The following is a 72089-nucleotide window of genomic DNA, read 5'->3' as shown; positions in this document are numbered from 1 at the left end:
GTGACATTAAAAAAGGCATTATCCTAGGAGACTTCAACACTCCGCTGGAGGACAAGGAGAAGATGGGAGGATTGCCCCCGGATTGGGAAAGCAAGCAAGATCTTTCCAATTTCATCAATGACCTAGCCCTAATGGATTTGGAGCTCTCGGGGGGTACCTTTACCTGGTCTAACAAGAGAGCTGGTCAGGACTGCATTCAGGTCAGATTGGACAAAGCTTTAATCTCCCCGGATTGGTTGCACTCTTTTAGCTGTAGATTATCTCTGCTTCCTAGAGTTGGTTCAGACCACTCTCCCATTTCTCTTTCGATGTCCTTTCTTGAGCCTAGGAGAAACTGCCCTTTTAGGTTCAAGAAAATGTGGACCACTCACCCAGACCTTTTGGATAATGTCAAAAGATGGTGGGGGATTGGTGTTGATGGCTTAGCCATGTTCAGAGTCACCAAAAAGCTCAAAAATGTGAAGAGGATAGTAAAAATTTGGAACAAGTCTAATTTTGGCCATATATTCCATGACAAGGAGGAGTTGTCAGACAATCTATCTGTCATCCAAGATAGTATTTAGAAGGAAGGATATAATGAGAGTAACAGGGAGGCTGAGTTGTTGATCCTGTCTGATCTTCATAACATCATCAATAGGGAGGAAAAGTTTTGGAGGCAAAAATCTTGTATCTCTTGGCTTAAGGATGGAGACCGGAACACGAAGTTCTTTCATCTCTCCACCCTAAAACATAGGGCTAACAACAGGATCTCTGGAATCAGGAAGGGGCAGGTGGTGTTGTCTGAAGATCCTGTTATCTCGGCTGAAGCGATCTCCTTCTTCTCTTCTCTTCTCTCCAAGGACCCCCTGCTTTCCAAGGTGGATCAAGAGGATATCATCTCTTGTATTCCTCAGATTATTCAATCCCACCATAATAAGCTTCTCTATGCTATTCCTAATGCGTTGGAAGTTAAAGAGGCCCTTTTCTCCCTACCTGGTGATAAATCACCTGGTTCGGATGGATTTCCCACCTTTTTCTTCCAAATGTACTGGCTGGTGGTCATGGGGGATGTGGTAAAGGCAGTTCAGGAGTTCTTCGAAGCTAGAAGTATTCTTAAGGAGATTAATTCTACCTTCTTGGTTCTCATCCCTAAATCCCCATGGGCTGACTCTTTTGACTAGTTCAGGCCCATCAGTTTGTGCAACTCTTTCTACAAGATTATCTCTAAAGTTCTCACTTCCAGAATGCTTAAAATCCTGCATCTGATCATTTCGCAGCAACAATCAAGCTTTGTTCCTAGGAGACAAATCTTGGACTTGGTGTTGATGGTTCATGAGGTTATTCGTTCTTTAGAAGCTTCCAAGCAGGAAGGTATGTTGCTCAAATTGGATCTTTCAAAAGCCTATGATCGAGTGGACTAGTCCTTTCTTGGAAAGGTCCTTCAGGCCTTTGGTTTTGACAATAAAGTGTGTAAACTCATTTCTCAATTGGTGTTTACCACCTCTCTTGCTATTCTGATTAATGGAGCTCCCTCTGAGTTCTTTAAACCTTCTAGAGGTCTCAGGCAAGGAGGCCCCCTATCACCTATCCTCTTCATTATTTTAGCTGACTGCATTGGGAGGCTTATTGAATGTAAAAAGTCTAATGGAAGTCTTATAGGGATTAAGCCTTCTTTAAGAAATGACCCCTTCACTCACCAGCAATTTGTGGACCACATTATTATGGGGGGGGAAGCTTCTGTGAAAGAAGCTAAGACTTTGAAAGAGGTTCTTGATACTTACTCCAGAGGGACTGGTCAGCTGATTAACTGGAACAAAAGCTCAACCTTCTTTGCTAACACCCTTGAAGTAAGACAAAGGAAAATTGCCAGAATCCTTAGTTGTGGGGTGGGCTCTCTCCCTTCATCCTATCTAGGACTCCCCTTGGGCTCTTCTCCCCCTGACTCTTTCTGGAATGGTATTCTGGACAGATTCAACAAGAAGATGGTTGGATGGAAAGGTGCCTCTCTCAGCCAGGCTGGGAAATGTCTACTGGTCAAATCCACTCTTCAGAACCTTCCCATTTATGTTCTGAGCCTTTTTGGAATTCCTGTGAAATTTGCAAGGAAAATGGAGAAAATCCAATGAGACTTTCTATGGACCAGACTGGAAGGAAAGAAAAGGTACCCTCTTGTTGCCTGGGAGAAGGTTTGCCTCCCCAAGAGGTATGGAGGTCTGGGCATCAGAAAGCTTACCCATCTCAATAAGGCACTTCTTGCAAAACAAATCTGGTGTATCTTCAATAACACTGGTGAATGGAGAGACATTTTGGAAAATAAATACCTCAGAAGACCCTCTCTTCATTTTACTTTATTCAATGATGACATCCCTAAAGGGTCGACTATTTGGAATGGTATCCTGAAGGCCAGGGACCTGGCTAAGGCTCGGGTCTCTTGGAAAGTAGGCAATGGGGAGGATATTCAGTTTTGGTTTGATAGGTGGTTATGTCAAGGCCCACTTTATAGCAACCCATTTTTTGAGAGATGGGTGCAAGAATGCACGAAGCTATATGGGTTTAAAGTAAGTAATTATAGGGTTGGTCAAGAATGGAGAGACCTTTCCCTCATTTCTGGGGACTTGAAACCAATAATGACTATGCTTAATGCTTTGATCCCTAGTAATAATAAGGATGAGATGGTCTGGAGGGATAATCCCAATGGAAGTTATTCTGTTGCTTCTGGCTATAATTCTCTCTGGGGTTAAACGAGAAACCCCCTTGGGTGGATGCCTGGCTCTTGGGCCTCACTCCTGAGATCAACATATTTAATTGGCTAGCCCTTCAGAACAAAATTCTAATGCAAGATAACCTCATGAAGAGAGGCCATGTTATGCCCAGCAGATGCTTGCTCTGTAAAAACCAATTTGAGTCGGGAAATCATATCTTCATTCAATGTGACTTTGCTAGGGAGGTGTGGAATTCTCTTAATCAGGATATGAAGATTCTTTGGTGCTGGCCGAATAACCTCATTGACTTTTTAGTCATTGGAAAGCCTCTATAAAATTGCAGGCCAGCAGGATAATTATGCTTGGTTTTTGCCTCACTTCTGCTAGAGTATCTGGAAGGAAAGGAACAATAGAATTTTCAGGGACAGAGAGGAGTTGGCTATAATTTTGGGAAGGAAGATTTTGAAAAACATAAAAGAAAACATTCAAGTGATGAAGGAAGGGGAAGTTGATATAGGGGACAGGAAGACGATCAAAGAAAAAGACAGGATGCCAGATGGATTCTACCCCCGGAAGGATGGTCAAAAGCCAACTTCAATGGTGCTTCTAAGGCCAACCCTGGCCCCTCTAGAAGTGGTGGAATTATAAGAAACAATTTTGGGGAGGGGATTGTGGCCTTTTCTCTCTCGCTTGGAACCTAGACCAACCATTTGGTTGAAGCCAGAGCCGCGTGCAGTGTGGTTAAGCTGGCTTTTGAAGTTGGAGTTTCCAAACTTTGGCTTGAAGGGGACTCCAAAAACATAATTAACAATATTAATGGTATCTCCCCTCCCTCGTGGTCGATTGCAAATATAATTGATGAGACATGTGCCACTCTCACAAAATTTGAGAAGGTCCACGTCACTCATACGTTTAGAGAGGCAAACCCAGTTGCTGATTGGTTCGCTAACAAAGGGGTGGGAGTAGACAAAGAGATGATCTAGCATTCCAGAAAAGATATTCTGATGGAGGCTAAGTCACTAATCGAGCTAGAGAAAATCCACGGAAGTATGGGTCAATCTAACTATAATCATGTTTAATAAAGAAAGAATGGATGTTGGTACGAGCAATAATATGTTTCTTGGTTTTCATATTCTCAAGGGATTTTCTCCATCTTTTCGAAACATTTGGAGGATCGTTATCATTTTCACTCGCTATTGTATCAAAGAGGTGAACGATCACAAGCCCAATAATAGAAACAGAGCCAAAATCTTGGCTAGAAAAAATTTGCAGAGATTGGGGCTCATGAGAATTGTTGAAGAAAAAATGGACGTCATGACTGGAGAACGAAGTAGAAAGGAGCCGGCGGGTGAAGTGGAGAAGTTGAAGAATATGGGCAAAGTCTGGAAAAAACTGGAAAAGGGTAGAGTTATGAATTTTTTTGAGAAACTCCATGGTTTTGACCCTGAGGTCACCAACAGCATGGTGAACTCTCAGAACAACGACAAGGTCAAGGTGAACGGGGTTTCCTTCTAAATCACAAAGGAGGTGGTTGCGGAGGTCACTGGTATCCCTATGGAGGGTTTCAAATTCTACAGGGACAAGAAACTTTCGTGCAATGCAGTTAAGGAGTTCGTGAAAAATTTTGCAGAGATGAACAAGCTGGAAAAGAAAGAGTTTTTCTATGTGACGGAGACTATAAAGAAGTTATGGAGGTATGTTTTATATGCCCTCATTGATTATGTTACCTTGGACCCTAGGTTTGATCAGGTCAAAACTCACCATTTTGTGATTTTAAATCATTTCTGCCATAAGAAAAGAATTTCCATACCCTTTTACCTTCTCACTTCTATGAACAAGGAAATCTCTAGTTTCAAGAAGAAAGCCACTGTTAACCCTGCTTTACATGAGGGATTATTGCTCCTCATCCATGAGCATTTCAAAGCTCATTCTATATGCAAGAACCCTCATCATGTTGAGGATGTTGAAGAAGGCAGCTCCAGCTTTTCTTCTAACTTTGATGACATTGAGAGCATTAGCTCGGAGGAGGAGAATGTTTCCTCAGGAAAGAAGAAAAAAGGTCAAGCCAGGAAACTGTCCACTGCTACAACTCCCAGTAGGAAAAGCCCTAGGGATCACGACCAAGCTCATGCAAAAGAGGGTTATGCTGAGGAGGAGGAGGAAATGGATACGGAAGATTCTGACAAAGTGTCAGAGGAGGAGGTGGAAGAGGAGAAACCTGGGAAAAAATGGAAGAGGGAGGTTGTGAGAGTTGAGGAGACTAGAAATCATAGGACAGATGCTATTCCTCTTCCCCTCTCCCCTGTCCAATCCCAGCCTCCTTCAGAGGAAAAAGCAAATGTCATCACTAGCGAGAACGAGGAGGAAGTGCAGGTCAAAAATAGGGCAAAGGCCTGGAAAAATTTCAATGCGAGGACTGCTACTATGGGGATTTTTAGGGAAGCTATGAACCCTCAGATCTTGGTGGACAACCTGGAGCAGCCTAGGCTCAATGAGCTCATAGACCTAGCTATCCTGGCCATCTCAGACAACGCAAGGGAGACTGGAATGAACCTTCTGAATAATGCCCGCAGTAGTATGATTGACAACTTCAGATCAATCAAATGGCTCTTCCATGAGCTGGAGGAAGTTAGAGAAAGGGTATCCCAGATGGAAAGTATTAAGAATAAGATAGGTAATGACAGTCAGGAGGATCAGGAAAATAGAGAAAGCTTAAAAGAAAGGAGAATAAGAAATCTTGAAAACTATAACCACAACCTGGCAAGTTAGATGATTTCTCTCCTGAGTTTGATGAATGACAACATCCAATCCCTTGCTAGTAAACTTAAGGACAGGGGCTTGCTGGAGGAGGAGGGAGGACAGAACATAGATAAGGCCAGGTTGGATGATGACAAGGCCACAATTAGTACTCTCACCAGTATGGATCAGGGCATTGAGAAGGTCCAAGATCAAATGGAAAAGGAGCAGCAAAAGATAATCGAGGCAGCTCAGACTATGTAGGAAATGGAGAAGATAACTGAAGACTAGTTTTTTTGTCTTTTGTCTTTTTGTCTTCCTGGCTTTTGGCTTTTCGATAGGCTTTCTGTAGTCTGTTTTAGTTAGTTTTTTTTTTGGCCTTTCTATGGGCCTTTGTTTTGGGCTGGGCCTTTGGGTCTTTTTTCAGCTGTTGGACCTCTATTTTGGTTGGGCTTCTTTGGCTTATTTTCAGCCTTGTTTATGTAAAACTTATGGGTTTCAGGATCCCTTAAAACTTGTTTTTCTTATCAAAAACACTATCTCTCTATCATTATGAAATATTACATTATAAGGTGTTAATGTTATAATTTTGTCGGATAAATTATATTATATATATGAGATATATAATATATGACAAATATTATATATGCAATAATTAACTTATATTAAGAGTGATATTGATATATATATATATATATATATATATATATATATATATATATATATATATAACTATTATAATATGTTGAGGGTATATTACTTGTGTTATAACTATATCTAATGTAGTTTAATATGTTAAAGAGACATGCCTCTTTATTTCACATATATATTCATTCATATAGTAACTTGAAAAACACATAAAATTCCACAAGTGCTATTACAAGTTACAAATCCTATTTCACTAGCATGGTATCAAAGCAAAGCCTAGGAAGAATATCTCAATAAAGATGTTGAAGATCAAGCAAAATATCCAAACTATAATTCTAATACAATTCAAATTGGTGTCTATATGCAATGGATAGATCAATGTCAAGTCCATCTGCTATTTGATCTTTGGCTCTATCCCTGACTTGGTCTTAAATTTTCCATTGAGGAACCTAAAGCAAATCAAAGCACTGTCAATAAACCTTGAATGCCTAAATATATTGAGCGATCCAAGTTATTCGTGCTTTTGAGATTTGAATGACCTGCTTCTCTCAAAGAATTGGAAAGAGATCTATGGGGAGATGTTGGAAACAAAAGGTTTGCAGCGCATGGAGAAATTGAGCAATGTGAAACTCGAAGAAAACATAGGATAAATTGCATTCAAACAATAAAGACATGGCCAAATCAAAGAAAAAAATGTACACATGGGGTCCTTGATACGTCCTTTTTATTCTCACCAAATGTCTTTGTCATGAACTTCTTACCACTAGCGCCTCTGCTTTATCTAAACTAATGATATTGAAACAAGTTATGTGTTTTCTTCACACATGAGGATTCAATAAGAGTTGCATAAAAGAGGAGGTTATTCTCCAGTATCATCGATATGGGTTAGAAAGGGTAGATGGATCATAATAGGCATCTTCACACGACATTGCAAAAGGATCACTGCAAGTTTTGAAATGAGCCTCAATACAGATGAAAAGCATGACATGTACTCGATTGCAAGATATTGGGAGAGTGGAGTTTGGGACCAGACCTGTGAAGTTTTAGATATTCCCAAATTCAAAATATACAATAAGACAAGACATAGGGTTAAAGACCAGTACACTTAAATGCATGGCAAGTACTAGAAGGTGGAAATTGCGGGATAGTCGATAAGGAGATATCAAATCAATGCATCGATAATTGCATTTGGTGGTGCCGCTTGATTCAAAAGAAACAACAATTGTGAAGATCCCACCCAATTGGGAACAACAACCATGGCAATGAAAATTGTTCGTAGTGTGAACTTCAACATTTAATCTTTGATTGAGTTGTTTGGTAATGAATGGACTTGGCTTAGCTAAGAGATTAATCATTTAATCTTTGATTGAGTTGTTTGGTAATGAATGGACTTCACTTAGCTGAGAGATTAATCTTTGATTCATATGGAGAGAGATGAAGTGCAAGGGATATACAAGCCACATATTATTGTTGGCATGCTACGAAATAATATTCACAATTAATTTTACAATTGCCCTACAAGATTTTGCGTAGAAGAAGTATATGGTAAAGGATATAAAATATAAAATTCTCCAATTGAGGATAGAAACAAAAAAGCATTGAATGTGAAGGGTGGCAAGGTAAACTAATCAACATTAGTAAAATGCACGACATAAATATATATATGTTAATGATTTTAATAAGTAGGAGTTGATGTATTTGGTTGGACGACATTGATGTCTAGATGGTGTGCATATTGATAATGATTTTCTTTCTCAAAAATGGAGAAAGAAATGATAGTAAACAAGCATTATTTGATACATGGTCATGGGACACATTGCAAAAGCCATACCAATGTGACTTGAGTTACAAGGAGATAGGTTGCGTGTCCATATATATGCAACATTGTTGGCGTACTTATATGTTCAATAATATAAGAGTGGGAATCCAACATTGTAAAGGGGAATGATTACCATTGGTCTATTAATAATAACCAATGTTCTATTCCCATTTTAACAGTCCTTATATGGGAGCCAAAAAGACGTACTCAAATTGTTTAATTCTTACATGGAATCATTTCCTGATTTGATGCATATGGACCTTCATTGGAGAAACTTATATTTGCAAATAAGTATTTATTATCCTCGGGTATTGCATGTATCTACTAATTGTAGTCTCTCTCTTGTTTTGTATTTCTATAATTACTATAAAGAGCTATTTGCCTTGATTTTTTCTTTTGTCTCTAAGGATTTTCTTGTAGGAAAATAAAATTGGTACATTCGGCATGCTACCAAATATTGTGTAGACTCAATCTTATGATAGTAGCTTCAAAGAAGCTATGATTTAGGATTCACGAATCATTTGATGATTAGGTTGGATAATGTGAGTTTCTTAAAGAAAATATCCTTGATGGTTGAAATTATGAGAGGGAGTATGATAGTTCATTAGAGGAAACCTTAGAGAAAGAGAGGGAGCAAAAAATAAAAAATGCTTCAATCAAACTTTTGATGATATTGGTTCAGAAGGAGTAGACTTTGTTGATGGATTCAACACTAGTCAGAAACTATAATAGCTAAAGGACTATGATTCATGGGATAAAGTCTCATGTATATAGGCTAGAAGGTTTTATGCTATCAGGATACCCATTGAACTAGGGAAGCATGACATGACTTAGAAGAATGATAATAGATTCAAAGGAAGTCCGACACTTCATCAGAGAGAACCTTATGCTAAGAGGTTAGAAAATTTGATATCAAACTAAAAGGGAGAAACCTTATTCTCTGATATGTTTTATGGTAAATGTTGTGACAACACCACATGACAGTATTCATGGAGACTTCATGTGAACTTTTGATGTCATACATGTATGAGCATGTCCCCTATGTAAATCATGAAGAAGTGACAACTTCTAAATGATTATCACATGTATTAGGAGAAGTTGTTGTAAAGTGATGTCCTTACAATAACTTGTAGCATGATTCATTTTTGTGAAATTGTTTCATGTAAAGGCTTTATCCTATAAATCAACAACTAGGTGGTTGATATCATTAATTTGATTATCTACAAGTTGCTTCTATAGATATATTTTTGGTACTTGGTGTATATCTTGCCTTGATATTCTAATAGGCCATTACCACATTGAGTACTTGGTGGATATCATTTAGTTGATGTTCTGATAGGCCGTTACTCAGAGTATTTGGTGAATATCATTTGATTGATATTTTGATAGGACAATGCTCATGTTACCAAATATGATATCAAATAGTAATTGGTGAATATCACATGTTGATATTCTGATAAGCCAATACTTACATGATATCATATTCTAGAAATCTTCTGATCAAAGATTTCCTATATGTGTTATTTTTGAAATATTACCTATGGTGTAATATCTATGTGTTTTATCCTTCTTCATTAAGAGGGAGTGTTAATGTTATAATTCTATTGGATAAATTATATTATATATATGAGATATATAATACATGACAAATATTATAAATGGAATAATTAACTTATATTAAGAGTGATATATATATATATATATAACAATTATAATATATTGAGGGTATATTACTTGTGTTATAACTATATCTAATGTAATTTAATATTTTAAAGAGACATGTCTCTTCAAGAGACATGCCTCTTTATTTCACATATATATATTCATTCATATAGTAAGTTGAAAAACACATAAAATTCCACAAGTGCTATTACAAGTTACAAATCTTATTTCACTAACATAAGACATATGTCTCTAAAATCACTAATGTCAAGAAATCAGGATGTTTTCCTAAGCATGTCTACATAGGTTTAAAATCAGTCATTAGGTAAACCCATTATATCTATTAGTCAATATATTATATCTTTATCTTAATCATCATTCATTGTAGCTTATCCACCCAATTCTACTTGTACGACAACCAACTTATTATATTTACTTCATGCCAAGTTCTATTGAGTAGGCCTTTATCTAAATTGATAACAATTTCTATCTATAATTAGTATTAGTACTCATAAGGGTGGGTGCTAATATATCTTTTCACAATAGCCACCTAACACAACTACCCTAATAGATCATAACATACTATGAACCTATCGGCATAGTTTCTAAGTTATAACATCTCGAGTCTTTATTCCATAGGGTCTTAGCTTACCAACCTGATAAAATTTTGAATACGATACTTATGACAATAATGACTACAATGTATATCAATAAAATAAGATCTTGGGTCCAATATTAATAAGAAGGATGTCAATCGTGACATACCTAAATCTCATAACTACTTATCATCATCCCATCATAAGGTGTATGGTAATAGTCTATAATTCACATACCATACATGAGGGACAAGGTCATGGCATCTCACCTCCTTACACTTCCTAGCTCTGACCATATTTGTGTTATTTAAGGTTTATAATATAGTACTGGGGAAGGGCCTTACAATTAGTGGGATTAAAAAGGGGAATGATACTATAGGGGAAGATAATGAGATAATGGAGGAAGCTATTAGGTACTTCTCTTCCATCCTATCAAAAGATTTAAACTTGGATGAAGAGGACCAAAATGAAATTCTCAACACCATTCCTAGTGTGATTAATGTTGCTCAAAATGTGGCCTTAATGTTCATCCCAAATGTGGAAGAAATCAAGAAAGTTGTTCTCTCTCTGCCTACTAAGAAAGCCCCAGGCCCTCATGGCTTCCCTACTTTTTTCTTCCAAATGTACTGGTATGTTATTAAAGATGAGCTTGTCAAAGCGGTCCGAGAATTTTTTGGAGCTAGGAACCTACTTAAAGAAATCAATTCCAACTTTTTGGTTTTGATTCCTAAAGTTATAGGTGCATATTCTTTTGATAATTTCAAACCTATTAGTCTATGCAACTCTTTTTACAAGATTTTTGTGAAAGTTTTAACTAACATAATTATCAAATTACTACTAGAGATTATTGCACCTCATCAATCAGGATTTGTCCCTAGCAAACAAATCCTGGATTCCATCATTGTTGTTCATGAAGTGATCCACTCCTTAGAGGAAGGTAAAAAGGAGGGTTTTCTACTCAAACTTGGTCTTTCAAAGGCCTATGACAAGGTAGATTGGGGGTTCTTGGATAAAATCCTAGAAGCTTTTGGTTTCAATGCCAAATTTAGAAAGATTATTTCTCAAATAATTTCCACCTATCCTCTTTATCATTTTGATTAAAGGCCTGGGTAGGCTTATTCATGACAAAAGGAGTAGAGGGGAATTTGTGGGCTTGAAACCTTTCTCTAGTCCCTTGATCTTATCCCATTAACAATTCATGGATGACACCATTTTAGGGGGAGAGGCTTCGGTGAGAGAAGCTAGAAATGTGGAGAGCATCCTCAATACTTATTCCATTGCCACTGGGCAACTCATCAACTGGAGCAAGAGCTCAATCTTCTTTATAAATACCCCAATAGATAGATAGAGGAAAATTCTTGGCATCATAGGCTATAAAATTGGTGTTCTACCTTCCACCTATTTGGGGCTTCCTTTGGGGAGCAAACCTCCTAACCTCTTTTGGAATAATCTCATTGATAGATTCAACATAAAGCTTGCAGATTGGAAAGGCATCACTCTATTTTAGGTAGGCAAAGTGCTTCTGATTAAATCAACTTTGCAGAACTTGCCTACTTATGCTTTAAGCCTCTTCTCTATTCCTCAAATGTTAGGATTAATCCACGTACATATATAACAATTACATGCAAATATAAACAATATCAGAAAATAATAGATCACACAGAAAAGAACACAAGACACCAAGATTTAATGTGGTTCACCCAATCCCTGGGCTACGTCCACCAAAAAGCAAGTATGATATTATTATGATCTAGGGATTACAACTTGATTACAATCTGTAATCCCTTACAGCTCAATACTGCTACAAGAACCAATTTTTGCATCACTCACTATGAAACAATCACTAACCCTAAGCCCTTTTATACAAGTATTTTATGCCACTTTAGGGTTACAACATGTCAGCCATATGTCAGCCATACATCAGCCACAACCCAAAAATAATAATTTATGAAGTATGTACAATACTTCCTTGATCAGTCACCACAAACTAACATCAAATGTGGTTGATACTCTGGAATCCATACAGAGGAACTTAATGTGGGTTGGTACTAATGGCAATAGGAAGTACCTATTGGTGGCTTGGGAGATCATTTGTAGAACCAAGAAGTAGGGGGGGTTGGGGATCAGGAATTTGAAATAATTCAATAGAGCCCTCCAAGTGAAATAGGTATGGAGGATTTTTAACACCACAGAGGAATGGAGAGATAATTTGAAGGACAAGTATGATGCTAATATTAATTTTAGACAATTAATTAATAGGGATCTTGACCCTAGGGGATCTAACATCTGGAACGACATTATGAGGACGAAGAGTACAACTTTTGAGAAAGCTAAATGGAAACTGGGAAATGGAGAAAACATAAATTTTTGGCATGATGACTAGCTTAGACAAGGGCCTTTATGGAACATAGAGACATTTAATAGATGGGCTAACTCTTGTATGGAAAGATATGGGAGTAAAGTGAGTGACTACAGGGCCCATAATGAGTGGATTGATCTGACCGAGATATCCCCGGATCTCAAGCTATTGATGGACATGGTCAGGCATATACCTTTGTCCCATAATAAGGATGCCATTATTTGGGGGGAGACTAAGAATGGCAACTATACTGTAGCCCCTGGCAAGAAGACCATGCAAAATAATGGAACTGCCCCAATTTGGCCCAAAGCCTGGTATCCAGGTCTTATTCCCAAAATTAACATTTTTTTTTGGATTATGCTCCAAAAATGTATTTTAATAGTGGACAACCTCACCAAGAGGGGGAATATGATGCCAAACACATGCATTCTATGCAAAAATCATAGTGAGAGTGTGGATCATATCTTTATCCATTGCCACTTCACTAGAGATATCTGGTCTCATTTCTCATCTTTTTTCAATTTGAACTGGTGCTTTCCTTCCAACACTATGGATCTCTTTGTATAATGGCACCATGGGTTGTATGGGGATAGGATCAAGGACTTGTGGAAAAGGACCTTGCCCCATGTTTTTTGGGGAGTGTGGAAAGAGTAGAACAACATAATATTTAGGGAGAAAGAAACAAATGCTAACTTCATCTTCCATAAAAGCCTTAACATTCTATTTGAAAACTACTCTACTATTAAAGGTCCTAACCCCTTTCTCAACACAAAGGGCATGGATAATAATAAGAGGAAATATTGCAGATGGACTCTTCTGCCTGAGGGTTGACATAAAGCAAATTTCGATGGGGTGGCCAAAGGCAACCCAGGATCATCAAAAATTCATATGGAAAAGGGATTACAGTTGTGTCTACTCCTCTGGGAATACAAACTAATCATTATGCGGAGGTGATTGCGGTTCATTAAACGATCAAATTGGATTAGGACATGGAAGTCAAAAATCTTTGGCTGGAAGGAGACTCAAAGAATATTATAGATTGCCTTAATGAGAATAACGAGCCTATGTGGATGATTACAAATATCATTGAAGAATGCATTCAACACCTTAAGATTTTTTATCAAACTTATGTGGCTAATGGGTATAGGAAATCCAATCAAGTGGTTGACAGGTTGGCCAACTGGGTAGTCAAGAACAATGAAGTGGCAAAGTGGATGGACATGCATAATTTTTTACTAGATATTAATGAGTTGATTGAAAAGGAAAGGATCCCAAGTAGATTGGGAATCATAAAAGGTTCATTATGATTGTTTATGAGTTATGGGAAATGTATAGAAATATGTTGTGTAAGTATGAAAGTAATTGTACTTTTCACATCAATAATATCCATCATCTCACTTTGATGATTGATTTTGGGCATAAAGTACACAACATGAAAATAAGTTTCAAGAAAATCATTAGTGCCAATGATAATCCAGCTTTGAAGATTATCAATACCAAGAAAAAAACTTGCAGAGAGGAAGAAATAATGGTGGGGGGAAGACATTGGAGGGAACTTGAGGATGAAGCTCATAATTGGTGTAGATGCTCCAAGGTGTGGAGCATTTTGAAAAAAAGGCGAAGTTACAAATTTCATTGAACGACTCCATGGGTGGAAACCCTCTATTATGTGAAGCATGGTAAAGAGTTGAAATGAGGGGATTGTTAAGATTGATAGAGTGGATTTCACGATGACAAAGGATGTTATCTCTGTGGTGACTGGTATTCCAATCATGGGGAAGAAATTCTATAGAGATAGAAATATTTTAGGGTACGTCATGGTTGAATTCACCAAGGATTTGGAGGAAAATAAGGCTTGAGTGAAGAAAGACGCTTACTACCTACTGACCACCATTAAGTCATTGTGGAGGTTTGTGCTAAGGGTTATAATCAAGAACATTTTCCTCGACATGAGATTTGACCACCCTTACACCCACCATTTTGTGCTTCTCAACCATTTCAGGTATGAGACAAAGATATCTGTTCCTTTCTATCTTTACTTGTCTATTAATGAAAATATTAATGACTATAAGGAGAAGCACTCTAGTAACCCAACCTTTCATGAGGGGCTCTTGTTGTTAATCTACAATTATTTTAAGGCCAAGTTTATGGGGAAACAAATTTAGAATTGGAAGGTGGGGAATAAGGGCAGAGATAATACAGATGAGGCGAGAGAGGACTATACGCCTTCAGATACTAAGGACAACCAAGAGATGCACTTGGACATGGAGGAGGAAGCCTCCCCATAGTACAATACTAGAAAAAAAAGTATTAAAATGGAGAGAAAGGAGAAAAAAGCAATTACTGAACCTAAATAGGGTTTTGACATCTCTTCTGATAGGGACTACAATGAAAGGGTAGAGGGCATGGACACAAAGGGTGATAGTGCCGAAGAGGAGGATGAGACCTATCTCAGAGAAGGGGAGGACATTGAGAGGACAGGTGATAAGAGAAACATTACCATTAAAATGTCGGCCAACAGATAGGAGGAATGTGAGGTCAAGACCTTTAGGAGCGGGAAAGAGGGAATGCTTGCAATTCCAATGAGGAAAAATAGGGGGTGGGGAAGGATAGTGTTGAGGGGGGTAAAAATTAGGGAGACGGGGAAGAGCATGAGCAAGATTATGAGGAATTCAGGTCCAACCATTACAAATGCATGAATATGGGCAAATATAGGAATGTGGTGTGGAGAAATTTTGATATCATTTCTACTATGATGGGGATCAATAAAGAATTGATTAGAACTATGGTCAAGGAGAATAAAGAGGGGAAAATCTAAATGGAAGAGTTGATTGGCCTGACCCTTGTGATCCTAAGTGACACCACTAAGGAAAATCCTCAAATTGATGTGCTCAACAATGCTAAAAATAGTGTGGTGGATAGCTATAGCACTACCAAATGGATTTTCCATGAAATTCAAGAGCTCAAATATAGAGTGAGCAGTTTGGAGAGGGAGAATTACAATTTGTAGAATAGGAAATCTAAGGAAGAAAATGACATGGATAATAGAGTGGAGGAAGTGAAGAGCAAGGTCCAAACCATGGAGAGCTCTATGCATAATATCGCTGAGCAAAGCTACAACATTCTCAAAGAAGATAATGATAAAATAAAGGTGCTCATAAACAATATTGAAGAACATAGAGCCAACAAAGAGGATGATCTTTCTCCAAATAGTGCAAAGGATAGGTCTCCTAAGGATAGTTTGAGGAAGAGAACCAGATCCAACACAAAGAAGAAGGATATCTAAGAACCTGATAAAGATATGTCTGACATGAAGGAAGCGACTGGAAGAATGTTTGAGCTGGAAATTCGTACTATGAAAATACTCAGAGAAATCACCTAAGTAGCCTTTATGGCTTTTTGGCCTCTCCTAGTTTTTTGTCCTGCTCCCCTGGTTTTTTTTGTGTGTGTGTGTGTGTGGAGGGGGGGGGGGGGGGGGGGGTGGTTTGTTTCAGTAATGTTGCTTTAAATTTGATTGATACTTTAAGTGTTCTGTTTATGTTTACCTTTTGATGTCTAAGAGTTTCAAGGCCCCATTAAAACCTATTTTCCTTAATAAAAAATGAAAATAAATATCAGACTATTAGTTGTTATTTGATTATTAATTAGACTATAGTCAATTAATAAAATTAATTAACTAGGATATGACATAAATCAACCAAATATTAAATAGTTAACTAATAATGGCTTAGGATATGACTAAATATGATTAATTAATTATTTGATTAGATGTATGTGTCTAATGTCATTAGTACTCGTACCTAGTGACAAGAAAGTGATAGGTTCTAAATGGGTTTTCATGAATAAGCAAGATGAAAATGGAGAGATGATAAGGAATTAGGCAAGGTTAGTTTGCAAATGATATTCTCAATAAGAAATTTAGGATGTAAATCTTCTAATCTGAATGGAATATTATAAGAAGAGGTATACATTGAACAACCTAAAGGATTTGTTGTTGAGAAAGGTAAGAATTTGGTTTGCAAATTACATAAATCATTATATGGTTTGAAGAGAGCATCCAGAGCATGGTATGAAAGACTACATTATTATTTATCTAAGATTGGTTTTGCAAGAACAAGTTATAATAGCAATGTATATTTGAAATTTGAAATGAGGATAGGATATTAATTGCTAAAATATTTGTTGATGATATAATATTTGGAGGAAATGGATTAATGAGTAGATTATTTGTTGATGAAATGAGGAAGGAATTTGAGATGTCTATGACAAGAGATATAAAATTCTTTATTTGACTTCAAGTACAACATATGAATATAGGTATTTGCATAACATAGTCCAAAAATATCAAAGAGATTATCTAGGTATCTAATGTACTTTTTTCTTTCCTAACTAGGCCTTCACTATCATAACACTTTTATTTGGACTATAGTTTTATATCTTCAACATTTAGGGTGAAACATAGCCCCTTAGGCTTAATCTTAGACATTCCCAATCAAATTAGATAGGTTGACTTTGCTCTCTAGGACTCTTTTCCCATGCATCGCTAAAACTTGCTCAAAAGACTTCATGACCCAACTAGGACTGAATTATATCTTAACATGTATATTTATACTTTTTAAAACTCAATTTGATAGGTTCTTAGTCCCAAAATTAATTGATTGTAAAATTTGACAAGACATACCTGCTAGGCTAGAGCCCCAATTAGGTCTTTGTTTCTATTTTTTGGGTCTTTTATCACAAACTTTCCATAAAGCCTTCCAAAAAAAAAACCATTTCAAATACCCTTTTCAATTCTTTGAAATATTATTTTGATTTTAGTGTTCCAACTTCCATACAATATCCTAGTTTAGTTCTAGGCCTAAATCATTTTCAAATAACAAGGAATTGAATATTTGTGTAATCAGGTAGAAAGATGGTTTCAATTAACCAATTATCTCACACAATTATATTCATCTAACCCAATGTAACATGACTTCATAATTCTATTGACCATTTCAATACACTCTTGCATTTATTTCAAATTGTTATGCCTTTTACCTAGTTGGGCTCACTGGCATCTTGCCCAGGGCTTGATGGAAAAATTCATAAATGTGAGTTTTCCACAATCTATCAATTGGAAAAAGAAAGAAAATTCCCCCTAATAACAGTTACCCATTTTCCATTAATTTCTCATGGTGGAAACTGGAGTTAGGGGCTTATTTTGCAACCAAACGACTGCTCTAACAATGATATGGTGCTTTCAAAGAAATTATTATCTACACTTCAAACTTTGTACAAACAAAAAATATTCTATAGAATGAAATATATAATTCAAATCTATCTAAATGCAACAAAAATTGGTACCATCTAATTCAATATACATCAATTGCACGAGTTGTAAGGTAAGTGCAAGAAATTATAGAAAATTGTCACTTGCTTGTAATGTCAAAATGTGCTTATCATCATCCAACCCCAAACAATTGTTTTTAGGAGTCTTATATAGTCTTTATAATCATGTTTCAACTACCTACAAACCTCCCTAATTATTTTTGGTTGAGATTCACATAGTTGCACAATATTGCATGAGCAATATCGTAATATTGCATGAGCAATATCGTAATATTGCATGAGCAATATCGTAATATTGCCTTTTTAATGCATAGTCGTATAATTTTGGTCCCTAAGTATTTCCAAACTCTCACCTTTACCTTACACCACCTTTTACATCAAATTGCATACTTGATCCCTAGATGACAACTTTGACAATTTTGGGACACTTGATAATATTTTGCTAATATTGACCCAAATATAACCAAATGACATCAACACCAACACAAACAACTTAGTGGGCTATCAACTAGGCTATCAACCAACTTTAATACATGCATGAACTACTATAAGGTCCTTTAAGCACAATTTTAGGGTTTAAATGTCAAAACTCTAGGTGCTCCTACATCGTTCTCCCCATGTGAAAAGAGCTCAAGTCACAAGAGGTGAAAAGAGCAGTTTATCAATGCCTAAATTCTAGAAGTTTAAATCCTAAAACCATGTAGCTTCTCCATCAAGAAAATATTTCCACTTGATCAAATGTTCCATGTAAATCTGATGTCTAATCTTTTTGTCAACTCTTGAACCTAATACCCTTTTAGTTAGTAGCTTAGATTGACTAGGTAGATGTTAGAACTTAAGGGCTATGTCTTCAACACTAGGAACCACTATATCGTCCACTAGAATAGGACCCTTGTAAGGAATGAGTTTTTCAATATTGAAGATAGGAGTCATAGCTATACCTTCTCGTAAATCAATTTTGTATGCATTAGCCCCATACTTGTCTAGAGTTTTACATGGTCCAATTCTTCTCATTGCAACTTACTAGAAGTTCTTTTAGGTGGTCCAGTCTTGTTCAAATGTATCATCACTAGATCACCCATGTGGTATTGGATGTCCCTCTTCTTCACATCAACTCTATTGTTAAATTTCTTGGTGTTGTCTATTAGTGCTTGTTTGACCTATTCATGGAGCTCTTGCATTGACTGTGCATGGTTCTCAACATATCCACTTTTCACCTCTATATCTACAAGGTCTCTTAACTCCATCACTCCCTTGGGATGTATTCCATAAACTACCTCAAATGGGCTTCTCCTTGTGCTCCTATTCACTATGTTATTATAGGCAAACTTTACCTTATGTATAACTTGATCCCATGATTGTCCACATACTTTGGTCAAGCACCTTAAGAGGTTTCCAAAGGTCTTATTGACAACCTTAGTCTGACCATCAATTTAAGGATGGTAAGAATATCCAAAAGACAAGTTAGTGACTGACCTTTTCCATAAGGTTTTCCAAAAATGGCCCACAAACATGGAATCTTTGTTTGACAATATACTAAGTGGTAAGCCATGAATCCTTATGACCTCCTTAAAGAACAAATTGGCAATCTGAGAAGCATCATTTGTGTCTTTACATGGGATGAAATGAGCCATCATACTAAATCTATCCAAAACAACATAAACACTGCCATACCCACTCCTAGTCTTTGGCAACCCAACTACAAAGTCCATACTGACACATTCCCATGGTCTATCAGGAATGGGTAAGGGTTGATGAACCCCTACATTTGTGAATGTTCCCTTGGATTTTTGGAAAATAGTGCAACTTTCCACATGCTTTATGACACCCCTTTACATCCTAGGTCTATAATAGTACCTCTGCACTAACCCTGGTATTTTATTTAGACCAAAATGTCTCCACACACCCCCCCCCACCCCCCCCCCCCCCCCCCAAAGCTACCATAGGATACCATTATGATTCTCTTGAATTAAGTTTTCTCTCATAGACCCTTTTAGTATACATAAATGTCCACCAAACCATTTTGTAATGTGTAATAAAAAAAATCACTATGAAAATGATTCTTAAAGGCTTCACATGCCTTGTATAATTTAGAGACATCTTCACCTTCATAGTACAAATTCTTGATGTTGTCAATACAATGCTCTACAACTTGATTTCATGGACAATCAACACTCTTCTGATTAAGGCATCAACTACTTTATTAGCTTTTCCCTTTTGTGCTTAATGGTAAAGGTATAGGCCCACAAATACTCCATCCATTTCATATGCCTATGATTTATCGTTTGAGTTAAAAAAACCAAGACCTGATTGTCAGTGTGAACCACAAACTCTTCAAGAGCATATAATTCTAAATCATATGGAAAGTACCTTCTTTTTGCTTCATTTAACTTTTCACTAGAATGACCATTGGTCTATTTTCTTGACTTATGACTTCTTTGACTGTAACATTACTTGCATCATATTCAATACTGAACAACTTGTCAAAAGTAGGCAACATTAAGACTGGTTGAGTAACCACCTTATGCTTCAAGGTTTCAAACCCTTTACTAGTTGCTTCTATACACTAGAATATTGTCTTTACCCCACCTTTGATTGTGTCCAATATTGGTGATCAGATTTCATTGAAATTTCTTATAGAATTGAGCTAATCCATGGAAGCTTCTGACTTAACTAGAAAATTTAGGAGGAGGTTAGTTTATAATCACCTCCAATTTAGAGGGTTTCAAGTCACCTTTTGAGACCACAAAACCAAGGTACACTAACTCTTGCTTCATAAGTTCACACTTGTCCAAGTTTATGGTTAGCTTTTCATTATGCAACTTCTCATTTTCTAGACACCTATGAAATATTATTGACTAGACTCACTTGGTTGCCTCCACTTGTCCAAACACAAATATAAGAGGGAAGCTTCACCATTAGATCAAATCCACATGTCAAGGATTATTCAAAACAATTAATGATTGTAAAAATATGGCCCTCCTTCAAAGACTCTACATCTATCTACCATGCCTATAAAAACTACAAGGAAAAAAAACCATTATTAGCTATAACAACCTACAGATCTCCTTCTAGCTACCATAGACTAGAAACATAATTGTCCAAGAAAGGAGACGAGTTCAAAAACTAATAAAGTGACAAATCAAAGCATGAAGAGATAAGTAAAGTACATTCTCTACAATATTTTATGAGTTGCTAACCACAATGGGTTGTTCGACACTCCTTTCCAAACATCGATTTATTTTGGAACTATTTTCCAAGATATTTTAATCAATTTTAGAACCATGTGTTGCATGAGAAAAATCATCATATACCCATTTGGAAGTTGAACTTTCATTCAACTAAACAAAAAAATTAATATCGAAAAGAGATGGGAGTGAGTGGACCTCCTCCCAAGCCTGCCAATAAATAACTAGAGCTTTGCAGCATAAACAACAAAAGTAAAACTTTAAAAAATAAGCTTTAGAAGCAAAATATGAGTAAAAATAACAACAAAGGGGGTCAAGAGATCACATAAAGACCACTAGAAGAAACCTCAATGATCAATGGTGTATAATAACATGCATGCTAGGGTATGTAGGGGCATATAGAGAGACAAAACAATCCTATTTCACAACTTAATGTTGTTGATCAAATTCATCCGTGTCACCTCAAAACCTTCTATTCAAAAGATATATTCTTAAGACACAAAAGAATTATCATTTTAAAAGTCCCTTATTCCACTTTACATAAACTTCTCCAATTTTTTTATATGAATGATAGATCCAAGCCCAAAAACAAATACTAATTTTATTATAAACGTATTTTCTTTATTAAATATTTAAAAAATTTACATCTTTTAACTATTTATATATGTATAACATTTTTTTATTTTTTTCCATATTCCATATTTAAATTACCCATTTCACATAGTATAGAATCCTCCTAATAAATATGCTAATTCTACTATAAACCTATTTAAATTTATTACACATTTAAAAACTGGTATATTTTCCCTATTTTACTATTTCTACACGTATAGTAATTTTTCAAGTTTCAGCATTTTAATATTTGTATTTTGACGTGGGATGAAAAATGTTGAATGTGAATTAATCCTCTGCATCGTTTGTCTTTTCAGCAGAATTCACGATATGGTATTTTTCGTCGAGGCAATACTATCACCATCTTCTTGTGATCTTTATCATCTTCCAGGTTATTAAAGGTATCGCCTCTATAGCTTTTTCATTTGTTTTCCATTTAGGGCTTTTGAGATCTTATTCTTCCCATAGGTCTCGACCATCTTCATCATTCTTGACAAATTTATATTGCCTGGCCTGTTTGCCTTGCTTTGGCACTGTTGCAATCTCTAGGTGTGTGCCATTTTTCGTTGCACTAATTGTAGTAAAGGTTTGTTCTTATAATATGAGTTTCAGAATAATTTCCCTCATCGATTTGTCTTTTAATTGCCTTAGGCTGTCCTTAATCATGATCCGTCGCAGCACCAAGCATTGCAATGCAGTCCAACCTCGGGGCTCAGTTCAGTTTTTGAAAATGTCGCTATTCTATTGCTCATTTCTACCATGATTTCTTTGTTTCAGTGAATCGAATCTAAAAGGGGAAGATGCATCTATATTTGACTGTAGAGAGCAGCTCTTTAGATGGATGAATGGTCAAACCCCATTGTTTTCATGTAAATTCACTGGATCCAATCATTAGGGTTCGCTCTTTTAGATCAATCTCTATCCATGATATTTGAGAAATAGGCAAAAATGAATCTTCTATAACAGGCATAGATACAGACAAAGCTCTTATAAGTTGTTTTTCTTATTTTTAAATTTTCGAAATTGCTCTGGAAATTAACAATTTATGTTTTTAGTAAATAATATGCCTTAGATGCAGTAAGGATATACTTGTTTTCCATGTTTTTTGTTGTTGTTTACTCTCAGTTATAGATATTATTGATGTTTCAAGTTTTTGTAGATATTCTTGGATGCCAAATTCCAGCTGATAATTATTTTCTTGCCCCTTTTATGTTAGGTTTGTTGACTGATGGAGAGGAACTCTTTTGTCTAACATTTTTTGAAAAAAGATCCTAGAATTGGTATTTTGCAAGGAAACAATAAAAGCAGTTATGGAAGGTGAACGACCAAATATAAAAAAATGGATCGTGTTTTATCCCATATATATAAACTCCAAGAAGACATTGCCAGAGGGTCGACGCATTAATGCAAGTAAAGCCTGTGAGAACCCAACTTGTATTGAAATTGCAGATTCTTGCACATATCTGAAACTTCCTTGTGTTATAGAGGTATGTTTTTTTTCTTCTGAATTTTAATATCTAAAAGAAATAATCTCCTACACGGAGTTATTTTTATATTTATTATTTGTTGTCAACATGAACCATGATTTATTTCAATTTTCTTACAGGCTGACAAGGCATATCCCAGAGATTTTATGCAAAGGGGAAGAGTTAGAGTTCAACTTAAAAGGGAAGATGGAACACTAATAAATACATCAATACCTTCAAGTAAGTGAATCTTACTGTAGCTTTTCTGGTTGTCTAATAAATGACTTGTGTGAAAAAGAATGTGATATTGCTAGTCCAGAATGCTTTTCATACAATGATATATATTCTTGGTTTTGTGACCCGACAATTCAACTAAGTATTTCAATTCTACTAATTTTGTAAAATAAGGTATGGGTAGTATGTCTTCTAAATTTCCTCTTGCAAAGATAAATGTCAAATGGTGCATAATTTGACTTTCATAGGTTCTTGTATAAGGTTGAAATATTCAAATAGAGAATGTGGGGCAACTTGTGATATTTCCGCAAGTGACAAGCAGCAATTGCAAATGAGACCAATCTTATGATAATAGGGCTAGGGAGCGGGTAGAAGAAAACAAAGGACAGACTAGATGATCGATCCAACTTGAAGACACGTCCGGGTCTTTGGAGCTGGCTTCGACTCTTAATTACATGTTATGATAAAAACTTTTAGAGTTCCCGAAGGATCATCCTGAAAGGGGACTAAGAAGAAAGAAATATGATATAGGAGAAGGAGACTTTGGAGATGAGTGTTTGTGCAATGCCACATGGTGATTTCTGTGCCAGTGACGGGAGAATAAAGGACAATGTACTATAAATATTAGAATTTAAGCTTAACTGACAGACAAGCAAAGCTCGATTTTTTATTTTTGAGCTTTTTGAAATTTTTGGCTTCACTACTACAAGACAAAGTTTTAACTCTTATCGTTTCATTTTATGCAAGCTGTTAGTGCTCTTGCAATCAGCAATAAAAGTAGATTGGGATCTGCCATTGGGATTGTTAATTCAAATAAATTTAAAATGAAATTGATAACCTGATCTAAGGCAGATTTATCCTAAGGGCAGACAATATCATGTAGAAAAGTCAAGCAGAGAATGTTTAATATCCCTTATTTTGATGAGTAAATGTCAAATAATAAATTACAAATAAAGGGCATGGTGAAATTTTAAGTTCAAATGATTTCAAGATTGCAAATGTTAATGTTTTGATCAGAAATGAAGATAAACAGCAATAAACAAATAATAAACACTTTAGACACAACATTTATCTTGGGAAAACCTCCGACTTGAGGGGAAAATCCCAGCAACACCAAAAAATATCTCTTTATGCAAATACAGAAGTCTAAATTACAATTTGGCCAAACACATGACCATTCATTCTATTCATCACACCAAGTCCACCTTGACATGTTTAATCTCAACTTGACCCTTCATTTCTGCCATCATTGAAGACATGATGCTTCAGTTCTTCTATTATGTGATCAAGTGATGACCTTTCGTTTTTCTTTAGAGTCGATCAATTGAGAAATATGAAGAGTCATCCAATTTCTGAAATGAAAGGTCACCTCATTTACATAACTATTACCTCTTCATAGGTCACAAAAGAAACCTCCCGACGCTATAACATCAACACTCATCAACATGATATGAGAAAATAGTGTTTGAATGGAGGCACTAGGCGGGAAACCTTCTACAAATAACGATCATGGATATTTGACTTGCAATCGAGGGGTATTGCAGGTTGTTGGTGCAAGTAGTTATGAGGAATCTACGATAGCTGCTAAGGCTGAGGAAGGTTTTAGGGACCCACCAGGTAAGGGGGGGTGTTGTGGAGCCTTCGTATGCAGAATAGGGTGCCACCCACACGATGCTGGGAAGGAGAGAAAGGCGGCACAGGAGATGACCCCATGGTCCTCTCTCTTTAGGGAAAAAACTGCGGGTAAGTTGTCGTTTCCACTTGTCACTTCTATGTCGTTCTGGGAAAAGGGAGAGTTTTAAATCTTTGTTCGAGACCCCATTGTGGACCATTCAATCTCATCATCGGATTTGACTTTGATTGGGAAGTTTGTGGGGATGAGGCCAAATATTGAGAATATTAGATCAATGGTCAAAAGGAAATGGGCCCTTCGTGGTCAAGTGGATGTGGATGCTACACAAAAGTGTGTCTCTCTTTTTTGTTCACATGCATGGAAGATATGGATATGGTCTTATGCGGGGTTCCTTGGTCTTTTGGGAATAGTACCTTATCTTTGAACAAATGGGAACTAGAGGATTTATCTGAGTCTTCTTTTATCTCGACCCCTGTTTGGGTTAGACTTTCGAGGCTACTGTTGGAATGTTGGAACGAGGATGTTTTTAGGGGTCTAGCCACTTCGTTTGGAGAGTTAATGGATATGGATGCAATGATTGCTGCTAGATCGAGATTAGTCTATGCTCGGTTATATGTTAAAGTTAATCAGATGAAAGATCATCCGTAGAAGATTGACACTGTTTCTAAATTGGGAAAATGGACTCAGGATGTTGAATTTGAACATCTTCCCAATGCTTGCTTTTATTGCAAAAAAGTGGGCCACTGGGCGAAGAAGTGTCCTAAAAAACCTAGAGCTGAGGCTAAGGAGGCTCAAAATAAAAAAGAAGAAAGAAAAAGTTGGAGGAGGCCAAAAGTTGGTCTAGAAGCCAAAGAAGGTGTAGGAACTGGTGCCAAAGGAAGATCAAAATAAAGGGTCTCATGATGCATTAAAGGACCAGCCAGATGTAGATTACAGAGTTGCTCAAGATCTGGATTAAGGATCAAAACCAGATGAATGGTGAACAGGAACCTAAGGATGTCCAGGGAATGCCTACCCCATGCCTTGCTATAGTTCAGGAGAATGGAAAGGAAGGGAATGAAGATATAGTAGAAGGGGTGAACCGGGTGGGTTCACATTCTATTATTAGTAATGAAGGTGAGAAGGCCATTCAACTTGATGTGGTCTTGTCTCCAGTCTATCTCTTAAAAAGGGAAGGAATGATAACCTAGAAGGAGAGATTTATGAGATGGAGCAAGCTACTCCCCATGAGGGTTCAAACAGTAGAGTGGAACACTTGTTGGAGGATTTTTTAGCCCCTAGTGGGATTATTTGGAAGGTGCTCAAATCTGTGCACTTATGGGAGGTGAGTTTTCTTTATTGAAGGAAAAGGATATTGAAATGGTGGCAACTTCATGCCTTGAGGAGAATGTGATATCTTCTATAAACAAATGAAGAAAGAAGCCAAGAAAGGGAGTCATGGACAATATGAGGATAAAGGTCAGAAGGCTGGAAACATGAAAAATGCTGCAAAGGAAGGGGGTTCGATCTTGTCATCTTTAGTGGGAGTTTCTACTAGAAGAAGGCAGATGTTGGATCCACGACACCAAAGGCAGATGTTGGTTCTCCTAATAAGCAAGGAAGAAAATCTTCAAAATATACAAGAGAACAAGAGAGCTTGCAGAATATAGCCAATGGGAAGCAAGCTACTATTCTGGATTTACACCAAATAGAAAATGAAGTTTATCACATGGAATATAAGGGGGCTGAATAGCCACCATAAGGTTGATGCAGTTAGAAATCTGGTGCATGATCACAAATTGGACATTCTGGTCTTGTAGGAGACAAAAATGGTTAAGGAAAAAGTTGAAAGAATAAAACATTTTAAGAACTGTGGTGTTGCTGTGAGTATTTCTGAGGGGGCTTGTGGAGGTACTTTAATCCTTTGGAATCAAACTTTTCTGAATGGCCAACTGTTAACTGCTAATAAGAACATGACAGTTGTGAGATTTTCTCACATTAAACTTGATTTCAGTTGGAATTTGGTTAATATTTATACACAATACACATAACACAAGGAGTGAGAGGAATTTTTTTCGGAACAAGGTAGCAGATTTGAGAAGAGCGGTTGGAGATAATAGCTGGTTGCTTATGGGGGACTTTAATGTTCCGCTTTATGATACTGAGAAAATGGGGTGAAACCTATGTCAGATGGACGGTCATCTTATGGACTTTGTCAATCAAGAAGCTCTAATTGATATGGACCTCTAAGGTCTTAACTTCACTCGGAGCAATAAAAGAGTTGGAGCAGAGTGCATTCAGGCCCGTTTGGATAGAGTTATGGTATCTCATGACAGGATTCAAAAGTTTGCTTGTTCTCTATCTTTTACTCCCAAAGTGTCTTCAGACCGCTTTCCGCTGGTTTTTGTGGCTGATTCTCATGCTGGTAGAAGGAATTTTCCTTTCAGGTTTGAGAAGACTTGGCTCCAACATCTGAACTTCCTGGATGAGTTTAAAAGTTGGTGGAAGATAAAAGTGTGGCATCATTGAAGAACATCCAAGATTAGATTCAATCTGAGGGGTAGTCTGACTCCCTTGTGGACACTGAAAATTCTATGTTGGCGAAATATCATGATACTATTTCTATGGTAGAGATCTTTTGGAGAGAAAGATCTAGAGCTATTTGGCTCAAAGAAGGGGACAAGAATTCAAAGTACTTTCACATGACCACTATGAACATAGAGCTGCTAACCGAATTTCTTCACTTAATGTTGATTTGAAAGAAATTAAGGGTGATGAGGAAATAACAAATTAGATGAGAAACTTTTTTTCCTCTTATCTTATCGGCAAACCCCAACATCCCTCAGGAGAGTTAGAATGTCATCTTGGATTCTATCCCTTCTCTGATCTTTGAAGGTCAGAATGCTTCTCTTGTGGCCATTCCTTCGAGCAAGGAAATTAGAAGAGCTGTTTTATCTTTTGAAGGGGATAAAGCTCCGGGATTAGATGGATTTCCCATGTTCTTTTTTCAAGCTTTATGGGAGGTGGTTGAAAAGGAAGTCTGTGATGCGGTGAAAGAATTCTTTGGGGCCTGTAGAATGTTAACGAAATAGATTCTACTTTTTCTGTCCTTGATTCCCAAGAAAGCAGGGGCTAACACTCCAGATGCTTTCAGGGCTATCAGTCTTTTTAATTCAGTTTATAAGATTATCTCTAAGGGGCTCATTTAGGGCTTCTTAAGGTGCTTCCTAGCATTATTTCTCCTCAATAGAATGGTTTTGTTCTAGGAAGGCAGATTTTGGATTCTACCATTGTTGTGCATGAGAACATTCACTCTATGATTTCCTCCTCCAATCAAGGTTTTGTGATGAAGATGAACTTGTCCAAGGCTTATGATAGAGTGAATTGGAGCTTTCTCTGCAAAGTCTTGGAATCTTTTGGCTTTGGCAATAGGTGCATTCAGCTTATATCTCAATCGGTCACTACTACTTCTTTGGCTGTTATTGTTAATGGGGCTTCTTCTAATCTCTTCAAGCCTACAAGAGGCTAAGGTAGGGAGATCCCATTTCCCCAATTTTGTTTACCATGATGGCTGAATGTTTGGGGAGGTACGTTGGCAGCCTATCCAGGAATGGTTCCATCCAGGAGCTTTTACCTTCATCTAATCCACTTGTTCTTGTGAACAGTTTGTGGATTATACTATCCTTATGGGGATTGCTTTTGTTAAGGAAGCTAGAAGCTTTAAAGGAGTCCTTAACCCCTACATTAAAGCTTCAGGTCAGCTGGTTAATTGGGATAAAAGCTCTATTTTTTCATTAATACTCCGATTGAAAGACAGGCTAAGATTGCCAACATAATGGGTTGTGCTGTGGCTTCCCTTCCTGAGACCTACTTGGGTCTTCCTCTTGGAATCAAGCCTCTAGATTCTTTTTGGATTTCCCTTGTGGACAATTTTAATGCTATGTTAGCAGGGTGGAAAGGTCTCCTTAGCCAGGGAGGTAAGGTCACTCTTCTTAAAGCTTGTCTCTGAAGCTTGTCTATCTATGCTGTTAGCCTTTTTAAGATTCCTGCAAAGTATGCTGATACTATTGAAAGGATTTAGAATAATCTTCTTTGGTCTGGTTCTGAAGAGAAAATAAATATTTTCCTTGGTGGTGCGGGACCTGGTATGCAGATCTAGGAGTAAAAGGGGTTCAAGAATCAAGCCTATTAGGAATATGAATAAAGCTCTGCTTGCCAAACACAGATGGAGAATGTTCAATGGTAACAAGGAGCGGGGTACCATTTGGAAACAAAAGTATCTCTTTAACTCTCAGTCTATTCAGGATATATTGGCTATGGAACCAATTTCTAATGTTTCTTCTATCTAGAATGCTGTTCAAAATGTTAAGGATATTACGGCAATGGGCTATAGATGTGTTGCCTCACTTTTGTTTCCTAGTCTATTGACAAAAGCGAGTTTTGCGTTTTAGATGAGATCAATCTTTTTCCCGAAATGTTCGAGTCTAGGTCTAGATTCCTGAAGGCTAGGTGATCTCTATAGAATTTTCCCATTTCACCTTCTCTTTCTCTATAGCCGGGTGGGTGTGTGTTTTACCTTGTGATTGGTCAGGTAAGTTAGTACCTGGTCCGATAGAGATCGGATTTACTCATTGCAGATCAGATGTGTTCTATTTGCTCGTGGCGTATCACTTCTTGATAAAACGAGCATTTGTGGAAATTCGGAAGTTGTTTTCTCCTCGGAGGGTTTCCAACCCATGAAGGAAATTTCCCACGAAAGATCATTTCAAGACGTCTATAACTCGAGAAGATCCAAAAGGTGCAGAATTCCAAAGAAATTGATGTTTGAATCCAAAATAAGACTCCTAAACATTATTCAAATTCATTAATACTGAAATATTCAGCCTTGGCAAAAACCCTAAAATCGTCTTCTCCTCGGCGGGTTTTCCACCCATGAAGACAGTTTTCGCAAAGCAGTTTGAGGTGAAAAGCAAGATGTTAAATGGTTCTCAAACAAGTCCTCGCATCGTAATCAAGCATCCCCAACTACTAGAGAGGCAATCGCCAAAGATTCGACCTAGAAAGCATTAGTGAAAAAATGAAAATTGTCTTCTCCTCAGCAAGTTTCCAACCCATGAAGATAGTTTTCCGACTATTCAACAAGGATCAAGCTAATGATTGAGTTTGGTCCCCGTACTAGATTTAGAGTATGTTAGAATGATTTAGAACGGATCGAACCGTTATGGAAAGAAAATATAATCAAAATCTCACTTGGCAGATTTTTCCCAACGGGGTACCCCAATGGTAACTTTCTGAAACTTAAAGGAAAACGGAAAAGTAAGTAATGAGCTTATAGAAAGTTATCGTTGAGCTCAACGAAACAATGAAAAGACACCTAAATGTCTGTTGAGCTTTTGCATTTACTATCCAATAGGTATTTCCTTAAATTTCCCTCGTGTGGCACAAATATCGAAGAACAACAGATGAATCGAGGCTCTCATATAAAGATGCACTAGTAGTTGAATGAGTTACACTTGTTCTTCAATTTCTCATTTTGTTATTACGCATAGCTTTTGAAAAGTCTGTAATTGCTGCATTTGTTGTCTCATTCAATCTCTCAATTAAAAATCTTATTCATAAACTCATGGCAACCAAGTTTGCGGGTTTCGATGGTTTGATTGGGATCAAGTTCCAATTGCAGATTTCATGGACACATCCCTCCGCTTCTATGACATGGAAGATTTCCAAAGGAGGGTAAAATCTGAGCGGATTCACCCCATTATTGAGAAACTCCGAGGATGTGGTTTAGTCGAGGCCGCTTGTTAGAATTTGAAAAGATTAATAACCCAGAAAACTAGTGCAAAGAATAGATATCTAAACTATGAATGCAAATGATACAAAATCAAAATAGCAACATAGAGTTAGTCTCCAAGAGAGTAATGCAAATGCTAGAAGCACAATAGCATTAAGAGGATGCAAAAACAAGAGATGCAAATACAAGCCAAGTAGCATGCTTATATAGGCTAAGAAGAGGGAGGAGGTGGCAACACCGACCAATGAGGAGCAACCATATATCGGACTAAAGATAGCAAAGTATCTTCCCAAGATAGCTAATGGATGCTCACATGTAGGAAGTTGACACCTCGCAACCATTCACCTAATAAGACATGCTTTATTAACCTAAGCTAGATTATTAAAAGTGTAGGAAAAACCTAGCAATATAGGAAAAATTAAATAACCTATGAGGAAATAAAAAACTACACTAACACCCCCCATAAGCGAAGCTTAGGTGGATGTAGAAATGGGTCTCAACAAGTCAAGCTTGATGAGGTACCCATGTACATAAAATTCCCCCAAAAGAGAGAGAAAAGAGACCCCCCAAAAAAGAGTCAGGACTCCGAGTGAGAGGAAGAGGCCCCCTCAAAAGATGAAGCATCCCGCACCCCCCAGCAAAGCTCACAAATGAACTTGCTCTCAGTGAAGGGTTTGGTGAAGATATCAGCAACCTACTCGGAAGTCGGACAGTAGTGAAGGTTGATGACGTGACCATGGATGAGCTCCCTGATGTAGTGCATGTGGACCTCTATGTGTTTGGTTCGTTGATGATGGACCAAATTTTGTGAGATTTGAATGGCACTTTGGTTGTCACAAAATATGATTGATGGCCGTCTAATCTAGATACCAAACTCAGTGAGAAGATGTTGAAGCCAAATGGACTTAGTGGCGGCATTTACAGCCCCCCGATACTCAGCCTCAGTAGAAGATAGGGCAATAGCAGACTGCTTTTTGCTCGACCAACAAACAAGACCTGAACCAAGTGAGAAGCTGTAAGCTGAAGTAGACTCGCGATCCTGAGAATCACCCGCCCAATCTGAATCTGTGTAGCCCACCAAATCAAGCTCAATGCCTGCTGCGTAGTGAATCCCACAACTGTGAGAACCCTGAATGTAGTGAAGGATCCACTTGGCTGCTTTCCAGTGCAACTCATGAGGCTCCTGCATGAATTGAGAGACCATGCTTACATCATATGAGATGTCGAGTCTCGTATGAGTTAGATAAATGAGACTCTCAACAAGTTAGCGATACAAATTGCCATCACAAGTGGAGAAGAACATTGAGTCTCAAGTTTGACTCCAAAAAGGAAGGGAGTCGGAGCAGGCTTACAGTCAGCCATATGAAACCTCGAGAGTAAATCTAGAGCATACTTGGATTGTGTGATGGTGATCCTGAAAAGAGACTGAAAGATCTCAATCCCGAGAAAGTAATGCAACAAGCCCAAGTCAGTCATCAAAAAATTGCCTTGAAGGGCAATTTTGACAGCCTTAATGGTGGGTGAGGGATTCAAAGGATTCATGCAGTCCTTCCTGTGATCAACAAGTCATCAACATACAAAACCAAAAATAGAAGTGAATCACCCTGTTGCAGAATGTAGACATTAGGATCAGAATGGCACCAAGTGAACCCAACTGATAGAAGGGAGGAGTCCATCTTGGCATACCAGGCCCAAGGAGCCTATTTGAGGCCATAGAGAGACTTTTGAAGACGGCACACAAGTGAAGAATCCTGAAGGAAGCCTTGTGGTTGCTCCATGTAAATCTCCTCATGAAGGTCACCGTGAAGGAAAACACTCTTCACATCCATCTGATGTACTTCCCAATGATTAGTTGCAGTAATGGCAATAACAAGTCAAATGGAATTCATTCGGCAACTGGTGCAAAAGTCTTAGAGTAGTCAATCCTAGGAACTTGGGAGAATCCTTTGGCGACCAAGTGAGCCTTGTGCTTGTCAACTGACCCATCTGTTGCAAATTTTGTCCGATAGATCCACTTGCATCGAACAAGTTTTCTTCCCTTAGGAAGAGGGACACAATCCCAAGCGTGGTTCCTCATCAAGGAACTATACTCTTCCTGCATAGTTGTATCCCACTCAAGAATACTAGAAGCCTCATGAAAGGACTGTGGATCTGAGGCAGTAGTAATGAAGACATGTGAAGCATCTTGGAATTGTGAACGAGTCCGCCTGGTGTCTGATGGATCCCCAACCCAATCACCTGCAGACTGCAAGGTCTGTCTAGCCCAAAGTGGACTAGAAGATGGAGAATCTGGAGGGGAATCATTAACCTCTGAATGATGACTAGGAGAGGAAGGAGGTGAGTTCTCTGAATCACTCTCTGCATAAGAAGTGGAGGTAGAAGATTGCGTAGGTGAATTTGACTCTCTGAATCACTCTCTGCATAAGAAGTGGAGGTAGAAGATTGCTTAGGTGAATTTGACTCTCTGAATCACTCTCTGCATAAGAAGTGGAGGTAGAAGATTGCTCAGGTGAATCTGACTCATCAGAAGATTTGTCATGTATTCCAAGTGACTCCAATGTCAAAGTAGGAGGAGTTGGAGAAGTGATAGAAAGTGAGCTTGAAGATCCCTCCTTAATCTGAACACTCCTCTCAATGAACAACTCATGTGTAGTATGGTGGAGCAACCGATAACCCTTCACACCATCAGGATAACCTACAAATATGCAAGGTCTGCTCTGCAGATCCAAGGCCTTGCGTTTCTCTATAGGAATGTGGGCCCATGCAGGAGAGCCAAAAAATCGAAAGTGCTTAACTAATGGTTTACGACCGCTCTAAGCTTCAAAAGGAGTAACTCCCTTCAAGGCTTGGTGAGGAACATAGTTCTGGATATAACAAGCACAGTTAATGGCCTCTGCCCAATACTGTGGTGCAAGAGATCTAGAGTGAATCATACAGTTTGCCATTTCCTTCAATGATCTATTCTTCCATTCTACAACACCATTCTGTTGAGGATTGTATGGAACTGAATGCTGTAAATCAATCCCCTTTGAAGTGCAAAATCTTTCAAACTGATGGTTGACATACTCTACCACCATTGTCTGTGCGCAAAACTTTGATGGTTTTTCCGGATTGCTTTTCTGCAAAATTTTTGAAGTCCTGAAAATGATCAAATACCTCTGACGTCTGTTTGAGAAAGTACACCCAAGTATATTGAGAAAAGTCATCAATGAATGTGAGGACATATCGGGCCCTACTGAAAGAAGGTTGCTGAAATGGACCAGCCAAATCATTGTGAACTAACTCTAGTAGCTGTGAAGCTCTCCATGCCTTACTTTTGTCAAATTTTTCCTTAGGATGCTTACCAAGAATGCAACCTTGGCAAACATCGCCTGAGTACTGAACCGAAGGCAACCTTGTGACCATGCTCTGTTGGTTGAGCTGATGTAAATAGCGGATGTTAAGATGGCCAAACTGCTCATGCCATAAATTACTCACATCATTAGAGTGAGTGAGAAAAATAGTTGAAGGAGGATTAGGAACAAAGTGAGAAAACAGATGACTGATGATTTGCTCTCCCAATTGCAACTGTAGAATCACTATGCAACTCATGTATCTCCACTAAATCAGGAGTGAACTCAACCCGCTTGCTTGAACCTGTGTGAGTGCTCTGGCATATCAATAGGAGATTAGTTGATAATGAGGGTACATAAAGAACATCATGGAATGTGCCATCCCCCACATCAACAGACCCTCTCCCACACACCTCAATAGGAGTGTCATCACCCATCAAAATAGAAGGCATAGTACACGACTCCAAGTATGCAAGTTCTTCCTTAGATGAAGCCATGTAGTGCGAAGCACCTGAATCAAGAACCCAAGTGGATGGTGAGGAAGCAACTGCAACAAGGGCCTTGCCCTTTCCTTTTCCCTTGTTGTTTTCTTTTGCCTTGTTAGACCCTTCATTAGAACTTTGTTTGATAGACTCAGGAACACTGATATTATTCTTCTCAAGAATGTATGCCAAGCGATCAATTTGTTTCTTCAAACATCTATGTTCATCATGACCAGTTCTTTTACAATAGGTACATTTGACCTTTTCTTTCTTAGGCTTATCGCCCTTGGAAGATGGGGTATCAATAGTTGCTTTTGTAGCAACCAGTATCTGATCCTTCTTTTCCTCACTATTATTTTGTTTCTCATCCTTTCTATTGTTGTTACTACTTTGTCCTTTTTGTTCTTTTGTGCTTTGGTTGGCAGCCAAGGCATGTGATTTGGAGGACTTAAGAGTGCCCATCTGGATTAGCTTGACCTGCTCTGGAGTGAGATTGACAGCAAAATCATCTAAAGATGGCATGGTGAATTGAGTACCAAGTGCACCCTTAGTAGCATAGAAGGTAGAGACAAACACATAATATTCTAAACTTAGCTTAGAGAGAATACTGAGAATCAGTTGTTCATCTTTCTTTTCAATTCCACATTGTTTTAACTGTAGCCTTAGTGATTTCAATTTAGTGAAGAAATCTTGGATTGTGTTGAAATTGCCTAGACTTAAACTAATTAGTTCATTTTCCAACATATGACCCCTCATTGAATCTTGTGTACCAAATAGTTGTAGAAGTTGATGAAATCCAACTCCATAGCTTGTCAAGATCACCTGCATGCAAATAACCTGTCGAAGGGAAACCAAGAAGGAAGAGGTGGAGCTTGGAAAAACCCTAAACGGACTTGAGAGAGAACATATTGCAAAACAATGAAAATGTATTTACAATGAAAATGTGTTGTGAAATTACAAAGAGAGAGCTCAAATATAAAGGCCTCAAGGAAGCTCATAGAACAAGCTTGGAAGGTGGTAGAAGATAAGGTTGACAACTTAGCACACTTCCACAAAAAGGTGGAACATGCTAGAAGGGAACAAACTCCCATGTTGTCAACAACTCATCACTACAACTATTAACTAAATGCATTAACCTAAGTAAGCTTAAATAAATAGAATAAATAATTAATTATTTACTCTAACAGTAGTGTTTCTAGCTTTGTCCATATTTCATTTGGTGTATCCAAAGACTCAATGTGAAATAACAAGTTAGGAGAAACAGACAAACTCAATGTTCCATATGCCTCATCACATTTGTTAAACTTAGGCTTATCTTCATCTTTATCATGTTCAGTTTCAAGTCCCATAGTTATCCTATTTAATCTAGCTTTCCTTAAGTGAATTATCATGCGTGATTTCCACTCAAAGTAATTGTATGGAGTTATGATGGGCATATTTGTTTGATCCATGATGAAGAAATGCTAAAAAGAAGAGAAACCAGCCACAACAATGCCCCCCACCCCCCCCCTTTTTTACTCAATCAAAGAACCCCCCCAAAGGAATATGATTTGACACTTTATTTTAGTGCAGTTACAACTACCACTAGCAAGAAATACTAAGTGGTCTTGATTTCAATGCATTACAAAAACCCTCACAAAGAGCATATGCTGAAAGTGAAACTTGGGCACAATACTCAAAGAAACAAATAGCACCGCTGTGATCTACTTGAAAAATCATGCACTTTAAAAAAAAGAATCGCCTCGATATGAGGTCATATGAGAAAGTTATGATCCTCTGAAGTTTCCAAAACGAGAACTATTGAAAGTCATGACTGAGAATTTGCAATTTTTGAAAAATTTATGCATGAAAATCAAAAAACAACTGCACTAGTGGATAGAGTACAAAAAAATAGCCAAGATCATAACAAGAATCGTTGAAATCGGAGTTCGTTTGAGCGAGAACGAGGTATTTGAAAATTGCATTCAAATCTGTGACTGCCAACAGAGAGGGGTACGACTGTAGCTTTTCGTGCTTGATTATGCAAAATATACAGATTGTATGCAAAAACTAAAAGATACCCAGATGGTTTTTCGAAGCTACAAACAAAACTCAGAAAGCATTTTTCTTGCTGATGTACAAAAGATGTAGCTGTGGTGTAAATCATACGCCTTTAACAACAAAAAAGGGCCCCAACAACCAAAAAACAACCCCAGAAACCAAAAGACGTCATGAAAAGGTTGAATCAGCTACCTAAGTCAATTAATGGCATGCTAGAACCTGCAATATTGATTGAAAACACCAAATATGCAAGTTGGTTGTCAGATTTGAGATTGAAACCCTAGTTTCACAACTTGTATGATGATCTTCGATCTCAGTGAAATGAAAGCCAAAATATGAAATTTTCAAGCCTCCTGGACACGTCAACCAGAAATGTTGCCAGTATAACCGGAAACGTTGCAATCATCGAGATTTCATAAAACACGTGTAAACCCCAGAGATTAAAAATGTTTTTGTCAAACTTTTCTGATTCTCAAGATCATCCGAAGATGCCAAAGAAGAGCATATTGGGTTTTTCAAAAACCTATAATAAGATTTATTAGCCCCCCCCCCTCGAATCTGTCAAATAAGGAAACTAAAGGCTATTCTTGCACATAGAATGACTCTGATACCATGTTAGAATTTGAAAAGATTAATAACCTAGAAAACTAGTGCAAATAATAGATATCTAAACTATGAATGCAAATGATACAAAATCAAAATAGCAACACAGAGTTAGTCTCCAAGAGAGTAATGCAAATGCTAGAAGCAAGATAGCATCAAGAGGATGCAAAAACAAGAGATGTAAATACAAGCCAGGTAGCATGCTTATATAGGCTAGGAAGAGGGAAGAGGTGGCGACACCGACCAATGAGGAGCAACCATCTATTAGACTAAAGATAGCAAAGTATCTTCCCAAGATAGCTAATGGATGCTCACATGTAGGAAGGTGACACCTCGCAACCATTCACCTAATAAGACATGCTTTATTAACCTAAGTGAGATTATTAAAAGTGTAGGAAAAACCTAGCAATATAGGGAAAAATAAATAACCTACTAGGAAATAAAAAACTATATTAAGACCGTTGGTTTTCTAGTTGCAGTCCAAGCCTTGGAGTTGATTTACGAATGCATTCATCACTACAACCCAGAAACTAGGCAAATTGTTCTACCTGATGATATGGTATTAATCTCAATGGTAGGCAAACAATGGTGAACTGTCTTCATTTGCTAGAGCAGAAAGAGTTCTCTGACTTAGGCTTTGGTGGAGCCATCTCAGAATTCTCAGCAAAGAAGATGATTTGGAGGAAGGAAATCATGAGGACATGGTTCCAGAAGCCACAGAGTGATAAGAGCATAGTTCCCAAAACTTTGTTTGGAACCAACCTTAAGCCAGAAATCATTGAGATTTTGGTTCTCCTACATAGGTTGAAAGGTGAGGTAGAAGCCTTAAATTTCGTTGAGCAATATTTCTTTCTGGTTCAGATCATATGCTCAGATACCTAGTACATTGATTGGGCGCAAGAGGTAAGCGAAATTCTGTCCAATGCTCTCTAGACGGCCAAGTTTTACAATACGTTCTACATGTCTTCCTTCTTGATTTACATGCTGGCCTCATTTCAATTATGGCTTGACCTTCCAAGATTAGAGGATTTGCTTGATGATGACAAGTCTTATGAGTTTTATCCATGTCTCCAATTACAAAATAGTTATGTAGATTATGTTAAGGTGAATGATGCATTTACTATGAGGATTTACAAGGAACTATAGGGATGCCCGGAAAGGAGATTCAACCTAGAAGCCATGGCCACCATCAGTCAATTTGGATGTTACTTTATTTAGTCCTCATCATTTTCTTATTTGCATCTTGCAGCATTTGATGGATTTCCCTTGAAACTACCAAGGTGTCCAAGTGACATGATCGTGTTGATCGAGATTATACGGCAAGCTCTGCAAGTGAACATACTGAGCAGAAGCTTGAAGAAGAAAGGATACAAATTCCCATGAATTTTGGAGCCTTTAGCTGTGACACCCGGTCCAATGCCAAGAACATGATGAAGGTGTTCGAAAGGAAATATAAGGTAGACATGTATGAAGTCCTAAGGCCTATGTTCGACCCGAATGGGTATGCTAGAGATGTCCTACAGATTGGGAGTGTGATAGAACACATCACTACCATTGAGGATTATTGGGCCGATTACGATGATGAGTTCGAGAGTTGTGATCAAGCCTTTGTGAGGTTAATAGTCGACCAAATGAAGATTGTATAAGGTGAACATTGATGTAGATGGAGTTGAAGACGATGGTCAAAATATGTATGGCAATACTTATTTGACCAAGCTGAGGAATACAACCATAAGTTCAGAGCCTTTTGAAGATGCTGTGGAGGATCTAGATATGATGATGGCCAAAATCTACAAGAGAACTAGAAAGTGGGTCGAGTGGACCACTACATGGCGAAGCAAGAGCAAAGGCACACTCGCCCAGTCCTCCCCAAATGTGGTAGCACCTTCATCTTCTCAAAGTGGTGCATCAAGCACAATCCTACCTCTCACTCAAGGACCCGCTCAACCAACCGAAGGAGGTGATCAACCTCCTGACAAGAACATACCACTTGATAAAACTCGTCAGGATGGTTCATTGCCAGTGATCAGAACAGAGACAAAGTTAGAGAAGAAGGCGGAAGAATCAAGGACAGTGCAGTCACGGTGGCTCTCTCACCCCATAGCAATCCAATTCCATCCATAAGCACCGCATTACTCCTACCAAGTAGCCCCCAAATACAAGTGGTTGACCTTGGAGATGGAGGGAGTAGTGAAAGTGAATCTATGAAGTTAGATGAAGCAGCAAAGGAAGCATTTGGAGCATAAAAAGCATCTGAAGCAAAGAAAGTGTCTCAAGCTCCAAAACTCATTCCCCCGACTCCAAAGAATCCTTTCTCCTTGGCTTCAAAGTCATTGACTCCCGTTAGGAGAAAAATGTTCTAGTGTAGATACACTAGGGACAGCATCCAAGGTAATTGGCACCGAGTCATGGCTCGAGAATATCGTAGACAGAAAGAGGAAAAGGAAAGAAGAGGGAGTCCCCAACAAACAAACTTTATCCCTAGCTATTTGTTCTGGGTCGGCATTGAGTAAAGTTAAGAAGTAGAAGACCTTGTCAATTCTTGGTCAAGACTCTGATACAGGACACTTAACTATGGAGATTGCTAAGCCCACCAAGGAGGGGAGAATTGAAGACTTAACTACAAATGACTTCACATTGCAGTCTCTGGACCTCAGAGAAGTTAGACACGACACCCAAAGTGGGTCTGTGGAAATCAACAAATGAAGTAATAGAGGGACAGCTCGAAAGTCTCAAATTGGCCAAAGTCAAAGTGAAGGTGAAGATCCACGAACTTAACTGTTTCATTAGCCAACTAATTACCCCGCTAGCAAGTATTTCGGGAGTGCCACCAACTAGCAACCCTACGGCCATAGACATTCAGGCTATCATCTCCCAGCTACAAGAAGACAAGCACTTCAGGCAAATTGGTAGGGAGTGGAGTGGAAAACTCAAGTTTGAAGGACTTGCAATCATAGAGCGACTCGGTAATGCAGTACCGAGTCTCGAAATGGAGAAAGATAACATCTCGGCTAACTAGGTTACCCTGTCAATAGAAAAAGGCCAAGAGTGAGGATTGCATCTCCTTATTGAAAATGGTCATCCAAATGAAGGCTAAGGAAGCAGTGGAGGCAAAAATTCTGCCTAAGGGGGATGAGCCCTGATTTGAATGGCATACAAAGTATGCAATTCAAAGCTGAAATGATTTTAGTGGCAGAAGAAGGATAAAAAGAAATAGAGAGCAAAGTTAAAGAGGAATAGGACAAAAACTACGAATTGCTAAAAGGCCCACACATTGACTCCCAAACCAATGAACAAGGGAAGGGAATAATAGGAGTTTCTGTCATGTAAAAGAATTTCTCTAGTTATTTAGATAATCTAACAAAGAAATCTACTGATCATCAGAACAGAGTGTTGGATCTCCAACAGCTCAGCGGGTGTGTACACGTGGCGATGGAGGAAATACAAGAAAGGTTGAATGCTATCAAAGACCTGGCTTGAGAGCACTCCAAGTGGCTCTTGAGATACACCAACGTTCATGTTCACCAACACGAAGATCTTATTCCCATCATTGTCGCCGCTAAGGCCTATAAGGCGAAGTTTGAAAAGGGAAAGAAGGTGAAATGACATCTTTCTTGCCTTTTTGTATTTTGATGAGCAATTGTAATTGATAACTGGCTCCTTGCCATTTGTCATATTTTGAGGAGATGAACTAGTCTAGTTCCTTTTTGTAATGGTCATCTTAGAATCCTATACGTACCTAATTGAAAGATTAATGAAAGGTCGGCTAATTTTTTGTGTGAAATACTTCATGTTGCAGAGACAAGTTGAATGTGTTTTATGTCAATTATTTACTGTTCCATTGTTTGTGATAGTTTATGATATCTCTTTCAGTTGAATTGAGTTAAGGAATAAACAGAGCTTTGTTTCCCTATTCAACATAGCAAACTGAGGATAATAATAGTGTTATTGAAGGTTAAAAAGAGATTCTGTCTTGCATTATTCTTTAAGTTAGTCCACTGCATATTAGAGTTAAAAGCATACTATTAAATTGCTAATTCGTAGATAGAATTCATCACTGTATCCTCAAACTCTGCAGGTTCATAAGATGTGTGAGTTCACAGATTTGATTAGCATTAATACCCGAATCTTTGCCTGAGTTAGTTCCTGTTTAGGCCTATCTTGGTTTACCTCTTCTGTCCTCTGGTCAAGAACAAATCCCATTTAGAATTAGGAACAAACAAAATTCATTGCAAATCGCAAACTCAAGGGAGCTGTATCTGCGAATTCAGAGGGAAATCTATCACTTAGTTGCGATTTTCCAACTATTGTAACCAATTATTGTTCACAAATATTGGGCATTCAAAGAGTTGAATAAAAGAACAATCTGTTTACCAACAAGATGGAAAGTTGGAGATTGAAGATAGGTGAAGTTTTGGGAATATTGCTGGTTGTTGGATGCTCCGCTGTCCAATGCTTTCAATAATTATGCTACTATTGATTATTTTAAAAACTTTTAGGGTAGTCTTGTGAGGGACTATTAGAGAGATGACAAGTGGGTGGATTTGATTGAGTTGGACCAAGGCCTAAGCATGCTTTAGAGAACCCTTAATTTTGTTTGCATTTATGATAATTTGAGGGACACTCTTATTTGGGCCCTTCATCCTAGTGGGAAGTTCAATGTCTCCTCCGTCTTTTAGGCCAAATGTGATGTCAATAGCCCCCCTTGGGCTAAAGCATGGATTAAAGGCTTGAATCCCAAGAATGAGATTTCCTTTTGGATTGTTCTGTAGAATAAAATATTGACTATTGATAATATTCAGAAAAAGGGGTTTAATTTTATTAACAGGTGTTGTCTGTGCAAAATGGATAATAAGTCTGTTGATCATCTTTTCATCCATTTTCAGTATAGCCAGAAGGTTTGGAAAGGTGTTCTTAAGTATTGGTCAATTTCTTGGATCCAACCACAGAGTATTGTTGATTGTTTTAATAGATGGAAATGCCCTATTAAAGAAGCTGAAACCAATGCCCTTTGCCCCATCTCTGCTAGGGTTTGTGGAAGGAGAGAAACAATAGAATCTTTAGGAGCAATGAATCTCCCCATTGGGTTGTTGGTAAAAATTATAAGAGCTATTAAAGAAAAATTCTTAGCTTATTTTGGGTCTAAGACTAGATTTAACATTAACAATCCTATCCTCAACCAACACTCTAAACATAGTTTTGATAGGGATGATGCTGTTTGGTCTTCCCCACCTTTTAATTGGGTGAAAGCTAACTTTGATGGGGCTGCCAAAGGCAACCCTAGTAAGGCAGGTTGTGGAGGTGTTCTCAGAGATTGGAATGGGAGGGTGGTTGGGGCTACTGTTGTTCCTCTTGGTATCATTTCTAGCCATCAGGCTGAAGCCGTTGGTTCCCTTCATACTGTTAAGCTGTTCGTGGAAGATGGATATTCTAACTTATGGCTGGAGGGAGACTCTCTTAATATAGTCAATTTTCTAAATAATAAAAATGTTGCTTCCTTGACTATAGAACCCCTCGTTCTCGAAATTAGAAAGTTATTAAATAAGTGCAATAAAGTTTATATATCCCATAGTTATAGGGAAACTAATTAGGTGGTGGACTGGCTTGCCAACTTGGAAGTTCAGACTGACACTATTACTACTTGAACGGATGACATAAGCTTGCATCTGGAAATAAAGATGATCATTAATTACGATAGGACAAATGCAATTGTTGGTAGGAATTTGTCATGATTGTCACACTTTTATCAAGTGCTTGGGTACTTATGAAATAAAGTTGCTACTTTTGATGATGTGCTAAGCCATTATTATCTGTTTTATTTCGAACAGATTATGGGTCATTTTGAATGCTGGGTGTAGAAAGAGTTTTTTGTGGGTTTTGGGAAGGTGATAAAGTTACCCTTTATGGTGTAACTGTCAATATCAATGTCAAGCAGATAGTGGAAATCTTTGGTTTTCCTAACTCTGGCATGAATTTCTTCAAGCAGAAGATATTGGAAGTTGTTCTAAAGAGTTTTCCTAAAATAGAGGATGATGAGAAAAAGCTGGTTAAGGTTGGGGACATTTTGATTTGGATCAAATTATGGAGATTTGGCCGGAGATACTTTCTTGTGTTAGGGTTTGCTTCATCCTGGATGGTCGTTGTCATAGGGTATACAATTATCACTTTGTTTTTCTTAATCAGTTTTGTTATAAGACGAGGATTTCCTTTCCTTTCTACCTAGCGAAGTCTTTGATGAATAGCCTTAATGCCCACCATAGAAAAGCCAGTAGGCTTGTTTTGCATGAAGGCCTAATTGTGCTCATAGCTAGTACCCCATTTGCCTCTGTCTCTTCTATGAAAGGGAAATGAAAAACTGAAGGAAAAGCCGGTGGGGTGGGTTTTGAGAAGAAAAGTAATAAGGGTCCTGTTACTGGGAAAACAAGATGAAGTCGCGAGGAATGGAGACCGATTCTGAGGATCTGTTGGATGATGAGGTTGAGGGGAAGGTGGTTTCTCAAGGGAATGAGAAGTAGGACGTGCCAACGAATAGTGGGGGTTGTAGTTCGGAGAAGGATGGTTATTCTATTAGTCTTGAGGATACCTCCATGAAGAATTGCCAGAGGGACAGTTCGAGCTCAAGGAGTGAGTAAAAAATGAAGGACACTCCCGCTGGGTTATCTAAAGTAGAGGAGAAGAAGGCTGTTGATGTGGTTAAAGATGACAATGATGTGTATGCTGGCAAGAGTAAAGGGAGGATTGAGACTTCTGGTCCGGTTCACTCAGATAGTGCTGAAGATGTGGGGTTGACTTTATGGTTGAGGGGAGGTATATTTCTGGTTGACAATGATAAGAAGGATGAAGGCCCAATTGATGCCAATGCTGGTCAAAGTGGGCTGGGGTTGACTAAGGACGAGGATGCTTATGCTAAAGATAACCGTGAAGGGTTCAAAATGTGTATCCTGTGGATGAGACTGGTAGTCCTTTGAAGGTTGGGGATGCCACTATTTTTCCTCATACGAACATTCCTGAAGACAATGGTATTGATGCTGAGAACTTCAATGATAATCAATTTAAGGTGGAAAGTTTGTAAGATGTGTAGAATGACTAGGATGAGATTACACTGGATGGTACCCTTGAATTTCTCAACAGGGCCAAGTTGAAAGCTGATACCTCCCTGGGTGTTGACACCTGGATTTACAATGAGCTGAAGACTCTAAGAAGACAGTTAATGACTTGCAGCATAAATTGGATGCGGAGATTACCAAGAGGGAGGTCCTGGAGACCAAAGTTGGTGACATTCCTAGCAGCCTATTGGAGTATGAGAGTAAGTTGAGTCAATTAATCAAAGCCAGTGAGAAAAATATTCAGGATGTTACTTCCAGTCTCCTTGTGGCTGCTGCTAGTATGGGTAAAGGTTCTTCGGAGGAGATAAAGACCAAAGACTCTCCTGTTGTTGTTTCTCTTAGTAGGGGCCTGAGTAAACGCACAAGGCTCAATACCAAGAAGGTCAGAATGGTGTCTCCTACTGTGCAGGTGAAAGACTTTGTTGAAGAAGTTGCTAACATTGGTAAGAGTCTGGCTAATGCCATTATAGAGCTAGTTTGGTGCTCTTTGGTTGTTTGTAGTCCTTTTTGTTAGTTCTGTTGGTCCTGGGTGCTGGAAACTGGTTGTTGCTACGCTATTTTGTTTTTTCCAGCAGGTCATTCTGTTCTGCCCTTGATGGGCTTTGGTCTTTTTTTGTCTATCTGTTGTTGTTGGACTGGGTTTTCCGGTCCCTGCAAAACCTGGTTTTGTGGTGGTTATTAATAGTTTTATTTTGATGATGTAATCTTGTAAGGGGTTTCGGGTCCCCTCAAAACCTGTTTTAACCTTAATCCAAAATCACTTCCTCTTAGCTAGGGACGTATCTTTCCAGATTTTGATGACATAGAGTCTCTCAGCATGACAGTCACAATGGCTGCACCCATTTATGAGAAAAAACTAAAGTTTATCACAGATTCTCTCAACATGATATCAACGTCTCAACATGACGTTCTTCATGGGTACACCCAGAGGGTGGAAGAAGGGCTTTCATGTCAAACTTCTCTCTCAGAGAAGAATGCATTAACAAGGCCTTGCACCTCAAACTTTTCTCACATAGAAGTATGCATTAACAATGGGCGTGCATCTTAAACTTTTCTCACAGGGAAGAAGCATTAACAAGGGCTCACATATCATATTTCTCCATTGTAGAGGAAAATGCATTACTAGCAAGAAGCAAGAAAAAATCACTGATGCTGAGACTCTCTTTCAGAAGGAATTACAGATGCCGAGAGTCCTTCTCAGTAGAGACTTCCTCTAAATGTCATTTCTTCCTCTTTGAAGAAACTGATGCAATGACAATATGTGTAGGTTCTACCAAAATTAATGAAGTTAAGTGCCAGCAACTCAGTTCTCTGACAGCAAGCTGTGTCTCCATTCTTCAGGATTCATCAAGCTCGCCCTCCCTCTCATGCTCCTTTGTCCGTCCTGGAAGCATATAGAGATTAATAATTGAAAAGCACCCTGAAGAGAAATATACAGACAAATGCTAAAGGCATACAAATATAAAATACTTTTTCTCTTTATTGTTGATCAATTTGGCAATGTTCTTTCAGATTTTGATCTTCATTTTTTTCCGTGCTATCAGCAACATGGTCTCTTTTACCACATCAACATATAATGATCACCTCCAAGGTGATCTCCAGAATTGGCACTTCACAAACAAATTTCTCCATTTTGACAAATGTAACACCCAACACAACTCAGTGAATATTACTGCCGCACAGTCATAAAATATTAACACAGCAGCTTCTGCCTGAAAAATATGGAATCTTGAAGATATTTTCTTTCTTGAACTCCTCTGCCCATCAATCATTTTTAATGAGGCACGGCACCTGTATCTCAAAATATAACACAACACTTCTTATGAAAATGCCTAGCATAATAAATTTTCAACACATGCCCATATTTCAAATATGCACAACTCCAAAGAAAAACACCCAGCCTGCTATCTTCAGCCATGTACTCAACCATTAAGTGGAAAAGTAATAAAATTTATTCCCAAACAAAACATCAAACAGCTTCCAACAAGACGGCTATGTTAAATGCTCTAGCAATGCCATGCTGAATATAATTTGATCTGCTCAAGGAGTCTGGAGGCTTAGAGAATAAACTCAGACCACATGAAAGCAAATGGATGTCAAAGGGAATCTCATGCTAAGGGTCACGTGATCATGCACCATGGAGTGAGAAGGAGAATACGGTGATCCACACATAAGTACGGTATACAAAAAAACCCAAACGTAACCACTTTTACTCTTTGAGAATGACTCCCATAATGGAGGATTGAAAAAGAACAAATAGAGAGAAAAGGAAGCACTGTCTACAGATAGAAACCTTGTGCCTTAGGTGCAGATTACATGAACAGCCAAATACTTAAAGCTTGTTCAATATGGTGGTGCTCATTATGACAAAGATCGCAAAATAATAGGCACAGGATCAACATCGCTCTAATCACATGTTAATCTCTTGACCAGAAATGAAGACAAATAGCAGTGTACAAACAACAAACACTAAGACAAGATTTTTCCTGGGAAAACCCTCCCATTTGAGGGGAAAAACTCAGCCACACCAAAAAATATCTCTCTTTATTATGCAAATACAGAAGTCTGATTTGCTATTTGGCCAAACACGTGGCCATTCAATTTATTCATTACACTAAGCCCTCCTTGACATATTTAATCTCAAATTGACCCTTCATCTCCGCCGTCATTGAAGAGTAATGATTCTTCAGCTCTTCTATTGTGTGATCAAGCAATGACCTACATTTTTCTTTAGACTTGATCTGCTGAAGAGCTATCCTAGTTTATAGAGATATACCAGAAAACAAAGTATCAAACATTGCAAGAGATATATCCTGGTAAAAACCCCCTAAACACAGAGAAACAACCCAGCCCGAGCAAACCTGTAAATTTTATTAAGAATAGTAAAAATTGCAGAACTTATGAAATAATGTCATTCAACATCCATCAATGCTAATCAGAGATTTACACAACACATAGAATTCATCTCCAGTTCAATGATGTGAAGTCCCTTGATACAAAATACTCATATATTGAACTAAGTGCAACAAATCTAATCGATCATATTCAGTCAAGAATGGGCTGTAGCAATTGATCGAACCACACAATAATGGACCGCTACGCTGAAGACGAGATTACAAATTTTCTTCCAAAAAAAATGCAGATTGTCGTGAGTAATATCATGGACAATGTTCAGTTATCTGTTCATACCCACACACATGAATCACCAACACATGTGTCTTCAGGTATCAACGCATTCATCTTTAACACTCAAGCTAGCATCAGTAACATTCTTTGAAGCCCGAGCTGTGGAAGAGACAACGAAAGGACTTCTTGCTTCTTTAGGCTATAGGACCCATGACGTGAATGAACTTGCCGTTGTCTTTACTTGGTGAAGATGGTAATATGAATAGATTATACTTCCAAGTGAGCAGCAATTCGCTGGAGACAAAAGAATTTTCTGCAAGATAAATAAGACAAGCTGACACCTGTCAGAAGATTATTGCAACAGAGACTGTTATATGCAGATAGTTCTAAACCAATAGAATTGTTAGAATAAATACTTGAATCTCTGTGAAAGCATGATTATAAGATTAAATATAACAGAAAGCTTAATATCAGAAATCCTCAGAATTTCATATGATGCTATAAACTTCAACATAAATAACCCGTCTTTACTCCTTAATTTGCTATGTTTTGCTTCCAAGAAGCTGGGCAGTGATTCTAGAGGGAAAGACATGCTATTTTACTTGAGAAACATGTTTTTTATTCTTTCAGTCCGTTAGACCCTTTTGTGGTCTCTTGTTGGACATTAATAAATTTATCTTATCTTCTTCCTTGAGCTTTGAGCTGGGCGGTCATTTGGGAGATCATTGCATGTTTTCTTGCATTCAAAAAATGTGTTTTTATGTATTCTTGTATGCGTTTTGGTCCTAGGATGAGAATTTTCCAAGCAAAAGCATGTAGTTTTGCACATGCTTGTTACCAAAAACAGCCCATCCTAGGGCATGTTTTGGCCAAAAACCAACTCATTGAAAGGAGATTCTAGCTTCAAATCTCAACACTGGCTTTTAAGGAGGATTTCTAATGCAAAAACGTTTTATTCCAGCTTGTTTGCATCCATCAAACTTGCATTTTGATGCCCTGAACGCTGTTTTTGGTTGTCTATAAACATTGCCTTCTCTTCAAATGATTTTCAGATTTGAATGCTTCAAAGCTGTTGCTAATTTTATGCATTTTATTCCTCTATTGTGCACATTTGTCTAGAAATGAATCTGGACTTCAAAATGCATTCATTTCAAGAGGATTGAGTCAAGATTCAAAGTTTATATAATTCTTTTTGTTGCAATCTTTTCTAAATTCGAAAATCTCTTGGATTTGCTTCAAATTTTGCTCAAAGATTTGAAAAGACTTCTGATCTTGATTTTAGTGAAGAGAGGTCAGATTTTTTTTGTTTGTCTTAGAGCTTTTCTTGTATATATTTTGTTCTTGTTAATAGTTGCAAATCCATCATTTCATTTTCAGATTTGCATATGTTTTAGTTTATGTATTGTCTAATCTATCTTCCATCTTCATTTCTCAAAGTTGCATATGTAAGTACTTAATCTTACTTGCATGTGTAGTCGGGCTTAAAACACAGCTCTAATTGGAGTATACCAAGGAAAGCAAGCTCATTGACATGATCATACAAACACATTTCAAGAACCCATTTTCTTTCTTTCCATGTTTCCTTATACATACTTACTCTACTGCTCCCATGTGACTGAAACTTCATGTTAGTAGTTGCTTGCTGGTTCACTTGTAATGGAAATTCAAAACTCCATTATAAGTAGATGCCATACCATGCATCTTTCACCCATTCTTCCATTCATAAAGATTGCTGTCCGGATATGCAATCCCTTTTAAAAAACTTGTTTTTGTTTTTTTCCACAATATAAAAGACAATTTTTTGCCCAAATCCATTCACCTTTTCTCTGTCCTGAAATTTTTCCAGCTATTCCTCTTGTTCACAACATTCCAAAATTCATACTTGTATATCAAAAAGCATGAAATGGACCTATCCATGCTTCATTTTCTCTCCTAACGCTTGCTGTCGATTTATATACAACACTCCTAGAAAACCCCATAATAAAGTCTTCCCCCGACTTGAAGAGTTGGTTTTATCTTAATTTCTTATTCTTTCATTGCTTAAAAGTCATCCAATTATATCTAGCATGCATAACTTAAGATATGCAAAGAAGAAAGAGGGACATGAGGCAATAATGGTCACATAATGGAACCTATAAGGAGGTGAAAGAATGATTACAAGCGTAGAATGCTTTCAAGACAAAAATGGTCAACAAACACTCAATGGAATAATCAAGGATGCATATTCATATTCCAATTCAAGTTGTTATCACCAAACCCAAATACTTCAAACTCAGAGCATCCTATAGCAACATGAAGACTGATAAAGGATTTAAAGGTGTCGTGTCTTGAATATTTTCTTATGTATTTGTAATTTTTATTTGACAAATTACATGTAATGTAAAAACAAAATGTAATTGCATGTGATAATAGACGTGCAAAGCTATAACATATAATCATGTTACAAGTGCTTTAAGCCTTGTAGCATTGAATAAGTCAAAGTTAGTTAGCTAAAGGATAAGTCAAGGTCGTTAAGGGCTTTCACCTTCTTTCTCCACCTCTTTTTTACTGTTTTGTTATATAAAGGAGGGAGCTCATTTTAAATAATATTTGACAATGCAAGAGAACTATGCCAGTTTGTATGTGCACTCTAAAACTTTGTGCTTGGATATAAATCAGATGGATTTCAATTAAAGAGGCAGATTGTTTTGAGACTTTGTGCCAATTCAAATTGTTATGTGACGATATTTTCTTGAGTTCATTGTGAGTTTTACTGCTTTGTTCAAGAGGGATTTGGATTCAATTTTGCAGACTTTGAGTTGCCTAGTGCATTCAGAGCTAGTGCAGCAACACCTCGATGACCCTTGATCCTATTCAAAGGGGATCAACTTGGTTGTTTTTTATGTTGTCTTGTGATGATTCAATTGATGTAATAAGGTTTTCTTAGACCATTGTGTTTGTAACAAGTTTATTTGGTCATTTGTGTCTTGTAGTTCCGAAGATGCCATTGGTGGTCAACAATGGTCAAACTTTGTGAAACTTGTTCAAATTGTCCAATTTGGTGTTTGTGGATCTTAATGGTCCTAATGTGATGTTTCCAAGGTGGTTTGTTCACTATAATGTGACAAATGCAAAATATGCATAAATGTTGTTAAGTTGTCAAAATGTTGCTTAGCAAGATTAACAATATTTTGTCATTTTGTAACCCAACAACCATATGGTTTGAAATTCTTTTTTGGTCGGTTGGGGTTAGTATTGGACAGTTGAGGAAAGCCTATATGGTCGATTGAACTTGTAAGATACACTTTGTTGTTGAAGAAGCATTGAATGAAGCAATTGATTCATTTGCTAGGCATTTTTGTGTTTCAGGGATTATATTGACCATATATGCATTGAACTTGTTTTTGCAGTTTATTGTAGACGTTAGTGTTTTGAGTTACCTTCCTTTTGAACTTGGTTTCATTGAATTTAGTGAAGAACATAAGAAGTTATTACCCGATTGGTGTTGACATGTTTGAAACCCTGATCACCTTGAGTTTTGAGAGAAAATAATATATATTTCTTCTTTTCATTGGTAGAAAATTATGATCTTTTGTGAAATGAAGAGTTGCCATGTACCAATAGAGATTTTGTTGGCTTTGGATTGATTGGTTTGTGCACTTGGAAGATTTGAGGCTAAACATTTCTATTTGGCTAGCCATAAATGTATGCAATTTGGAGTAAATAGGAGGTTGTAATCGGATGACAATCAATCTATTGGTTGGCCTAGGTAACCAAGGCAAGTAGGGGTTGCTTTGTAAGTCAAGCAATTAGGCCTACTAGGGCATCATTAATGAGGGTTTTGTGGTCAGGTATTAAAGAGGAAGAACCCAAATGCAAAAGTTTGGAATTTGAGAGTTTGGGCAAAAGGGTATCCAAAAGTGTAATTTGTTCAGGATGTTGTGTAGGTGGATATGGAGAGGTTTCCAAAATACCTGATTAGGGGGCCTAATGTTGAGAATGTTAGCATTATCGTAAATTGAAGCAATATATAATATATGCTAATGAGAATCTAATAATGGAAGTTGATTTAATATGTTCAACACACACACACACACACACACACACACACACACAAACACACACCCACACACACATATATGTAATCATCAACTTTCATCTACAAAACATTAATATCGATCAAGTCTCTAATTGGGTGTGTTAGTTCTGTTTATAGAATATTGATTAGTATTGACTATCCGGTTAGTTTTGGAATGATATAGTTGAGGCATGAGCCACGTAGGGTCATGCCCCTACATGGACATGCCTCAAGATATATTTATATACCGTATATTCAACTGCAGATTGATATCAATAACAACAGGCAATATCGATCTCAGTAAGGAAGACAGAATCATTTATATAACAAGTCAAGTTCACAATAGGACAGTCTGATCGAAGGTCTGCATTCGTCATTAGAGTTGCCTCAGTACAAATTGAAGGGAGCTTTGTACACATCAGAATAATTGATCATCAGTACAAAGAATTAAAGAGTTAAACTAACTCAGATCTGAACTAAGACACAGAATTAGATACTGCCCTGTATTGTAGCATTCTAGAAAACATTTTAGTTAGTCTCCTCCAATAAAGATCTAAAACTAACTCCTAATTCCTAGAAGGTCTCTAACTAGGCCAATTTGTACAAGACAAAGGTTATGGAGTTAGGGTTGGAATCAAGGAGTCTAAATGACCTGTTTGAAGTGTAAGAAGGTCAAAGAACAAATTTTCAATTCTTAGTAGTGAACTCAAGGGGAGATCTTGAATTGCAAGGAGAGGGTACTTAGTAACCTAAGATTGTGGACAAGAAAGAATCCACTAAGTTTGTCTGGTTGGAAGGGCCACTAGAAGGTGGACTAAGACAAGTTCAATCTACTTGCAAACCAAGGGGAGTAGGCTCGATTGTAGGAATACCAGGAAGGATTCCTAGTAAATGGCATTTCTAGGTTGGTGGTGAGAATTGGTTAAGTACTATTTCCTTCACATCAAGAGCCAACTTGAACTTTTGAAGACTTTATGCTGTAGGAGGACAAATTGTTATAGATGGTAGTGGTTGCAATTACTTAGAATTGAAGACTTCGGGCTTCAGATTTAGGTATTTTTATTAAGTCTAAGAGGGTCTGGTAAGAGACTTTGTGCCTTACTAGTTATTCTACTTGAATCCTAATTTGGGGTAATCACAAGAGACTTTGTTTCTTGTACTTATTCCACAAAAAAAAAAAAAAAATAGCTGCCCTTGGTATTGGTCTAATGTCAATTCTAGGGTCACTGGTATTATTGTAGCAAGAAGACACTTATTATTAAGTTGGAAAGTTGTAGTTGTATGCAAATCATTCCAAAAAAAGAGGAATTGATTAAGAGAAACACCGTTTTTGTAATTTCATTATTTCAGTTAAGTTCCTGTTGAAGCCACTTACGATAAGAAGGGAGCTTCACCTATTGTTGAGAGGAAAGATTTATTGTGATATTGCTATCAGGATTTAACTGTGTGATTTTGAGTCAAACTCATTGACCCATGTTTCATGAGTAGTGATTCAACATGAATCCATCTCTCATGAGAATAAATGGAACACTTAGCACTCATTGGATCTAGGTGATGCTCACAGGGGTAAAGCACGGGGACTTCCCAGGAGGTCACCCATCCCAGTACTACTCCAGCCTCAGCGCGCTTAACTACAGAGTTTCCTCCATGGTTAAACCCAAAGCTTGCAACCCCATTTGCAAAATCTTCACCAAGTGTTAAGTTCATCAATTGATAAGTAGGAGATAATTTCCACAGCAAGTCAAATTGTGATATTGCTAATAGGATTTAACTGTGTGATCTTTGAGTCAAACTCATTGACTCATGTTTCATGAGTAGTGATTCAACATGAATCCATCTCTCATGAGAATAAATGGAACACTTAGCACTCATTGGATCTAGGTGATGCTCACAAGGGTGAAGCATCGGGACTTCATGGGAGGTCACCCATCCCAGAACTACTCCAGCTTGAGTGCGCTTAACTACGGAGTTTCCTCCATGGGTGACCTCCCGCGAAGTCTCGGTGCTTCACCCCTTTGAGCATCACCTAGATCCAATGAGTGCTAAGTGTTCCATTTATTCTCATGAGAGATGGATTCATGTTGCATCACTACTGATGATACATGGGTCAATGAGTTTGACTAAAAAACTACATAGTTAAGTCCTAATAGCAATATCATTATTTGACTTATTGTGGAAATTATCTTCTACTTATCAATTGATGAGCTTAAGGGGCTTTCTAAAGAATGGTTTATAAGGCACAACACTTGGTGAAGGTTTTGCAAATGGGTTGTAAGCTTTGGGTTTAACCATGGAGGAAACTGTATAGTTAAGTGCGCTCAAGCTGGGGTAGTTCTGGGATGGGTGACCTCCCGAGAAGTCCCGATGCTTCACCCCTATGAGCATCACCTAGATCCAATGAGTGCTAAGTGTTCCATTTATTCTCATGAGAGATGGATTCATGTTGAATCACTACTCATGAAACATGAGTCAATGAGTTTGACTAAAAAATCACATAGTTAAATCCTATTAGCAATATCACAATTTGACTTGCTGTGGAAATTATCTCCTACTTATCAATTGATGAGCTTAACACTTGGTGAAGATTTTGCAAATGGGGTTGCAAGCTTTGGGTTTAACCATGGAGGAAACTCTGTAGTTAAGCGCGCTCAAGCTGGAGTAGTACTGGGATGGGTGACCTCCTGGGAAGACCTCGTGCTTCACCCCTATGAGCATCACCTAGATCCAATGAGTGCTAAGTGTTCCATTTATTCTCATGAGAGATGGATTCATGTTGAATCACTACTCATGAAACATGGGTCAATGAGTTTGACTCAAAATCGCACAGTTAAATCCTGATAGCAATATCACAATAAATCTTTCCTCTCAACAATAGGTGAAGCTCCCTTCTTATCGTAAGTGGCTTCAACAGGAACTTAACTGAAATAATGAAATTACAAAAAGGGTGACCTCTCGGGAAGTCCCGGTGCTTCACGCCTGTGAAGGTTTTGCAAATGGGGTTGTAAGCTTTGGGTTTAACCATGGAGGAAATTGTATAGTTAAGTGTGCTCAAGCTAGAGTAGTTCTGGGATGGGTGACCTCCCATGAAGTCCCGATGCTTCACCCCTGTGAGCATCACCTAGATCCAATGAGTGCTAAGTGTTCCATTTATTCTCATGAGAGATGGATTCATGTTGAATCACTACTCATGAAACATGAGTCAATGAGTTTGACTCAAAAATCACACAGTTAAATCCTATTAGCAATATCACAATTGGACTTGCTGTGGAAATTATCTCCTCCTTATCAATTGATGAGCTTAACACTTGGTGAAGATTTTGCAAATGGGGTTGCAAGCTTTGGGTTTAACCATGGAGGAAACTTTGTAGTTAAGCGCGCTCAGGCTGGAGTAGTACTGGGATGGGTGACCTCCCGGGAAGTCCTGGTGCTTCACCCCTGTGAGCATCACCTAGATCCATGAGTGCTAAGTGTTCCATTTATTCTCATGAGAGATGGATTCATGTTGAATCACTACTCATGAAACATGGGTCAATGAGTTTGACTTAAAAATCACACAGTTAAAGCCTGATAGCAATATCACAATTGACTTAATGTGGAAATTATCTCCTACTTATCAGGAAAGATTTATCTCACTACAATGTTGCCTAAAGTCACAATTATGTAAGTTGTAGTCTTAGTGACGTACAAAATTTTAGCCAACTTTTGCGTACCTTCTAAAAAAATTTCAGAGGAATTCAGTTCATAAAACTAAAAGTTATTGCAGATGAAACATACAGGTTTTACTTTGTTTCAGTTTTCCCCGACACCATTTAATTTCACATCAAGTTACAAGCATGCTGTCCCAAAACAGCCATCGATATTCATGGACAGTCAATTATACATTTTAAATGCATTTATCATGAAATTTAGAAGATCCAAACATCTGTCTACTAGGGAAACTATCTTCCCAGTTATATCTATGCCAAAACTCCTCATCACAATCTAATCAGATTCCTACTTACATTAAGTTTGCAAAACCTTATTTGTTTCAGTTATCAATTGGTAAATAATTTTTAGAGAATATTCAAATTAATAACCCTCTAATTTTTTGATTCCTGTATGTTTCTTCTTCCCAAGAAATTCCTAGATCTCTTACTAAATTCCGCTTTAGATGAAAAAGTCAAGTTCAATGAATATTTCATATTCATCTAGTCATTTTTAAAAGATCGTGTAATGCCAAATAAATTCATGATTTCTATCCATCACAAATAACTAGTTTGGAAGCCAATAAAAGATTAAATCAGGTTGTGCAAATAACATTCTTGTATCATACGACCTCACACAATGAAAAATAAAGTTTAAATCAGAAATGATTGATGATAAAGACAGGATAAGTTCTCAGGGAACTACAGCAGCAAGAGTGATCTGAATGAATAATACAAGATATAAACATATTCTCCCTTAAGGAGGGTGAGTCATTTTGGAGAGTATCTTGAACTCAAGCTTGATGCACAGGGCTGATTGATGTCAATTAGCAGTACACTAACGCTTAGTGCATCAGTTTTGAACTCATCATATTTTCAGATCACAATCCATAACAAAAAACTTCCAACTGTGTCAGACCACACTTTGAGTAGTTCTTATTTTAATTGAAATGAAAGAGTGATGCCGCACATTCTCCTTAAAGTGAGTTCTTTAGTTAATTAATGCTCTAATGTCTAGAAAACTGTTAATTACCAGCTGGGAACATTAGTTTAATTCTTATGTTCCAACTCCTTCAATTAGAGTAACTCAATTTTATGAATTGCCCTGTATAGAGATAAGCTTGAAAAAATACAAAAGACAACATACATTTATAAAGTAAATAATGTGTGCTAACTACAAATCTTTCAGGTGCGAAATTTTTTTTAAAGCATGAAATTTTAACACTGATCTTAGTAAGCATAGCATTCTTCAAATGGCAAAGTGCTCCCATAGCATCTCAAGTTTCTCTTTTTAAAATATTAGTTTTTCAAACTGTTAGCTACCTAAGAATTTGTATGCTCACAGCATATGTGCCTTTTTGATCGTTTACGGAATACATGGTTCTCTAAGAATAGGATGCAGCAATGTTTATCACTGAGGAAAAGTGTAGGTACCAGGATGTCTCCTCCCAATTTTGAGATTACAGCAAACCAAAGCTATTATATACTCTCTCTATGCTGAGAACCAGAAAACCACTACTGAAATGAGAAAAAACATCTGTAGTGGATTTTGGGGGTCTCTGCATTACCAGACCTGGCACTATCAACAAATCCACACAAGTACAAATTTTAATCATCTATGTACCTGAGTCCCATGTGCAAGTTACTCTTGAGATACTGGAGAACACATCTAGAAGCCTTCCAATGAGTCTGCCTAGGCTCCACCATATACTTTGAGTTTATGTTCTGCATAAAATTAAACATGTCTGGTCTAGTGTTCACCAATTAATATTGAACCAATTGGCATCTGTTACACGTACAAGGTAAATGTCATTATTCAATGTCAGGCACTGTAGGTGTACCATTTGAAACTCAAACATGACTTATCCTGGCGACTGACAATATCACTCTTTTGCTGCCACATCTTAAGAGCCAATCATGTACCTACCTTGGATTTTACCTTGGATTTCTTTAGTCCGCATTCAAAATCATCATGCGTATGGGCTTGAAAATGAAATTTCTTGCTTTATGCTATGTAGATTTCCTGAACAATCTTTCCTTACAGGAAAGTTGTGTTTACATCCATGTGATGTGAATCTTCAGACAAGTTGCTAATGAAATGGATTGCCTTGAAGTACACCTTGGGACTGTAGTTAAAGCTTCCTTATACTCTAGTCCCTTCCTTTGAGATGACCCAGAAGCTACAAACCTTCCATTATTCCTTTTCTATTCTATTATCAACTACATACTTGATCTGTTATAGCCATTTGGTGTCAATCACTGATGTCCCACAAGTCTATACATCACCTTGTAATGCTATTCTCCAGAATTAAAGAATACTCTTTTTGCATGACTTCATACCAATGATGCTCTTGTACCGCTTCCATAAAATTAGCCACTTCTGCCTCAGCAATCGAAGACATAAGAGCAAGATAAGAAGTAAATTTTTGCGGAGCTTTGCCTGCTTTCATTGATTACTATGGGTCAGCCACAAAATATTCTGCCTTAAAATCTCTATGAGCCACTTAGGATTTCTTTTGTACATTTTGGCATCCTACCATTAGAACTTGGATGCTGGATTGGATGGATAAACACTTTTATCATGTATTTAGTGGTCTCTATGACAGAACATTTTACCTTTTTGCAACCCCATTATGCTGGGGTTTACAGGATATTGTGAACTCCATTCTACACTCTACTGCCTTGCAAAAAATATTAAATATCCTGGAGATGTATTCACCTTTGTTGTCAGAACACAGTGCTTTGATCTTCTTCTCATGTTGATTTTGAACTGAAACTATCATCAAAACTTACATAATATTGATTGTCGCCGAAGGATAACAAATACATCATAATCCAAATTGGCCTTGGCTTTCCTTTTTCTGATTTAAAAAAGAGTCCTTTCCATGGCCCTTGCAAAAACATCCAGTCTCTAATATCGAACTTGGGCTACTATGCTTCATTTACTTCAAAAGATGCAGAGTACCATGGCCAACCTCTTATCCCATATATTACTGATCTAAGCACATGAAGACTTATTGAACCTTGAAAAAGCCACCTAGTCTATTGAGATATCCCTTTTGGACCTTTCTATGATAACCAATTGCTTGTTCATTGTGATGTTTGATAAGAGATTCACTCTTGTTAAAATCCCCTTTTTGTTTTCCATCTATGATAGGTGAAGGCATACAATGATCTCACTCCATGTTATGCCCCTATGACAATAGGTTCAGCAGCCTAAATAAAAATAAGTTGCAGTCTTTATTAATAGTAAACCTGGGTGACAGTATATTAGTAATTCAAGGGGCCAACTGTATAAATAAGTCTACAAAAAAGGAAATGATACTAGCTGTTACCTTATAAATAAGTCTATGCAAAAAAGGAGATGATACTAGATGTTTAATGTGAGGGGCTGGCCCAGTTACAAAGGAAAATAGTAATTAACATGTCTGGATGGCCATCTACCTTGAGTAATATTAACTAATACTTATTGCTAGCAATGGCTAACTACGGTATAGTAAGTGGCAACCTTCATTATCCTTAACAAAGGGCACTGATTGCTAGGTGAAAAGGCAGTGGTTGCATAAATAATATTATTTCAAAACGAAGAACTGTGAGAAGCCTCACTTGAAGAAGGCATGAATGAAGTAAGAATTGGGCAATAATGCACATTTGGGAATAGAAATAGAATGATAATTGAAATAAATCAGATTATAAAAAGGTATAATATATACAGTATATACTTTAAGTATAAATAGATCAATTTAGAGTACAGGTTAAGAGCAGCAACAAATATATTTCAGAAATTAGGCTACTGCAGTCATTTAAATAAATCTATTAAGTTTATCAAGAAATACAGGATATAAATTATTTACCTGATCTCCATCAGAAATCATGTTTGGATTCAATGTGAAAAGTTTTATAGGAAGATGTAGCAGCACTGCTCTTCGCTCACCAAGTACACCATCCCGAGATGGATGGATTAAAAATCCTGCCGTACTTATGGACCAGGGAACCAAATAACTTGGGGCCTCATTCCATGCCCTTGGGCTTGATTGAGGAAGACAGCCTCCCAGCATCCTATCAAGCTTTTCCATTGTCCCAAATATGGTTAACTATGGGAATAGGCAGGAAATAGATATGGATGATTTAAGGGTACCTTGTTTTTAATAAAGATTATGATGAAGGTACGCTCTGATACCACTTGATGAAGGTACACTCTGATACCACTTGATGAAGGGCCACACCACCCTACCAACTCATAACCAAAAATTGCCACAATATGAAGACAAGAGATGACAAAATGCTTCCCAAGAAATTTTATTATACTTGAAAATTCAATATTAATTACAATAACATTTCTACAAGATCCCTCAAGATCCAATTCAAGCCCAAGCTAGTCCAGATCCACACTCTAGTAGAAACCTCCGAGATCTCAATTTGTGCTCGCAAGCCACCAAGCAACCTCCTTGTTTCTAAACCGCAGTCACTAGCTCTTCTCCAAATTTATCCAAGATCCAAGATCTAAATGTAAACTGCCTCACATTCGGTGCTCTGTCTACACACTCACAAATCCACCACAATTTTGCTGTAAACTGCCTCACATTCGGTGCTCTGTCCACAGACTCAAGAAAACTCACGCTTTACTTCCTCCTTCTCTCCAAGCTTCTACCAAGAAGAGAACACATCTTGAAGCTTTCACACTTTCCAGCTTTCACACCTTGAAGCTTTTACCTTCCAAAGCTTTCACCTTTCCAAGCTTTCACACCTTCCACAGCTTTCACACCTTGAAGCTTTCACCTTCCAAAGCTTTACCTTCCCAAGCTTTCACACCTTGAAGCTTTTCCTCCTAAAGCTGTCCTTCCAACTTTCCACCTTGAAGCTTTTCCTCCCAAAGCTTACCTTCCAACTTTCCACCTTGAAGCTTTCAAATGCTCATATGCATTGCTTAAATAGGCACTTACCACCCCATGCATGACTTATCCACAACTTTTCAGAATTCCACAATATCCACAACCTTCTACAATATCCGTAACTTTCTAGAATTCCACCTACAACTAAGCACCACCATGCGGCCCAATTAGAAAATTACATTTCCTTTATGAATCACAACAAATATTAAATGCATGATTTAAGGAACTTTCCACAAGCTTCTAAGATGCCACCTACATGCTTCGATTAATGGAATGACAACTATTTTTCTTATTTTTCTATTTATGCCACCATTGCACCTCGAAAATAGAAATTCCTCTTTTCTCCTTTTTTCCTTATTTTATTTTTAAATTATTTTTCCTTCCATTTTCGTCACTTTCTCTCTCCAATTTTTTTTTTATTTTAATTTTTTTTTCCCATGCATGATGCTCTTGCCTCAGATTACTTGTATGCGATACAGATATTTTATTTTTTGATAATAATGATTTGATGATACTCAATATTGTTTATGAGACCTAAATTAGGATTTTCTCTAACTTGGCATTACAATTATATAATTTTATTACAAAATTCTAGTTGTAAGTAAATTGTATTTGTTGGGACTGTTAATTTTAGGCAAATTCAGGTATATCCCAAAAGCGGAAATTACACCCAATTTATCCAACACCATAATACCATTTGCAATTGCAGGGTTTAGATGCCAAGCTGAACATTTTTCATTGAGATAATATAGTGATAAATGACAATATGATGCAATGACAAATCCTCAACCAAGAATGGGAGATGTCTCCAAGTAATCCTCAAAGAACTTAAAATCTGAATCTTGATATTACCTCCATAGGATGGGAGTGGGAAGCTGATGCAAAGGCCCCTCTAGAAAAAGAACAACATATGAACCTATCTCCAGAGATGCAAAAATACCACAATGCTCTATTGGGTTTTCTTCACGAGTCTCCATTCAATTGTCCTATTGGGTTTTCAGTTACAATTTAAGTGCAAAAGTATAATCCATAGGAGTCAGTATCCATAGTGTCAAATCATTTATAGTGTTATGATTTATCTATAACTCTACAATTTTTTTAGTTGGTCTTGCTCAATAATGCAAGTATCAAGTATTTGCAATGCTAAGCTTATCATCTACTCGATTGACAACATTATTGGCATCATGATAGACAGGTTCAAGAATTTTGCATACTCGTGCTTACAATTTTTGTAATGTTGAGTCAATTGTTGGTTGAATTGACAACAACATCTGCATCAAGAGTAGAAAATCTATCAACTGAATCAGGGATTGGACTCTTCTATAGGATTTTGACAACAATTGAGCTCTAATTTAATGTTTCGAATGATCTACCACTCGAAATGCCTGTATGCCTCATTGACTTTTAGGTGGATCAGGATCATTGACATAACATGGTTTTGCTAAATGTTTGTTGACCACACGATAGACACAGATATGATCATCGGAGGCATGGCCTCAGCACCCAGAATAACTTGTTTGGACTTGATGGGTTTTGATGCAACTTGATTTTAATTGACTTGGCAACCTGTTAATTTCATAGGGTTGACCGACAACCAAATACTTAACCTGGCTATTGATTAGAATACCTTTCGATACGAATTTAATAGGTTTTGAATATTCTGGTCTATGAAAATTCACATCACTTGTATACCCTAGATTAGTTAGATGTTTGCTGGGTAAAATTGTTTCCTGAGGATCAGGTATAGGAGGATTAACATGTATTGCATCCATGACGGGTTTTAACAGTGCACTGTTTTAAATTGGACACCATAATATTGTTCTATGGCAGACAGGGGAGCAAAACACTTTTCATTGAGGACTTTTTGTCTGTACTTGTCTTTTGAGATGAACTGTTTGAGGAAAGAACATTAATGTTGACAACCTTTTGCTTCTCTGCTGGGTTGTTGGGTCTTTGCGACATATTAAAATCTTGTTGTGAAATCATGTACAAATTGCAAAATTAAATTAAAAAATGCTTGATTTGTCACAACAATGACATATTATTTCTTCATGTTGGGTATTAACATTAATTTGCAATGATAACATGCCATTGTTGTATAATGTGGACATGATTACAAAGATTATACACATGTTTGATTTGGGTTCTACCAATAATGCTTTGGATACCATACAATTCACAACTACTAATAACTTGATGGATTGGTTCCTTATCACTGTAATAGTTTGCATTATCTAATGCATGTACACTAGTACTGTTCTTTTTATTTTGTTTTAACTACTTGTGCTTTACTAAGTGAATGGAAAATTAATAAATAGGTCATTTTTTAAAATAATGAGGAAAAAAAAGATTTTAGAAAAACGACTCCTGGTTTTTTGGGTAAAAAGAATAAACTCCAACCTTAAAACAAACCAGGATCTATGGTTGGGTCGAGGTCATTGATGCAAACAAAGGCCATATTTTTAAATTTATTTTTGGTAAATAAAATTGAAGAATTTTGTCTGAAATGCTAAACCTGAGATGAAATCTCAAAAGGGAAAAACTTTGAAAAATTGTAAAAAATCAACTTGAAAACCTATGTTTTCTTCCAACCCCAAAAATCTCCAAATCTAATTAAGAAGTGCCCTGATTCGTTCAAAATATTCTATGCAAATGGGAAAAGAAACTGAAGCAATCTTTATTGTCTCAGAAAACTCCAAATCCGTCTAGGAAATGGTCAAATACAGATGTGGAAAGAAGCAAAAATAAAGGTTTTTGTCCAAAAAATTGCTCTTAACTCATACAAAATCCATGAGTTGGCTAAGTTTCGTTCTAGCTGAATCTAGGCTGGTCTGACAATACCCTGGACAGCCCTGCAGGTGGCTCACTTCAGTATTTGGAGAATGTTTGAATGGACCTAGAATTGGGCTTGTATGTTGACAAATCAGTAATTGAATCAGCTCCTCTTGTTAGGTGCCTTGTGGCTTTAGATGCCACAAATGAGTGGTATCTCTTTGGTCAAATTCACCTAGGACAAAGTGCCACATGCAGAATTGGATTGGTAGTTTATCCAATTCAATCTTGTAACGTGTGTCCTTGGGACTTGAATGTGGGTCTTCACTAAAAACCATGAGGATTTACCACTCAATTCATCTCATTTGACAATTTGTAATGTATATTTATTCTAAACTAACTTTCGAATACTCTAATAGACGAACTCTTAGCAGATGTCTTGTTTTTTAATAAATCATAACACACAAAAATTCACACAGTAAATTTATTATAGAGACAGTTGTTGACATGGTCTTGTATATATATATATATATATATTTTATGTTGAATAAACAATGGAAATTTCAATTATTCAAAATTGATCACAATTAATTTAAAGATTGCTCTTGTATTGTTTCTTCAAATTTTACTGTTGACAAACACAAACACACGCTTGGACCCTCTGACTTTGGCTTCACCGTACTCAAAGACGAAGGGTTTAGAATCAAATTTGAGAAAACATGAGGAAAGGTAATTTTGTTCTGTAGGTATTTTAATCCTATTACTTATGTGGGAAATGAGCCTTAATGGGTATTAAAACAAAGGCAACATTTTGATGGTGATTCGATTAGAGGTAGCTTGATTCAATTATTCAGAATTTTTTAGGAAATATGATGTTGCCTATGTTACCTTTTTGACTGTCCAAACTATTTACAGAAGAATTGTAGCTACATATGGATTGTTTTTTTGGCAATTATGCTTCTAAATATTTTCCCATATCTTAAATAACCTTGACATTCTTTGAGATCAGTCTTGCATAGGCGTGCATGCTGGAAGGTAGGGGATTCACAGATGAGTGAGCTTGCCACTTGTTCTTATGTTACCGCTAATAGCAACTAAGGAAACACACATGTAATAGGACAGTCCTGTAACTTAATAAAAATTCTAGGAATGCCTGTTGGACAGGAAACATGAATTGCATTATTGCTGCAAGTGCATTACTGCTAGAATTACGTGGAATTATGTTTCTTTTCTAGCCACCATACAGGTTAAGTCAAACGCTACATGAACTTACATTTAAGCAGTTTTCTCATATTTGGCTGTTGTTGCTCTTTAGTGCATTTTTCTTAATGGTCATAGCTAGCTAAAGTAAAAACCAATCTTATATTGTGAGTACATTTGCATGTATTCTGATGAGTATGTTACTAGTTACAATGTATGAATTATTAATTAGCATCCTTTGAATACATTTGCATGTATTCTGATGAAAATGTTACCAGTTACAATGCATGAATCATGAATTAGCATCCATTGAGACATTTCTCAGCAGCAATCACAGATCTGCACAATGCCATTATAATATTTATGCCCATTTGGTAAATTTTCTACCAAAAATATGCAATACCAGAGCTGCTAAATTTTAGTGTTAGCTATATAGTATATAGCTCTTGGGGATGGATGTGTATTTCTTCATTATGTTATATTGTTTTGTAAGAATACTTCATGGATGTCAATGTATTGTATATATGGTTTCCGTTTTTCTTTTTAATAGTTGTGTTTTACACAGTTTCACAGTTATAGGCGCTTGTTCTCTTCTGATGTGTTATGTAGCTGTAATCTTGTGATTTTCAGGCCTATCAGTTATTCTATAAAGCTTGTATGTAATGTATTTGTTAGGCAGGCACATCAACTTTAATGTTATCAGACATTTCGAATCCATAGTTGTTAAGCTGTATTTTTGGAATTTTACAAATCGTAGCTTTGTGATATACCAAAGTAGAGAACTTTCTTGTCTCAATATATTTGAATTTGTGTTTTATGGTCAAATTTAAAATGTTGCAGGGAAGGAATTGATGCTCCGTGTAGCTGAGTTGGTTCCTAGACATCATGGCAGGACAAAGAAGCAAGAGCAGGCACCTGCAGGGACTACGTCAAATGCAGGATCTGGAAAGTCAGGGAAGGGTGGAAGAAAGAAAAAATAGAATATGCAGGAAAATTTGAATGACACTTCTCATCCTCAATGTATTTGGAACATGCTGTTATCTAATATTATATTTTTTGATGTTTCAATGAGACCTTGATGGTGGCCTTTTGCAAACTTTGATTCTCGTCTCAATGAGAGTTGCTATAGTCTATCAGTAGGTTTTGCCTTCTTAATCATAGTTTTTTTCCTCATCTGGGACATGCTCGTGGATGATTTCCCCCTTTGCAACCTGAGTAACTCAATAATTTTGCTGTTCTCTCCTCTTTAATGACAGGAGTTGTGGATGTTTCTTTCCTTGCACATATATGTAAATTTTTTTTGTGGTCTATAGAGATAGCTGAAATGAGCAACTGATACAAATACTCAGCTTCTTATGAGCAATACAATGTCAAGAGCTTTAAAAGCAACAATTAGAAATTACCATTGGAAGCCAAATGGTTGAAGATTACAACATTTACCACTTAGAATTCCATCTTAGATATCACTTTGAGGATTTAAACATTAGATCTCTACAACAATAATTCAATGTTTAAACATGTGATCTCAATTTCATATGTTTTTTCCTCGCATTTGGAAAAAATGTAATAATATTTTTGGAGCTGAACTCGTTTGGGAGACATCTTCTTCATTTTGGAAGAATTGACATATACTTATATTTTGGACTTGGAGATGACTATTTATGAACACAGGTCCGTGGATTGAGAAAAATCAGATGCCAGCATCAATGGTATTTGTCCTACATTGTGTCTAAAGAGTTTGTAAATCATCCGCAATGATTTTATTGTTTCTGTCTTTGCAGTGATACTTTGGCATCGCTTATATGCTGTTACTATTTAATAGTGATCAATTACGAGTAATTCTGTCAGTCGGGTTGAATCCAGTCGGTTAAACATTGGGTTTTTATTGTAAAGGTTTATGTTTAAATCTTCAAAATGAATATTCAAGACAGAGTTCTAAGTTGTCAAAATGGTATTTAAGGTAGAGTTCTAAGTTGTGATTTTTGGTTTTCAATTGTTGGTTCCTAGTGTGGATCCAGGTTAGGTTGTCAATGTGTGATTTTTAAATTTACTATTGTGGCTTATTTTAAGATTAATTTTTCTACACAAACTATTAGTTAGTGTAAGGCTAGAATCAAGTTGCCTTATTGTACAAGGCTACAATCAAGTTGTTTACTGCCACCACTGTTAGAGACGACTATATTTTGGAAGAGCACAAAACCCACACAATATGAATATTAGACTAGAGCAATGTAAACCGTTTCAGATGGTATGAGGGAGATAATTTGTAATGCCAAATGTTTGTTTTGCACTAGCATAATGGTTAATGTGGTAAGTGACAGTACGGAACATATAAAAAGGATGATGGACTGAAAATTATAACTAATTAATAATAGTTTAAAAACCAATGGACGTCGATCATGTTTAAAAAAAAATGTTAAAAAATCAAGTTCTGATTATGTTCTAAAGAAAATGCTATTAGTTTGACATCCTATTATGGTAAAATGTTAAGATTTAAAAAATAAAATTAGATTTTATAAATAGCTATTGTATATTTTGTATATTTTATATTAGTTGTAGGTAATTATTCTATCATTCAAATTATGAAAGTTTCGAGTGTCATCTAGGGGAGAGGACCCAGTATTTGAGTGCCTTTATCTTGTGCTATTTAAAATCTTATGTGAAAATTTAAAATGGACATTAAGATAATAAGTATGGTTATTAAATCAACAAGTGTGGGTATCAAATAAACAACTCCTATCACAAGCATTGGAACACTTTCAAGTACAAAGTCTTTTCCCCCATTTTCTAGTCAAAGCTCCTCACAAATATATCCCTCACGTAACTTTAGTCGACTAAACTAAAACCTTTCAAGTGATTCTTGTACATCGACATCCAAAACTAAAACCTTAAAAAAGTTAATAAGAATCTAGTAAATATATAAATTGACCATGTAGTGTGATTAAAAACCTAGATTAACCTTTTAATGTTTCTAAAGATCTAAGGTTGATTGCTTAATGTATTTAAATATTTGAGATTGATCATGCAACTATTTGTTTATTGTATTTAAAGATCTAAGATATTGATCATATAAGTTCTTTCAACACTCATTTAAAAGAAATTTTTCATATGTGCATTTTGATAGACAAAGATATGATTTGTTTCAAAAAAATGTTGTTTTCCATTCTCAACTTGTGCCTTACGCGTGATTGATACAAACTTTCCTTTACTCACAAACACTCATAAAAAGATACAATCATCTCAACAAGGTGCGAATTTAGATTTGAATAATAGGTTTGTAATGATCAAAGATAATATGGAGGAAACAATTGCTTTAATTTAGTCTTGTTGAGATGTGACCCAATTCATTACTTTTTGTGGAACTTTCACTAGCATTATTTGAACCTCAGGCTGTGGATACATTAAATCCATTTGAACAACTATAAAGAAGATAATATAGAATCTTTCAATGCCAAACTAGTTATAATAAACCAATAAGAGGGACTAGAATAACCATAAGAACAATCATAATTAGGAACATCATAGGTATCATGGGTAGAGCAAGCCATTCCATATCATGGGCTTTGCACATCTTCCTCATTTAAGGAAAAAGAAAAACAAAGAATGTATCTCAAGTGACCATTTTAGTTCAGCTTTTACAAGAAGCCCTATGAAACCCCATTAATTAGATTTAATTGTTAAAAAAAGGAGACATGGTTCATAATTTAATGGGGAAGTTTGTTGCTAATGTTCATGATTATCTATAGCTTGGTTCTAAGCTACTTAACTAGCCTTACTTTTAGCAATATGTTTGGTATTATTTATTTTGATTCTATTTGATGAGTTATTTGTATGATACTATATTGTTTCTATGACTTATTACTTTCAACCTACTTGTAGATACATTATTTTCATTTAGGATTTTGGGATTATATCTAATCCCATATTTGTAAAATGGGTGGGTCCTTTTAAAGCCCATTTAACCCTAAATAATTTGGTAAAATATAGCATTGAGACAAATTTTGGAAGTATTCTTCTCCAAAAAGTGTTTGAATTAAAGCGAGGAAAATTGTATAAATGATCTATGACCTATGATTGTCAAGGACACACGTTACTTGTGGTTAATTTATTAAAAATTTCTTCGATTTTAAATTTATATTTTTGATATTGGTGAAAGTACTTTTTGGAAGTAGACAAAACCTTGTATAACAAGTCAGCCATTAGGGAAATGGAAATAGTGCTATGAGACATAAGACTGCATAAACCTAAATAAATAAAATAGAGAGGTGTGATTGCAATGTAGCTACCATTTGCCACACCTACAACAAATAACATTGCTCCAACATAGATAGTACTAGAACCAACCCTATTCAATCTCACTCTTTGATCTAGTGTTAGATTACGAAACATATTTAGGAAACCCTCTATTTTTTCATTTTACAATAGTGTACGTTATACTATCATTCAAGTCCATAGAATGGGGTGAAGAGGGAGTGGATTTCTCTCTAGAAGGTCCAAGAAAGTGCACATAAGGAATATTAGGTTCCCAAGGTAGAATATATATTTGTTTAATCTACCCCAATATTGGGTTAAAGAAAATTTGAGGAAAGTAATTAAATTCCATCACATTAGAAGGATAAAGGTGCTTTTAAGTTAATAGCCTAGTACACTAAGTGATTGCATATGATGGCAGATCTCCCATAAGAGCTAAGGAAATGTAGGGGATGAACATTTCATATAAAGTTGTACTAAGATAACCATTATCTTGGGAGAAATCATATTTCTTAAAAGGAGCTAATCACTTATGATTTAGAGCCATGAATATTTATTTGATCTTCTTGGCCATTCATCCAACATGTCTTAACTTCCTCACAAAGGGAATGTGAAAAAAGAGCAACTATATGTCCATTGATGAAACACCTTTGCACTTGAAGGAGATTGATAACGTTAGGTAGTTGAGTTGTGCTAGTGTGAATAGGTTATTTCCTATCTATTTATCATTGTGAACATATTGCATGTTAACATAGGTCCTAGTTGTCTTTATCTAGAAGTTAGTTATAAAAGTGCAATGTTACTTATAGTCACTAAGGTAATTGATATTTTCAATGAGTATTTAATGTTTGTACCAAGGTTAGTTCTATACCCAATTTTAAATTATTTATACATTGCAACATATCTCATTTAGATCATTTCTTAATATCCAAGCAAGCTAATTATCACAACCCCCTTGTGGAAGGTATCGTTCTTGCTCGATCTTGAAGTTTGCAACTTCAATATGGTATTAGAACCATGGCTATTTTATATCCATTTCAGATTTGGCAGTTGAGCTATTGTGAGATGAGGTATTTGTCATTGTAGATTGTTTTTGTATGCAATAGAGAAGATTTGAGGTCACCATTGATTCTAGGATGATTGAAAAGTTAAGATTGGGTTTTGATTTGTCTAAAATTTACCATTTTTGTCAAAAAAATGTGGGTTTGAAGTTTAGAAAATTACTAATTTTCAAAATATAGCTTATAATAAATAGGGCCAAATGAAAATCTGACCCTTGTATGTGTCTAGAAGGTCCAAAGGCTCGTAAAATACCCATCCAATTATTGCAGTTATTGTAATTTGATCCTTTTGAGAAAGACATCATATATTTTTTCAGCTCATCTTTGTGATTATAGGGATACACACAATCTTATGGACTCTATACAAGCCATACTAGTTGTTGCATGCATCAATATTTGTAGGTTAATGATAGGAAAAAAGGTACCTCTAAATATTTGGCCTGATTGCATAGGCTTTGTCTCCCAATACAAACTAGTATGAGTTCATTATTTCCCATCGAGTCAACATCACTTGCTCTATTGTTGGGTTTGATTTCATTTTTAATATTTGAATTTTTTTATTTTATCTTATAGTCACCAATTATTATTTGGATTGGCACTTGGCTTTATTTTGTGGTCTTATGCTGGTGGCTATTGCCATCATCACATAGAGGACTGACTACTACCGACAAGAGGCTAATTTGTGTGCCCCCGCTTTTGTTCTAAAGGACCCAAATTTGGTCTTTTTTTCAGGTTGAGACATAGTTTTCTCTAAGAGGCAAAAACATTTCATATTGTTGAAAAGCTAACCCAGTCATTTCACAACGGTGAAGTTTGTTTCTCATTTTTTTCTTTCTATTTAGCAGCCTTGATGGAGGAGCATCCTGGGTGTAAGAGCAATCTTGAATCACCCAAAAATATTTCCTTTTGGTTGTTTCAATAAGGGTTGTCTTAATGCAGAGTTGTTGTATGCAGAGGTTTACTATTTAGTAAGTCAGTCATACAAGCTTGAAATGTTCTAATTTTAAAGGTGAAGGTTCATTTTAGTTATATCAATTTTTCAGTGGAGTTTCGTGGCCAGATTATATGTATTTGTTAAGTTATCACAGATTTTTAGTGTGTAATGTTGGTATAAAAACTTCAGGCTCAATTTTGAAGGCCTTAGAGGCCTCATATGAGGCTTGGAAACTTGATGGATGGGCACTGGCATGGAATTGAGCTTGTAGGTCATGAGCAGAGGTTTTCGAAAAGTAGTTATAATAGCCAATCAGAGCAATGGTTCGAGAGTTATGGTCTTCCAAAGTTGGGCTACTTGAAATTTCTAAAATAAATGTCAAAAGTGTATTTGGCTGATTCTATACATATTATTAGGGTATGTCGGCCCTGGGTATTAAATTTGAGTGTCTAGAACCTTCCCGGGCGGCATAAAATTGCCTTTTTAAGGAAGGCCTGAACATTGTCTAGGACAACTCTGGGTGATAGTTCACAACTCTGCCTTGTAGATTATTGTGATGAAGGCGCCCATGTGGGTTAGCATATTGTAATTTAGAATTCTGTAATTTCACATCTGTGGTGATAATAAGAATCCCATATTTTTTTCTCACAATTGCTGTTGTTTCTTTGTTTTTGTTATGTGTTTATGATATTAAGGGGAGCACCCTTCATCAAGCCTTTATTTAAAGCTTGAAATGAATACTCCCTTTTGGACTCTTGAACTCAATTTTTTTTTGCTAGATTGTGTGCTTTTAGTGATCCCAATAATATCTAAAAGGCGATAAAGTAGCTCTATTATTCATGCACTTTTTCTAGATTCAAAATTCCTTATTATTTATTATTATTTTTTCTTTTTTCTTCTTCTTCTGATTTTGGTATCTACTTTGATTACTTACATATTATGTCTTTTGGAGAAGTTCTATTTTGGGATGGGGGAAAGGAGGTTGTAAATTATTTTTCCATCATATATTTGTGTATTTTTCTCAACTTGTGCTTGTGATCTCAATGGATGATGTCAAAATTGAGTTTATTACTCTTCATAACTATTGTACATGGAAGGGTAGGATGCATAAATTGTTTTGGTCTATTTGATTATTATCTATGTTGAATTAGGAACAACCTACTTTCAACAAGGAGTATGAAAATTTTCCACATAAAAATGTGACGAGGGAATGGGCATGATTGCAATTCATGTTTTAGGTTCCCCATTCCTCTATGTTGAGAAGTGTATTAGAGCCATAAATATATGGGACAAGTGCAAGAATTTATTTGATCCAGTTAATGATACAAGCCATATGTAATTAGATTTTGTCGCATCTCTTTCTACTGACATCCTTCCTACTATTGAGGACTATTTGGTTGGATTCAAGTATTTGAAGTCTTAATTAAAAAGTTATGGAAAAGAGAAAACTGATAAGGAATGCATATATATTTTTGTTTAATTTGAAAAGATTTTTTAATATTTCTCCACTTCCCCTTACTCTACTATGGATGGGTTAAGTAAGGCATTTGTCATATCCTCATTTCAGATATTTTTTGAGCAATTAACTAGGGAACAATCCAAGCTCAGTTAACTTGTTACTAATCCTAAGTATTATAAATTAGTAGCTATATCACTAAAGGGATATGAGAAGAAAAATAATAAGCATAATACAAAATCTAGTGAGACTTCCACCACCTCTTCTAAAGAGGTTCAATCCAAGGAGACATCTTAATGCACCTTTTGTAAAGGAATTGTTCATAGTGAAAAATATGTTATAATAAGGATATTCATGAGTTG

The 72089-nt window shown here is 36.9% G+C and overlaps 1 protein-coding gene across 4 annotated transcripts; it reads left to right on the top strand.

Annotated features, from left to right (window-relative positions):
- Nucleotides 1–21844: 21844 nt before the first annotated feature.
- LOC149553275 (signal recognition particle 19 kDa protein, putative / SRP19) lies at nt 21845–65307 on the top strand. 4 transcript variants are annotated; one of them, XM_089788746.1, is made up of 5 exons: nt 21921–22030; nt 22407–22498; nt 22846–23116; nt 23236–23335; nt 64866–65307. In XM_089788746.1, the coding sequence occupies exons 3-5, from the start codon at nt 22940–22942 to the stop codon at nt 65003–65005; spliced, it is 417 nt and encodes a 138-aa protein (XP_089644872.1). In that variant the 5' UTR covers nt 21921–22030; nt 22407–22498; nt 22846–22939; the 3' UTR covers nt 65006–65307. The 4 variants fall into 4 exon arrangements, with proteins under 4 accessions (XP_089644869.1, XP_089644872.1, XP_089644871.1 ...); XM_089788745.1 differs by having other exon boundaries at nt 22012–22178; XM_089788743.1 differs by lacking the exon at nt 22407–22498 and having other exon boundaries at nt 21845–22030.
- The last annotated feature ends 6782 nt before the right edge of the window (nt 65308–72089 follow it).

Source organism: Cupressus sempervirens, chromosome 6 (genome assembly GCF_028749045.1).
Source record: "Cupressus sempervirens isolate cs-2001-9-10 chromosome 6, ASM2874904v1, whole genome shotgun sequence".
Classification (NCBI taxonomy): Eukaryota; Viridiplantae; Streptophyta; class Pinopsida; order Cupressales; family Cupressaceae; genus Cupressus; species Cupressus sempervirens.
The sequence above is the reverse complement of the archived record's forward strand: the minus strand, read 5'-3'. Positions and strand labels throughout refer to the sequence as shown.

Coding starts and splice junctions, on each gene's coding strand:
- LOC149553275 (XM_089788743.1), top strand. CDS start 22,940: ATGGAAGGTGAACGACCAAATATAAAAAAATGGATCGTGTTTTATCCC. Junction 23,117..23,235: donor AACTTCCTTGTGTTATAGAG/GTATGTTTTTTT, acceptor ATTTTCTTACAG/GCTGACAAGGCATATCCCAG. Junction 23,336..64,865: donor AAATACATCAATACCTTCAA/GTAAGTGAATCT, acceptor AAAATGTTGCAG/GGAAGGAATTGATGCTCCGT.